Source organism: Homo sapiens, chromosome X (assembly GCF_000001405.40).
Source record: "Homo sapiens chromosome X, GRCh38.p14 Primary Assembly".
NCBI classification, from domain to species: Eukaryota; Metazoa; Chordata; class Mammalia; order Primates; family Hominidae; genus Homo; species Homo sapiens.
Genome location: NC_000023.11, coordinates 114,218,331 through 114,281,198, shown reverse-complemented (window position 1 = coordinate 114,281,198; position 62,868 = coordinate 114,218,331). Strand labels below are relative to the sequence as shown.

The window sequence follows — 62,868 nt, the reverse complement described above, 5'->3', positions numbered from 1 at the left end:
TATATTTTATATACTATATATTATATAAGATATATTTTATATACTATATATTATATAAGATATATTTTATATACTATATATTATATAAGATATATTTTATATACTATACATTATATATAATATATTTTATATACTATACATTACATATAATATACATTTTATATACTATATATTACATATAATATATATTTTATATACTATATATTATATATAATATATATGATATATAATATATATTTATATACTATATATTATATACAATATATATTTTATATGTGATATATATTTTATATATTATACATGTTTTTTATGTATTATAGATATATTTATGTATTATATATAATACATGTATTTTATGATATATTTTATATATATTATAGATGTATTTTATATATGATATATTTTGTATATATTATAGATGCATTTTATTTATAAGATATATTTTATATATATTATAGATGAATTTTAAATATAAGATACATTTTATGTATAGTAAAGATGTGTTTTATATATAAGATATATTTTATATGTATTATAGGTATATTTTATATATAATAGATATATTTTGTATATATTATAGATATATTTTATATATATAAAAATCAGTATCTGAAAGAGAAGTTTGCACTACCATGTTTATTATGGCATTATTCACAGTAGGCAGTATATGGAATCAATCGACAGATGCATGAATAAGGAAAATATGGCGTGAGTCATACACACACACACACACACACACACACAGTGGAATATTATTCAGCCTTAAAAATTAAATCTTGCAATTTGCGACAATATGGATGAACCTGGAAGATATGCCAAGTGAAGTAAGCCAGGCACAGAAAGACACATACTCTATGATCTGAGTTATAGGATGAATCTAAAAAAGTTGAGCTTAGAAAAGCAGACAGTAGCATGGTGGCTTTTAGGGACTGCATGGTGGGGGAAAGGTGGAAATGTTGATCAAAGAGAACAAAGTCACAGTTAGGCAGGATGAATAAATTCTGGAGAGCTAATGTACAGAATGCTGACCATAGCTAATAATACTGTATTGTATACTTGAAGTTTACTAAGAAGGTAGATCTTAAATGTTCTTACCACAGAAAATGGTAAATATTTGGCTTGATGATATGTCAATTTGATTGACTTTGATAATCATTTCACAATGTATACATATATCAAAACATCTCATTGTATACTATAAATAGATACAATTTTTATCTATCAGTTTTATCTCAATAGAGGTGAGAAAAATAGACAACTTTAGTGGTGAAATTTTTTCCCTAGTATATGTTAGTTCTCTTGGCTCTTCTCTCAGAATACTTCGTGGAATGAATGGAGATGATTGGCTGTGGCATGACTCCATTCTATCTCAAGTATGCTTCACTTGCTTGACAGTAGTGGCAAGCAAATGGTAATTCTCATTACCCAGTATTTGGACACTTTTCAGTCAAGCTGATCTACTTGACAATACTTCTAATATTCATTTAATTTTTCAACCAGTGTTCCTTGACTGTCTTCTATGAGCAAGACGGAATTGAGGTTATAAATCATGGTTGAGTCTGAAACACATGGGTTTTAGAATAAGAGAGATCTATGTTAAATTACCAGTTCATCTACTTACTTGCTGTTTTTCTTGAGCAATTTGCCTAAATTATTTGACTCTGTTTTCTCATTTATAAAACTAGAGATTAAAAATAACGACCTCACTGGATTTCTGAAAATATTTATACAGAAAATGTATAAGATAGCACATAGCAGAGTTTCTTTTTTTAATTTTAATTTATTTATTTTATTTCTTTTATTATACTTTTAGGGTACGTGTGCACAACATGCAGGTTAGTTACATATGTATACATGCGCCATGTTGGTGTGCTGCCCCCATTAACTCGTCATTTAACATTAGGTGTATCTCCTAATGATATCCCTCCCCCCTCCCCCCACCCCACAACAGCACATAGCAGAGTTTCTAACACAAAACAGACATTCAAAGAATATATAGTTCATTTCCTTCTTATGAAATTATCCACAATTTCATGCTAGACAAATTTTATTTAACAATTCTGATAAATTTGTTTAAACAAAATTATTTAAACGAATTTTTAAAAGTTTTAAATAGCATTATCTATTTACCAGTAATTGTGTAAAATATTATGCCCCATTCTAAAAAGAACATAAAAGAACTATATCTAACATTACACAGAACTCCTTAAAAATCAATGAGAAAAAGAAAACACACTAGACCAAAAAAGCCAATGGACATGAACAGTCAATTGAAATGAAAAAATCAAATAGGTTTCATAAACATATAAAGATTACTCAGCCGGCCAGCCGGGGTGGGTGGATCAGTTGAGGCCAGGAGTTCGAGACCAGCCTGGCCAACCCTGTCTCTACTAAAAATTAAAAAACTAGCCAGGCATTGTAACATGCACCTGTAATCTCAGCCATTTGGGAGTCTGAGGTATGAGAATTTCTTGAACCCGGGAAGCAGAGGTTGCAGTGAGCTGAGATTGTGCCTCTGCCCTCCAGCCTGGACAACAGAGTGAGGCTCTGTCTCAAAAAAAAAAAAAAAATTATCCAGCCCATCAAAGAATTAAAGAAAGATAAATGATTAATACAATAAGAGTAAGATATTATATTTTGCCTATAGAGTAGGCAAAGTCTGGTAGAACTTATTGTTGGTAAATATGTCAGGGAAAATGATCCTTATACATTTTGGGCAGGAGTATGAACTAGTATAGCTTCTTTGGAGCACAACTGGACAAAATCTATCTCATTGTAAAACATGTACACCTCTTTACTCAGATAATTTATTTCTGCAAGAGCAAACATTAGAGGCAATTACATGTCTAGCAAAAGAGGATTAATTAGATAAGATAAAAAGACACATAAAAGCTAGAGATAAATCGAAATCATGTTCTATTAATTTTTTAAATGATTATTAAACTTGTCTCTTTGGAATATAAATTCTGGTTAAGAGGTAACATTTTAAATGATCATATATTTCTATAAGAATTAATAAAAAATTGAAACCTACATAAATAAATTAGGAGTAAGCTTAAGAAAATATTTTTTTCTAGTATGGAAAAAAATTGTATTTTATGAAATATCCTCTGCCATGATTTTAATACTCTAATTTCCTTGCAACCTAATAACACAATGTAGCATCTGTAATTCTTACAGAGTGCCATCTCTGTTTCTGAAATTTAGAGGCACCTTCACCAAAATGCTTATATTCTTATAATCTACATTATTTATTCGAGCCAAGTTATGTCACCAAAATTAAATGAAACAAGATTACACTGGGGACATTAGAACACTGAAATTTCAGTCCATCCGAAATCAAAGAGTTGAAAAGATTACAAATCCAGTACAATTAAATACTTAGTTTCTTGTGATTCATTTCACAGTATGTGTTCATCTCTGTCAAATTTAGGTAGTAGGGTAACATACTTTCATCTTCTAAAACATAATACTGACTTAAAAGCAATTATATAAATGTCAAAAGATAAAAATGTGATTATACAAAATTAATTGCTTCTCATGGACACAGTTCTAAAAAGAAAATAGTTGTAGGATAGCTTTCAATTTTGTTTCCTGTAAGTATTTTTCCAGTTTACCTGATATTTGAAAAAATTCAGGTGATATGGTAAAAATTAAACGATAAACAAGCCTAGCTTTTAGCCCAACTCTGTTCTGAATAGTGCTGATGAGTGGGATTCTAGGAAGAGTAATATCTGAAAAAGCATTCTTAGGAAGTTTTACTGTTTTTGGTCAAAATATCCCATCCCCTGATATGAGGGATTAGACTTTAATAAAATTTTAGAGTAGGCAATATTTATTTTAAATGCTTTTGATAGTGTTCTTATGCCTTTCTATACATCTCTATCTCACATTCAGTGTTTTGAGTCCTCTGCTGTAATGTTCAATCAATCATTCTTTCCTACCTTATGTGTCATTGAGAAGAAATATTAAAAATAAATAAATATCCTTCATAATAACTAAGGTGCTGAGAACCTGATGTAGTCTGCTTCCCAAGATAAAAGGGAGATACAAAAGAGAAGGCAAAGTGTAACTAAAAAGCTATAATTACTTATAAATTATCATTATAATTGTGTATATTGTGCAAATTTAATTACCTCTGTAGTTGATTTGGTGAGGGCAGAAAATTCTTGTAAACTAGAACTTGTGTTGTGGTATTTGATTTCTTCAAATGATTTTTCTTAATCCATTGAAATTATCATGTTTTTTCACCCTTAAACCTGTAATATGGTGATTTGCATTGATTGATTTTCAAATAGTTAATCAATGTTGGATTCTTTAATAAAACATACACAGCCACAAATTCTGCACCCACCAAATTAACCACTGAGGTATTTAAAGGCCTTTATACATAAAGATGGTCCTTGTGTGTAAATAACAAGTAGAGTTGTATTTTCTTTTTCAAAATTTGTTTTTATGTTCTTGGTTCTTTGAATTTCTATGTAGAATTCAGAATAAGCTAATCAATTTTTATAAAAATTTATTCTAGAATTAGGGTTTAGAACTGTTTAGAATCTATAGATGATAGGGGAAGAATTGTCTTACCAATATTGAGACTTTTGATCCATGAACAAGATGAACAAGGTATACAGTCACATTTATTAATATCTGTAGTTTCTGTTATTCAATATTTTATCACTTTCAGCATAAAGGACTTGCATATAATTTTTTCAGTTGATTCTCAGGTGTCCTTTGTCAATGTGATTTTTGAATGGCATAACTTTTCATATTTAATTTTACATTTGTTTATTGACCTTGTATTCTTCTACTTGGCTAAATTCATTTATTAGTTCTTGTCATGGAGGTAGATTTGTTAGGATTATCTAATATAAAGAATCATGTAATATGTCTTTAGAGACAGTTTTACTTTCTCCTTTCTAGTGATTTTTAAATTTATTTCTTTTAGTTGCCAAAGGCCTTGTGAATGGCCGAGATCTCCAGGATGATGCTGGGTAGAGCATTCTTGCCTTGTTCTCCATCTTCAAGGGAAAATATGCACAATGTCATCATTAAGTATGATACCAGGTTTTCTGCATATGTTCTTTATCAAATTAAGGGTAATTTTCTGAAATGTTTTATTTCTTTTAGGAGTGGATATTGGAATTTTTCAAATGCTTTTTAAAAATTATTTGTATAGATTTATAGGGTACAAGTGCAGTTTTGTTACATGGATGTATTATTGCATAGTGGTGAAGTCTGGGCTTTTAGTGTAACCATCACCTGAATAGTGTACATTGTACCCAATAGGCAATTTGTCACCCTCACCCCCTTCCACCCTCTCATTTTCCGAGTCTCCAATGTCTATTATTCTGCTCTCTGTGTCTATGTGTACACACTATTTAGCTCCCACTTATAAGTAAGAACTTGTGGTATTTGACTTTCTTCAAATAACTTCTTCTTAGTCCATTGAAATTATCATTCTTTTCACCTTTAAAGCTATAATATGGTGATTTGCATTGATTGATTTTCAAGTATTTAGCCAACCTTGGATAAAATATACTCAGCCACAATGTGTTGTTCTTTTTATATATTGCTAGATTAAATTTGCTAATATTTTGTTAAAGCTCTTTGCATAAAAATTTAGGAGGAATATTCACCCGTAGTTTTATTCTGGTAATGCCTTTGATGAGTTTTGATGTTATGGTGGGCTCTTAAAAATGAATTAAGGAATTTCCTTACCTATATTTTTTAAAAGTATTTGTATAAGATTAATGTTACTTCTTCTTTTAAAGATTGATAAAATAAACCAGTTAAATTGTCTAGACCTGGAGTTTGGGGGTGGGGGGAGTTCAGTTTCTTTGATAGAAAAATGCTATTCAGGGCCAGGCGCAGTGGCTCACGCCTGTAATCCCAGCACTTTGGGAGGCCGAGGCGGGCAGATCACGAGGACAGGAGATCGAGACCATCGTGGCTAACATGGTGAAACCCCGTCTCTACTAAAAATATAAAAAATTAGCCGGGCGTAGTGGCGGGCACCTGTAGTCCCAGCTACTCGGGAGGCTGAGGCAGGAGAATGGCGTGAACCCGGGAGGTGGAGCTTGCAGTGAGCGGAGATCACACCACTGCACTCCAGCCTGGGCTACAGAGGGAGACTCCGTCTCAAAAAACAAAACAAAACAAAACAAAACAAATGCTATTCAGATTTTCTGTATCTTCTTGTGTCAGTTTAAGGAAATTGTAAGATCTGTATCCATAACTTCTCTTTCATTATGCTATTTTTTCCCTTTATCAGTCTAGTGAGAGAAATATATGCAGCTTGTTGGATAGTTTGTAGGACCTGTTATTGGTAAAGACCTCACTCAAAAATGGCTTCAAGTTATCTTCCATAGTGAATTAATGAGGATCCCCATGAGATGCATGAAGTCTCTAGGATACCTGAACAAAGCTACCAGATGTTGTGCCCCCTTTTTGTTTGCTGGAGTTTTTAAGGACAACAGTTTCTCTGTAAGAGACTCAGTGATTGTTCTCTGGGTATCAACTCACATGATTTCCAAGAAGTTTACTTGAGTAGCAGACCCCTGTGTCTTGTCAACATTACTCTTCCAGACCTGATTACTCAGATATTAAATCACTCTTCAGCTTAGGTATTGTCTCTTTTCCTTCTCTGATTTCTATTTTGTTGTGACATGCTCTTATTTTTAATTCCTTCCTTCTACTTACTTTGGATATATTTTGGTCTTCTTTATCTACTTATTAAGGTAGAACTTTAGGTTAAGGATCAATAAACTTTTCCTTTAAAGGTATATATATTAAATATTTCATGCTTTGAAGGCCATATGGCCTGTGTTGCAAATCTTCAACTCTGCCAATGTAGCACAAAAGTAGCCATAGACCATATATGTCCCAATTAAACTTCTTCTTTTTTTTTTTTTTACAACATAAGTGACAAGCCTGAATAAGCATGCAGGCCGTAATTTGCTAATCCCTGATTTAAGTTATTGCTTTGAGACCAGTCTTCTTTTCTAATATAAGTATTGAAATGTACATATTCCTCTGTAAACACTGCTTTAGTTACATTCCACAACTTTCAGTATTTGATATTTTAACAACCATTCATACAAAATATATTTTTTCTGTTTTCTCTTGTGATTTTTTTCTGTTTTCTCTTGTGATTTTTTATTTATGTGTCTCTTAGAAGAATATTGTCTAATTTCCAAATGTGCAATGTTTTCCTAGATATCTTATTGTTAGTGAGGTCTAATTTAGTTTCCTCGTGGTCAAAGAATGTACACAGGTGGCTTCAATCCTTTTAAATGTATTGAAACTTAATTTATGGCCCAGAATGTGTTCTATCTTGTTGAATGTAATATCTGCCCTTGAAAATAATGTACATTCTACATTCATGTTTTGTGGGGGAGAAAAACAGGAAAATAAGGTGCGTTCTACAATTGTTGGCTGTAGTGATCTATAAATATCAGTGAAGTCAAGGTGGTAGATAATATGATTCATATCATCTATGCCTTTACTGAGTTTTTGACTAGTTATTCTACCTATTTCTGAGCGAGGGTGTTAATATCTACAAATAATAACAACAACAATAATAAACCCCTCTAGCATTCTAAGAAGAGCTTTTCTTATAAAACAGTCTCAATATGCTTGCAAAGAAAGAAACCAAGATGGAAACAAAGGCCATTAAATCTAAGGTTGTGGGTTGACTGAAGGGTGAACAGAGCCCAGAGACAGAAGTAAATCTCAGATTTAACAGTCTAGATAATCTTTGACTCTGATTACCAACCTATTAATCCCTGAGGAAACCTCTATTTCCCCATTCCTCAAATATAGACTATTAAGGCAACAGGATGTACTTTACAGTCTGCCTTCCCCCGCTTCCCCCTATCCTGTATTCAAATGTGAATTATTCCCTAAGAGCATTGCAGACATTCCTACGAAGGGCAATGGACAAAGGAGATTTTCCCACAGAGTGAAAACAGGGAACATGAAGGACAATAGACAAATGGAAAGCCTCCTAAGTTACAAGTCCAATACTGTCTGATAAATTGATTCATTTCATTTGTCAGATATTGAGCCCTCAATATTCCTGTCCAAGGGAATGTGATATATGCCACAAATCAATGTGTTGTTTACCATTCTCTTTTCTGAATGGGAATTTTTATTCGTTATTCCAATCTTTTCCCACCATTGTACACTGTATGCACTGGGAGTGGATAAATTGTCATTTTTAGGATACGTCACTACACTCTGAGGTAGCTACCTCTGGACTTGATAATAAGAATAGTACATAATCCAGAGATCCTGGACTTGGTTCTGGTTTCAGTAACTGTATGAGATATTGGGATAGTTTCCCTTGGAGGGTGATGTGAGTTTGATTCATGCACATTTTAATTCATGCACATGTAATCTTATTAAGGCAATGTGAAGCAGGTTTATCCACAGAGAAGATAGTCTCTGATGGAAAGAGAGTTGGCTAGAATCTTAAGTCTCACAGTGACCATAGACATCATACCATACTGCCTTGGGGCATATGCAGCAGAATGTGGCTAATTCAGACAAATATACTTTATTTCTACCCATGGCTTTATCCACAAAGCTCTATCAGGTATAATCCTGGTGAACTGGCCTGGACAACATGTGAGTTCAAAAGTTTCCTTTGGCCTTCCAGATAAGGGCCTGGATGAGAGGCAGCCTAAAACCAGCCACTTGGTCATTTTCCCCACAGTCATTTCCTTTGCCTTGATACAGAGTGTCAGAAAATTGACAGCAAGAGGATGCACAGGAAAGGGAGTGCACAGAACATGAGCTCATTTTCCTAAACACTAGAGTTTACTCATATCTGTTCTTTTCTCTGGATCCAACATCCTGTTCCACCAGGTAAAGATGAGTAAAGTGCTTCTAAAACAGGAGGCAGATGGGTCTATCTTACGCCATCAGATATAAGAACAACCAGACCTTATGGGGAAACAGCATTAAGAATTTCGTAACAGTCAAAAAAACAGGACAGCTTCTTTCACATTCCCTCTCTTGCTGAAACCACAGTATCTTTTGGCACTTCTTTCAGCCTGTCTCTCTCTTTCTCTGTCTCTCCTTACCAATCATGCTTTCTGTATTCTACTTAAACACTGTCATTGTCATTTCATCCCCAACTTTACATACATTACAAATTAAATGCCTGATGCTCACTGATCTACTCTCTCCAGATACAAATTCCAAATTCCAAAACAGAGGATCTAATTGGGATAGATAAGACTTGGGATAGCTCCTCCTGGGTGAAAGGTCAGTGCATGTCTGAACATGTTTCTCTATAAAGACCACTCTTTGTAAGCACAAAAAGTTACCCAAAAAGAGACTCTTAAAGATTACTACTGTGTAACTCTGATCATCATCAATTATCAGAGTGGCTTCTTCTTGCAAATCAAATGAAGATCGTGAGCGGAATGAGGCTTTGCAGATATTAGAGTATTCCGCTAAAACATGGATCACATTTAAGTCATTAGCAGTCTTCATTTCAATTTGCTTATCAAATTAGCCCTAAAAGAAAATGAGTCTGTTAAGAATGAAATGTAGTTCCAGATAGTTTTGATACAAAACAAAGGAAAAGTAAGTTTCCAAATCATGTGTTACTGCCAAGAAAGGTTTTGGTCAGATGGGTTCTTATCTCATCTACACGCATGCCTTCACATCACTAGCACACTTACTTCTAAAGCTGTATTTCTAAAAAAGTTCTCTCGCCGGGCACGGTGGCTCACGCCTGTAATCCCAGCACTTTGGGAGGCCGAGACGGGAGGATCACGAGGTCAGAAGATCGAGACCATCCTGACTAACAGGGTGAAACCCCGTCTCTACTAAAAATACAAAAAATTAGCAGGGTGTGGTAGTGGGTGCCTGTAGTCCCAGCTACTCCAGAGGCTGAGGCAGGAGAATGGCGTGAACCCGGGAGGTGGAGCTTGCAGTCAGCCAAGATCGTGCCACTGCATTCCAGCCTGGGCGACAGAGCGAGACTCCGTCTCAAAAAAAAGAAAAGTTCTCTCATGAGATGATTTTCTTGTGTATCTATAACCCCCAAGAGGCCAGCCACGGGGAGAGGTGACAGCGTGCTGGCAGTCCTCACAGCCCTCGCTCGCTCTAGGCGCCTCCTCTGCCTGGGCTCCCACTTTGGCGGCACTTGAGGAGCCCTTCAGCCCACCGCTGCACTGTGGAAGCCCCTTTCTGGGCTGGCCAAGGCCGGAGCCGGCTCCCTCAGCTTGCGGGGAGGTGTGGAGGGAGAGGCACGAGCGGGAACCGGGGCTGCGCGCGGCGCTTGCGGGCCAGCTGGAGTTCCGGGTGGGCGTGGGCTTGGCGGGCCCCGCACTGGGAGCAGCCGGCCGGCCCTGCCGCCCTGGTCAATGAGGGGCTTAGCACCCGGGCCAGCGGCTGCGGAGAGTGTACTGGGTCCCCCAGCAGTGCCAGCCCACCGGCGCTGCGCTCGATTTCTCGCCGGGCCTTAGCTGCCTTCCCGCAGGGCAGGGCTCGGGACCTGCAGCCCGCCATGCCTGAGCCTCCCACACCCTCCGTGGGCTCCTGTGCCACCCAAGCCTCCCCGATGAGCGCCGCTTCCTGCTCCACGGTGCCCAGTCCCATCGACCACCCAAAGGCTGAGGAGTGCGGGCGCACGGTGCGGGACTGGCAGGAAGCTCCACCTGCAGCCCCGGTGCCGGATCCACTGGGTGAAGCCAGCTGGGCTCCTGGGTCTGGTGGGGACTTGGAGAACCTTTATGTCTAGCTAAGGGATTGTAAATACACCAATCAGCACTCTGTATCTAGCTCAAGATTTGTAAACACACCAATAAGCACCCTGTATCTAGCTCAAGGTTTGTAAACACACCAATCAGCACCCTGTATCTAGCTCAAGGTTTGTAAACACACCAATCAGCACCCTGTATCTAGCTCAGGGTTTGTGAATGCACCAATAGACACTCTGTATCTAGCTAATCTGGTGGGGACCTGGAGAACCTTTGTGTCTAGCTCAGGGATTGTAAATGCACCAACCAGTGCCCTGTCTAAACAGACCACTGGGCTCTACCAATCAGCAGGATGTGGGTGGGGCCAGATAAGAGAATAAAAGCAGGCTGCCGGAGCCAGCAGTGGCAACGCTCCGGTCCCCTTCCATGCTGTGAAGGGTTTGTTCTTTTGCTCTTTGCAATAAATCTTGCTACTGCTCACTCTTTGGGTCCACACTGCTTTTATGAGCTGTAACACTCACCACGAAGGTCTGCAGCTTCACTCCGGAAGCCAGCGAGCCCACGAGCCCACAGGGAGGAACAAACAACTCCAGACGCGCCGCCTTAAGAGCTGTAACACTCACCGGGAAGGTCTGCAGCTTCACTCCCGAAGCCAGCGAGCCCACGAGCCCACAGGGAGGAACGAACAACTCCAGACGCGCAGCCTTAAGAACTGTAACACTCACCGCGAAGGTCTGCAGCTTCACTCCTGAAGCCAGCGAGCCCATGAGCCCACCAGAAGGAAGAAACTCCAGACACATCCGAACATCAGAAGGAACAAACTCCGGACACGCCGCCTTTAAGAACTGTAACACTCACCGCAAGGGTCCGCGGCTTCATTCTTGAAGTCAGTTAGACCAAGAACCCACCAATTCTGGACACAACGGTGGCCCATAACTGTAATCCCAGGACTTTGGGAGGCTGAGGTGGGAAGATTACTTGAGCCCAGGAGTTTAAGACCAGCCTAGGCAACACAGTGGATCCCCAACTCTACAAAAACTTAAAAAGTTAGCTGAGCGTGGTGGTCCATGCCTGTGGTCCCAGCTACTCAGGAGGCTGAGGTGGAAGGATCACTTGAACCCAGGAGGTCAAGGCTGCAGCGAGTCATATTCATGCCACTGTTCTCTAGCCTGGGTGACAGAGTGAGACCTGGTCTCAAAAATAAATAAATAAGTAAATAATAAGTAAATAAAACATACCCCACCCCAGCCCGCCGAATAGACTACAACTATTTGACAGAAGAGGATAGGAATTATTTACTTGCCTATTGTAAGCGTCTTCCTGGATTATAGTAGATAAGCCATTTTACTACATGAATGAATTAATTGAAAGCTTAGACGGCTTGAGGACGATGGGAGAAGAAGAAACCAGGAAAAAGGCAAGAATGGAGGTAAGGTTTGAAGTGATGCAAAAATATTGATATAGTTTAGCTGTGTGTCCCCACCCAAATCTCATGTTGAATCCCCAGTGTTGGTGGAGAGGCGTGGTGGGAGGTGACTGAATCATGGAGGTGGGTATTCCCCTTGCTGTTCTCATGATAGTGAATGAGTTCTCCCAAGATCTGGTTGTTCGAAAATGTATATCACTTCCCCTTTTGCTCTCTCTCTCTCCTACCCTGCCTTGGTAAGACATGCCTGCTTCCCCTTCACCTTCTGCCATGATTTTAAGTTTCTCGAGGCCTCTCCAGCCATGCTTCCTGTACAGCCTGCAGAACTGTGAGTCAATTAAACTTTTTTTTTTTTTTGAGATGGAGTCTATCTTTGTCACCAGGCTGGAGTGCAGGGGCATGACCTTGGCTCACTGAAACCTTCGCCTCCCAGGTTCTATCAGTTCTCCTGCCTCAGCCTAGCTGGGCTTACAGGCACACACCACCACACCCAGCTAATTTTTGTATTTTTAGTAGAGACGGGGTTTCACCATGTTGGCCAGGATGGTCTCGATCTCCTGACCTCGTGATCCACCCACCTCGGCCTCCCAAAGTGCTGGGATCACAGGCGTGAGCCACCACTCCCGGCTAAACTTCTTTTCTTCATAAATTACCCATTCTTAGGTATGTCTTTGTAGCAAAGTGAGAATGGAATAATACAACCATCAATTTTGCTTACTTGATATTTGGCCAAAGATTGACTTTGGGAGTGAGAAGAAGAAAACTAGCTTGAAAAGGTGTGTAGTTTTTGCTCAATGGAGCCAACAACCATGGCTCTGATCCTATGTCATTCTGGCATCTACCATCCCTTTAGGTTTTTGAAGTTATCTTTTAGTATCTGATAATTTCCATTTAAATATTTTGCCTTCATCTTAGTTGTCTGTCTTCCAACAAAAGTTGGAGTTGTGAGTTTAGCTGCATATATATGCTCAAATGTTAGTCTATTCCCTGAGAAAACAAATAAAATACTTAGAAATATAGTTCATATTTAGTCAGTTGCCTTACTTTTTAAAAAATATTCTTTTTTTTTTTTTTTTGACAGAGTCTCACTCTGTCACCCAGGCTGGAGTGCAGTGGCACAATCTCGGCTCACCACAACCTCTGCCTCCCGAGTTCAAACAATTCTCCTGCCTCAGCCTCCCGAGTAGCTGGGATTACAGGTACGTGCCACTGTGCCAGGCTAATTTTTGTATTTTTAGTAGAGACGGGGTTTCACCTTGCTGGCAAGGCTGGTCTTGAACTCCTGACCTGAGGTGATCCGCCCACCTTGGCCTCCCAAAGTTCTGGGATTACAGGCGTGAGCCACCGTGCCTGGCCTAAAAAATATTCTTTTAAAAGAAGCAGCATAGTTTAACAACTCATTACATGAAAGTGATATTTATGGTAAAATAAGATTTACATGAAGCCTATTTACAGTCACTGCTTAAACAAATCTCAGCTTTCCTTTCCCCTTTTAAATTTGTATTCACTCTTACATACATATATAATCCTTTAAATCGTTTGAGGATAAACACTCAAACATTACACATAAGGCTGAAGTCCTCTCTGACGACTTGGATTTCGTTTCTATTGTAAGGATAACCAGTTTCTATTACTTAGGCTGTGACTTGTTACTATGGCTCCACTGCTTATTTTGCTTCCTCTGAGTGAAGGTCCCTGACAACCAGGCCCCTCTCTCGATAATCCCACAACTTCCTCTCCCTGCAGTCTGCCTTTGGCAACTTGTGTGAAACAGACTTGTGTGGCTCAAACTAGCCTGATCCTGCATGTACTATTCCCTTTGCGAGTCATTCTTTTCCTCCTCTTCACTACCTGGTGTACTCCAGTTCTTCTTTCCCTGCTGTGACCAAATGTCACATCAGATCTAAATTCTTCCCTGTGCCTGAAAACTGTTTTGTGTAATAAAGAGCCCTGGAGAAATTAAGCCCATGAGATCTGGAGCTACATTTCTTGGTTAGGATTCTGGATTTTGTCTCTTACTAGCTACCTTAGACCAGTTACTTAATCTCGTTGAGTCTCAGTTCCCTTGTTTGTGAAATGAGTATATAAGCAGGTATTAATACCTACTTCAAAATGCTGTTAGTGGGATTAAATGAGTTAACAGATGGGAAAAACTGAGATCATGCTGCCTAGAAGATAGTGAGGGTTTGGTAACTGTTGTGATTATGGATATTTTAGCATCTGTAATTAGAATACTCTTCATATTTTATGATAACCTTTTCCTGTCTGCCTATCTTCTCCAATCCTCAAGGGCTGCACCATGTCATCATTTACTTTGTTTCATCCCCACTTCACCTTGCATCTGCCCCAAACTCCAAAGTCTACACAGTAAGTACAATGCCAGCCACTTAGCAGGTGCTCCATCTAGAAGAAAGTATGGCATAGTGTCAAGCACCTTAGTAACAGAAAGCTTCAATCTGGAATATTACACAGAGTACTTTTAGGGGACTCTCCATTGTAGCTCTCAGCCTCCAGGCTATCTTGCTTTCTCTTTCCCTTGGAACCAAATTTAAAAAGAGACTTTGACTTTCTATCTGGCCTCCTGATGCAGCAAGTGGTGTTGAGTCTACAGCATACCTCAGGAGGAGGTTTCTTTGCCCCCTACCACTCCGCTTCTCTTCATTCCTTGCATCTCACTCTCTCATTCCCTACAATTCCACCTTATTGATCACTTTTTACCATAGAAAGGCTTCCTATAGAAGCAGCCTTCTAAGCAATGTCGACAAAGTGCCTCAGACCTCTGGCCCCAATTGATTCTGGTTTAAAGGTCTATGCTTTCATTCTTTCTTTCCCTCACTAAAATTTTGAAAACAATTGAGAAAAAAAAAACAGCTTTTCTGACAGTTTCTAACAGTTTGCAGCATGCTTGCCTCACAGCCTTGTATCGAGCCTTGTAGCTTTTAAGCCAAAGGAATGACATTTTAAAAGTTTCTCTTATTGGTGTATTCCAATCAAGTTAATTGTGTTCTATAAGAATTTTAAAAAGTAAAAATGTACCTGCAAGAGTCACAATTAAGGTAAAGAGATGTATTTCATTAAATGCTACTATTAAATGATATCAGTGAACATCCATATCGTACATTACTTTGTCACTCCTTATCAACATGAATACATCTTCCTGGCTTTGGGTGAAACCACTGGAAAAGTTCTTCTGGCAGTGTACAGGGATATTTATGAGAAATGTTCAGAAAAATGAACCTAGTTAATATTTAATGAAGTACATGTTACTGTAATGTTACCATAAAATTAGCTTAGCTTACAAGAAAATGTTATAAAATGAATCTTCTTTTATGCTGGCCAATAATTTAAATAATATACTTTATTAAAAGAGCCAAGCAATGTTTTTAACTATATTATATACCAACTCCCAATCCAGAAAACTGCTATTGCTCTTTTATTTTCTGCTTTAGTATTTCCATTCACTGTAAAATATTTTTTGAAAAGAATTTTGGAAGAGTTAATAAAGCACTTAGCAGAATAAGAAGCAGAAGGATTATTTAGTTTCAGAGCAAACCCCTGGCAGTTTTGAGTGTTAATAGTGGTTCTCATTTAAGCTTTTACAGGAACATACATTTTGACCTTTTTCAACTCTCCTGACTTCTAGAAGAATGAAGTGTTTATCTCAGAAACTATTGAGACTATTTTAGGATCTCAGTCGTTCAGGAAACTAGCTGTGCAAACTTTTTAACAGATAAAAACAAAAGAGCACCGCATTGGGCTGGAAGTAGGATCTGAATTTTATCTGCTAAATAATGGGGGTCATGTCACTTAATCTCACCAAAAATGAGGATAACAAAGCATTATATTGTTCACACAGGATTGTTGTCTCAAATGAAGAAAAACAGATGTATAAATATTGTGAAAAAGAAAGTAGTTTAAGAAATATTACTTTTATTATTTATATTATTTCAAATCACACCATTATTACTGCTTTTTATTTTTTATTTTTTATTTTTTTAAGACAGAATCTCGCTCTGTCGCCCAGGCTGGAGTGCAGTGGCACAATCTTGGCTCACTGCAACCTCTGCACTACAACCTCTGCCTCCTGGGCTCAAGCAATTCTCCTGCCTCAGCATCCTGAGTAACTGGTATTACAGGCATGCACCACCAAGTCCGGCTAATTTTTGTACTTTTAGCAGAGACGGGGTTTCACCATGTTGGCCAGGCTGGTCTCGAACTCCTGATCTCAAGTGATCCGCTCACCTTGGCATCCCAAAGTGCTGGGATTACAGGTGTGAGCCACCACGCCAGGCCTATTACTGGTTTTTAAAGATGACAGGGTTGGCATGTGTCCAATTCTATGAATAAGTTCCTTCAAAAAAATTTTTTTTTTTTTGAGACGGAGTCTTCCTCTGTCGCCCAGGCTGGAGTGCAGTGGCGAGATCTCGGCTCACTGCAAGCTCCACCTCCCGAGTTCACACCATTCTCCTGCCTCAGCCTCCCAAGTAGCTGGGACTACAGGCGCCTGCCACCACGCCGGGCTAATTTCTTGTATTTTTAGTAGAGACGGGGTTTCACCGTGTTAGCCAGGATGGTCTTGATCTTCTGACCTCGTGATCCGCCCACCTCGGCCTCCCAAAGTGCTGGGATTAGAGGCTTGAGCCACCTCGCCCAGCCGAAAAATTTTTATAAGCAGAAATTTATTTTAAGAGTTGATGCGTACTGATATAAGACAATGTTGGCATTCCTCAAATGAAAGATTGTTTTTGCAAATATTGGTAGTGTCCTGTAGTTACAGGCGAGTTGGGGTTTTATATCCCCTCCCCTACAAATCTGTCAGGAGTGCTCCTCTCCATCCTAGGCCTTTCAGCTGGTACCTTATGTGAAAGAGTCACTGAAAGGCAGACACAATGGTGTTCTGACGCAGGATTAGAAAACAATGGGGCTGCAGACCTTGAGCACTGCACAAATGGTCCAACAGTGCCTTGTTAGATTCTAATACCTTGTTCACGCAAGGACAATGGGACTTGTACAAATTTGCATAATCAGTTACCTATTTTGAACATGGTGCATTTTACCAGTGGAAAAATATTTCCAGTATCTCTTATGCTTAATTAATAAATTCTTTTATGTAGATTTCAATGATGATATTTGAGGTGCCAAGTAATCACTTCTCAGTGTTGTCTCCTAATTAGAGTACCTCTAAGATACAGAGTTTTTGCATATTCTCATATTACATGATTTATATTAATATTCTTAATGTAAATTCCAATACAAACTGTACAGCAAGATTGTCATTTGTCATTATATGAAAATGTACAATACTCTAAGTACTATTATCAAGGTCTCATATGTGTTTTTATTTTTTAAAAAAGTTCTTTAAAGAATACTTAGGACAATTTAAGACACAAACATCATTCATTTTAATAAACATTTCTTGAGCACTTACTATGTACCAAGCACTATGCTAGGTCCTGGGGTGTTAAAAACTAGGCATGATTTAAGTTCTCACAGCCTGTAAGGAAACAGATATTAAACAAATAAATACCAAAAGTACTTTTCACCATAGAAAGTGTAGTTGGTTCCATACCTTGGCTATTGTGACTAATGCTATAATAAACAGGAGTGCAGGTATCTTTTTGGTATACTGATTCCATTTCCTTTGGATATATGCCCAGTAGTGGGATTGCTGGATTGCATGGTAGTTTTATTTTTAATTCTTTGAGGAACCTCCATATTGTTTTTCATAATGGCTGTATTAATTTACAGTCCCACCAACAGTGTGTAAGGATTACTTTTTCTCCACATCTCGTGAATACTTGTTATTTTTTTCATTTTTTGATAGTAACCATTCTGATAATGAGGTTATATCTGATTATAATTTTGATTTGTATTTCCTTGATCATTAGGAATGTTGAGCATTTTTCACATATCTGTTGTCCATTTGTATGTCTTCTTCTGAGAAATGTTTATTCAGATCTTTTGTTCATTTTTAATCAGTTTTTTAAAAAAATATTGAGTTATTTTTGTTCCTTATATATTTTGGTTATTAACCCCGTATCAGGTATATAGTTTGCAAATATATTCTCCCATTCTGTGGGTTGTCTTTTTAAGCTCTGTTGATTGTTTTCTTAGTTGTGCAGAAGCTGTTTAACCTGATGTGATCCTATTTGTCCATTTTTGCTTTGATTACCTTTGCTTTTGAGGTTTTATCTAAAAAATCTTTGTCTAGACCACTGTCATGAAGCTTTTCCCCTATATTTTCTTCTAGTAGTTTCGGGTGTTACATTTTAAGTCTTTAATCTGTTTTGAGATAATATTTGCTTATGGTGAGAGAGAAAGCTCTAATATCATTCTTTCTCATGTGGATATCCAGTTTTCTCAGCATTGTTATTGAAGAGGCTGTCCTTTCCTTAATGTGTGTTCTTGGCACCTTGTCAAAAATCGGTTAGCTATAGATGTGTGAATTTATTTCTTGGCTCTCTATTCTATTTCATTGGTCTATGTGTCTATTTTTATGCCAGTCCAATGCTGTTTTGCTTACTCTAGGTTTGTAGTATGTTTTGAACTCAAGTAGCGTGATGCCACCAGCTTTATTCTTTTTGCTCAAGTTTGCTTTGGCTATCCAGGGTCTTCTGTGGTTTCGTACAAATTTTAGGATTGCATTTTGTCTTCCTGTAAATAATGTCATTGGTATTTTGATAAGGATTGCACTGAATCTGTATCTCACTTTAGATGCCCTGATCATTTTAACGATATTAGTTATTTCAATTCCTGAACATGTGATATCTTTCTATTTTCTGTGTGTGTTTTCCTCAGTTTCTTTCATCAATGTTTTATAACTTTCATTGTTAAGTGTATTCCTAGGTATTTTAATTGTTTTCATATTTTTGTAAATGGGATTACTTTCTTGATTTTTTTTCCAGATAATTTGCTAGTGGTATATAGAAGTGCTACTTATTTTTGTGTATTGATTTTGTATCCTGCAACCTTACTTTTATTCTAATGTTTTTTGGGAGAATCTTTGGGTTTTATATATATATGTATATTATAAGCACATATACATATATTTATATTATAAGCACATATATGTATATTTGTTTATAGATATATATTCTAAATAATGTCATGATATTACAGATGTGTGTATATGTGTGTCTGTAATATATAATATGTATATCTATATACATACATATACACACATATATGCGTAATATTGTAAGACACTAGAAAAAGCCTATGGGAGGAGTTATAAATAATTCATCTTATAAATTAGAATTGCAAGTACTGTATTATACTAGTTAATTTCTTTCCCTTTTGTATGTGTATATATATGTTTATATGTACACGTACGTGTACACATATGTTTATATGTACACGTACGTGTACACATATGTTTATATGTACACGTACGTGTGTACACATGTTTATATGTACACGTACGTGTGTACACATGTTTATATGTACACGTACGTGTGTACACATGTTTATATGTACACGTACGTGTGTGCGTATAGGTTTATATGTACACGTACGTGTGTGCGTATAGGTTTATGTGTACACGTACGTGTGTGCGTATAGGTTTATGTGTACACGTACGTGTGTGCGTATAGGTTTATGTGTACACGTACGTGTGTGCGTATAGGTTTATGTGTACACGTACGTGTGTGCGTATAGGTTTATGTGTACACGTACGTGTGTGCGTATAGGTTTATGTGTACACGTACGTGTGTGCGTATAGGTTTATGTGTACACGTACGTGTGTGCGTATAGGTTTATGTGTACACGTACGTGTGTATATATGTATATATATGATGTCATTAACAAACAGGGACGATTTGACTTTATTTTTTCCAGTTTGGATGCCCTTTATTTCTCTCTCTTGCCTGATTACTCTGGCTAGGACTTCCAGTACTATATTCAATAAAAACGGTGAAAGAAGACATTCTTGTCTGGTTTCAGATTTTAAAAGAAAGCTTTCAGCTTTTCCCAGTTCATTGTGATGTTAGCTGTGGGTTTGTAATTCATGGCCTTTATTATGTTGAAGTACAGTCCTTCTATACCTAATTTCTTAGGAGCTTTTATCGTGAAGAAATGTTGAATTTTATCAAATATTTTTCTGCCAAATATCCATCAATGGATTAAGACATTAACAAGAATGAAATACTGTCATTTGTGGCAATATGGATGGACCTGGAAGACCTTAGGTTAAGGGAAATAAGCTAGACACAAAAAAGGTAAATACTGCATGAACTCACTCATATGTGGGTATAAAAAGTCATTCTCATGAAAGTAGAAAGTAGAATAGTGGTACCAGAAGATGGAGAGAGTGGATGGGCTGAGGGATTGAAAGACATCGATCAATAAGTATAAAGCTACAATTAGATAAGAGGAGTAAGTTCTGATGTTCTATTGCATGGTAGAAGGCTGGAGTTAATATATATTTCAAAATAGGTAGAAGAGAGGTTTCCAAATGTTCTCATTAAAAGTAAATAATAAATGTTTAAAGTGATGAATATGCCAATTACCCTGATTTGATCATTACACAATGTATACATGTACAGATTGAGTATCCCTTATCTAAAATGCTTAGGACCAGAAGTATTTCAGATTTCAGAGTTTTTCAGATTTTGGGAATATTTGCATTGTACTGGTTGAGCATTCCAAATCCCCAAATCCAAAATCTGAAATGTTCCAATGAGCATTTCCTTTGAGCATCATACTGGTGCTCAAAAAGATTCAGATTTTGGAACATTTTGAATTTCTGATTTTTAGATTTAGTATCCTCAACCTATATCAAAACATAACATTGTAGCCTATAAATATGTACAATTATTATGTGTCAATCATAAATTTTTTAAAATACAATGTGAGTTTGCTACAAAAAATAAAATAGAATGTTATGAGAACCTTTAAAATATCATAAGACATCATTTAGCAAAAGCCTGTGGGAGGAGATGGAAATTATTTGTCTTATGAACTAGAATTGCAAATATTGAATTATAGTAGTTAATTTCTTTCCCTTTTAATGTTTTTACATTACAAGATGAAGATAAAGAGCAGAAACACTTTTAACTGGGAAAATAACTTTTTATGCCATTGAATAGTTTGGCTGACTGAAACTATAAAGTGGTTTAAGAACTGAGTGTCACAGAAATTAAAGGCACCTCTGTTGAGTCAATAAGTCAATACATTACTTCTGTTCCCTTGAGGAAACTAACTTGCTACACGCACAATTCAAGATGCAATAACATTTTTCAGCAGCTAGTAAGGAAAATAACCCTGGCAAAAATAAAAGTTTAGGGTTTTAAATTATTTTTTTCCTGATTTTTTTTCAGTATAGTCTATTATAAATTTAAGCAGAAAACATCAATAGACTTCAATTATACTACGAAGAATAATCTTAAAGGCTAGATGGAGTAAATTCTGGTTTTGCTGACACTGATTCCTTCACCCATTTAATGGTTTTTATTAATTGATTTGAATTTCCTATTGCCATTACTGAGTACATTTTAAGTTTGATGCTTCATTGCAGTCTTAGAGTTCTGTTAATTTTTATATGCATTTTATTGAGATTATATATTACATACTCTTAATTATAAATATTTTGAGTGCTTTTTTTACATTTAGTTGTTGAAATACAATATAAGAAATATGAAGTTTACCAATTAACAGAAAGATGTTACATAGTATCTATTCATTTTACTTTTCCATAAGATGCTGAATAAGTAAATAATGCAATTCTCAAGAAAGAAGCGATATTCAAGTTATTCTTAAGGTCTTCAATTTAAGTACTAAAATGTCTTTTCATACACTTAATATTTAACCTTCCAAGATTCTAGCAAACAATATTAAAATCAGCAAAATGCATAGAAAGAAAAAACTAGCAATTATATTGTGATTAATTTTGAACCTCTTTTTATCATTTTTCTATCAACTAACATTGTAAACTCTCATCGTAACAAAAATACATTGAAAATTATGATGGAAATGAAAATATTTAAGATATCAGTCCAGACATCCAGACATAGATGGATACAGATACATAAACAGGACACATACACACACACACACACACACACACACACACACACACACATTCAAGGACATCATTGTTTGGTATCTTTCCTTAATATCTAAGATGACACCACTGCAGTATAGACATCAAAATTCTCATTGTCACTATGTTTTGACAGATACGATCATTCAGCAAACTTGGTAGCTCAAAGAACCTGCACAAGCCCTTTGTCTTTCTGATTCCTTGATTTATTTAACAACATTTCTTGAGTGCTAACCAGGTCCCAGGCACTGTTGCAGGTGTTGGGGCTAGAACAGCTTCTTCTTTCATGGTGTTTATATTCTAGTGGAATTTTTGGTCTCACAGACACACACACACACACACACACACACACACAGGATAGATACATAGATAAATTATGTATACATAGTTTATTTTCAGCAGTTTGACAATGATGTGGTAGATAGATGATAGATAGATAGATAGAGGTTCACACACACACACACACACACACACACACACACACACACAGATGTTGATTGTTCTATTGCCTGATTTTTTTTCCCCTGTAGCCACCAGAATTGTTGATAAAATTATTGAGCTGGAAACGAAAGCTGCTAACTACTCTCATATTCTAAAGAAAATCATCTTTCTGGCCTCAAATTTGGGACCAGACTCCTTCTTGTAGGATTTTCTAAGAAGGTATTAAACCATCTCTATCCCTGTCCTCAATCTACATGAGAGGATTAGACACAGGAAAAATTTGAGGCATTGGTTGTGCAGAATTTAAGCAAGAGAATGGTCTTTTCTAGTCCTTGATCTTTTCTCTCTGTGCCAAGGAAAAGAAGAATTCCAAAAAGATCAGTTGAAGACTGGATATGGCTTTCAAGAAGGAAACACTAGCATCACTCTCCTCAGCTTAAGTGCCTGCTGAGATGAGAGCAGCAGGCCTATCTGATGTTCTCGTGAGAAAGAAGCAAGAAGGCAGATTTCTTGACATTGCTTTGTAGTTGTTTCTCGAAGTTTCGGAGCCTACAGGAACATAAAGATGGTGTCTGTTTCCGGTCCAGAGATTTCTGAAGGCAAGAGATCTGCTAAGGTAGCCCATGCGAGCAGTGTGTACAGAGATAATGTAATGAGCTGGGGGCAGAAGAGAGAGTGGCGTCCTATATTCCACTTTGCTCTGGCTTTTTGGACGAGGCAAGGAAGTTAGGATCTCAGTAGCTTCTCATAAAAGCATGTGGAAATTAGAGGTGATTCAGGTCACTTCCAGGGCAAAACAACTCAAGGTCCAATTTTAATAAGGAGTCAGGGGATTAATGATAAGACTGAAGTGAGAGTTGGCTGCTTTTCTCTGAAGCTGGTTTTCAGATACAGAGGATACAAGATGAAGTGGAAAAACTGCTTACATTATATGCTTGCAGGTACACTTAAAGGAATCACTCATCTCTTAAAAAAATTCTATTCTACTCAAGCATTATTTTCCAGATTTAAGATCCCCTTTACATTCTTTCAACAGATACTTATTGAATACTGACAATGTTCCAGGTCCTATTCTTGGTGCTGGGGATGTAACAATGAACGTAGACACATATATAGAGAGAGGAAGACTATAAACCGAGTCCTCTATCAGTGTCAAAGCTGCCAGCACAAAGATTGTGAGTTGTACTGATGGCAGTGTCAAGCACAAAGCAGGAGCCCTGATATACATTATACTGAATGAATAAATTAGGTTAAATTAGATGACTTCTAGGATCATTTCCAGTTTTGGTAATTTGTGTTTTCCTTATTGTCTCCAACTCTGTTAGTTATGCATATCTTATTTGGACATAATTTTAATATTAATCAAGTACAAATTATATTCTGGATAATGCTAAAGTGTATCATATATTTGTGTGTTCTCATTTAATTTTCATAGCAGCACCATGAGGTAGATTTGATTATCCCATTTTACAGATGAATGTACTAAGGCTCATGAGGTTAAATGTTTTACCCAATTGGCACAGCTGGAATTTGAAAGCTATGGGTTTTTTGTTTGGTTGGTTGGTTGTTTTTTTTCTTTTGCTCCAAATCCTGTACTTTTTCTGTTAGATCACACTGTCTCCCTAATATTATGGTACCGTATACTACAAAGTGCTAGAACATCATATAATTAGCATTCATAGTGAAGACTAGTTTTCAAACTGTCTTTACATTGTATATGTATATATATTATATATATGCATTTATATCACTTTTTTGCATAGAAATACACACACATACACATATATATTCTTAGTTATACTCTGTGCAGAAAGAGAAGATACTCTTCATTGTTTTATGGATCAAAAAACTGTTATTTATAAAAGTTACATTATATAACTAAGCAGAGTTATTACTGAGATTGGAGCTCATGTCTTCCAATGCCAATTACTATATTTTCAACATAAAACAATGTCTCAGTGACCCTCAGAAGATGCTCTTTTCTTCCAAAGCTCCTTAAAACTCTAGTTTAAAACATAACTGCTCTAGGAAGTATCTCCTGGTAATACCATTTGACCTCAAATCATGTGTGTTCTTCATTTATCTTCTGTACTTCCAAGTTTCATGTGATAATAATAGCTAATATTTGTTGAGTCTTCTATGCACCAGATCTTGTTCTAGGCACTATGCATGTAGTGATTCACTTAGAGCTCATAGCATCCTCTTGAGGTAGATTCCATTGCAATTCCCATTTTATAGATGAGGATACTAGGACATAAATTGGTTATGTGACTTGTCCAGTCTTAGAGAAGTGGTAAGAAGCTGAATTAGCTACTTGGGAGGCTAAGGTTGGAGGAATGTTCCAGTGTTTGAGTTCAGGGCAGCAGTGAGCTGTGATTGCACTACTGCACTCCAGGCTAAGCGATAGAGCAAGACGCTGTGGAAACAGAGAAAGAAAGAAAAAGAAAGAAAGAGAGAGAGAGGGAGGGAGGGAAGGAAGGAAGGAAAGAAGGAAGGAAGGAAGGAAGGAAGGAAGGAAGGAGCTGGATTATTAATGTATGAATGCCGACAATCTGGCTCCAGAGGACTTGCATTTCTATCCATTTCATTCTATACTCAATGTGAATTATTTTACTTTGCTTTTAATTAAATATTGTTTTATAAGTGTTGTTCAATCTTTTTTTCATGTCTCACTCAATAGACAGGCTGTAACTCAAGTTCTTCTGTACTACAAATAGGGTTTAGAACAGCATTCTACATAAGAGAGGGAGTCAAGCAAATAATTTGAAAGAGAATGATAGCTCCTTGAGCACACAGGCAACAATTTAGCAATTTTTTCCAGAACAGGAAAAAGGTCTAAAGAAGTTTCCTTATTCTTTTTTTCTTTGAACCCCTTATGGCAGTGAATATTTGACATTAATGTGAAAAATATCATTCTTTCTTATATATTGAATTGTTTTTTTTCCAACCCATGTTGAAATTGTTTTCCAGGAATGGAAATGATTTTGAGCTGATGAGCCATAACCATCCATTGCCCGTGGTCATCAAAAACACTGATTAGCAATTTAGTTCCAGAGGTGAGGGTGACATTCTGTGACTACAGACTAGAAGAAAACAAATGAGTTCACAGAAGAGTTAAGCCAAATAGTCTTTCCTCTTCCAGTCACTCCCCATGTTACACATACATATTCCTCCACTATATTAGTCCATTTTCACACTGCTATAAGAACTACACAAGACTGGGCAATTTATAAAGAAATGGGATTTAATTTAATCACAGTTCCACATGGCTTGGAGGCCTCAGGAAACTTGCAATCATGGCAGAAGGTAAAGGGAAGCAAGGCACGTCTTCACAAGGTGACAGGAGAGAGAGCACATGGGAAACTGCCACTTATAAAACCATCAGATCTTGTGAGAACTTCCTCACTATGATGAGAACAGCATGGGGGAAACTGTCCCCATGATCCAATCACCTCCCACCAGATCCCTCCTTTGACATGTGGAGATTACAATTCGAGATGAGATTTGGGTGGGGACACAGAGCCAAACCATATCACCCATGTTACACATTCATGCTTGTTGGAGCTATGTCTCATAAGCAAATAGCTGATGCCATTTGCCTGCTTTTAAACATTCAATGTCTCCCCTGTGCCTCTGACAACGTTTTCAAATGTGGCATAAATCAAAATAATCCAGGAAACTTGAAGAAAATGTAATTTTCAAATCTAGGTAACTTGTTTATTTAACAAGCTCCCTGAGGGATGTTGATACCCATTTAAAGTTGAAAAACATCGGCCTTTGGGGGTTAAATACAGACTCTTCAGCTTGGCATTCAAGGCCCACCTTTCATTGTCCTGTTCTGGCATTTCCAGCCTTATCTTCTGGTAAGTCTACATTTCAATCACATTCCCAAACCCCCTAGTACTGGCCCTGCACACAACAGGCATTCAGTATGGTTTATAAATTGACCTTGCTATTTCAGTGTTCTAGTCCACTAAGCTAAGTAGCCGCCAAGGTGTTGTAGGAAATTATATTGGTCTGTGTCCTTTGCTTACTCTACTACTTCTCCTTTCTTTTCCATCAAACTTGGTGCTGCCTGAGAATTTAATTTTTCAAAGTGACATTTAGTTCTTACTTAGCCATTGAGCTTCAAAGTATGGTCACAATAGAGTGGTGATGCAAAAGGCAGAAATATTTCTCACGTTGAGCATAGCAACCCCAAAAACATAATGAAAATCATATTTCAGTCACTTTCCCCATCATTCTGCATTAATGATTACAGTTTCAGGGTTCCAAATACTGATTCTCTGCTGTTTCAAGAAGCTTTCAATTTATTCACATTCCCAATTCCATCCTAGATTCAAAGAGAAAGATGTGCCAGTGTTTACTTTGTCTCTTTTCAGTCCTGAAGAATGCCAATGTTCCTAACCCACACCAAGTGTTTCCATTAGTCTTATTCATTTGTCAGTCTGTTGAGGTCTTATTGCCCCTTGCTCCCTTGAAAATAATGTCATCATCTAAAAGATCACTTCGCTGTATTTTATTCTCTGTGTGCTGTAAAAATTTACTCTGATGGAAATGGGAATTTTGCCTTATGAAAAAAATAGCCCACTATTTAATCATTTGATGGGTCAAGTTGACATTGTGAGAAGATTAATTAGCTAAACTAAACAATGTGCCTGTGTGTGTGTGTGTGTGTGTGTATTTATGTGTGTGTTTGTATATTCATTGCACATGTATGCACATGTCTGTGTATTCACTGTATCTGTGTGTGTGTTTGTGTGTGTGTGCCTATGCAGGGGGCAAAGGATGCTGAAATCTAGCCTGTCCTTGACATGTACTTTGGTGCAGTGGTGGATAATGCCAGGAGGAAGGGGGTACTTGTTTCCCTTTCTGAGAGGTTACCTTTGCCCACCAACTATGTGCCTGAGGGACCACCTTTTATTTTGATTCAACCATTCATAGAGATTGGCTTTTTTCTAATTTTCACAGAAACTCATATAGACTAGCAGTGTCTGTATGTAAGTACATGTCTGTGCATATGTTCATGTGTATGCATATTTGTGTGTGTGTGTGTGTGACAGAGAGAAACAGAGAGAGAGAAGAGGGGGATAAGAGACTGTAGACCATGCATTTGTAGACTGAGAGAGTTAGCATTTTGGATAGACAAAGCAAGCTTCTACCTATTGTGGTAGGAAAAAAAGTTAAAATTATTCTCCTGCACAGTATTAACTGTTATGCAAATATCCCTTCCATACACCAATGTCATAGAAATTTTCCCTCAAAATGGTACAATATGGATGAAGAAGCACTGAGATAAGAGTTGGGAGAATTGAGTTTTTTCCTATCCCAGTTCTAACACATAGCTGTGTGACCTTAAGTAAATTCTGTAACCTCATAATATCGATATTCTCATCTATACACACGGATTCCTCAGGGCCTATTTTGCTATCCCTATAGAACTCCACGTATGTACATACATGTGTTTATTTATTTACCTTTTTTTTCTCAAAGAAGTGTAGCTGGTTGACACTTTAACACTTCTCACTTTTCTTGCTCAAGCTCCTCTAGCACTGCTCTACAAAACTTGCAACATTTTCTCTCCAGGCTGTCTTTAAAAAAAAAGGCTACATATCTTTATTTTTTAAAACAGCTCTTTATTGCTTTTCACTCCAGGGAAATGGATGTGAGATGATTAAAAATAACCAATACTGGAGAGGCTAAAAAGCTTCTGGAAGTCTCAGAAAATGTGAGTTGAGGCTTGGAAAATTCAAGGAAATTTATCTGTCTTCTTTTCTTCCTTCAGTTCAACGAATATTTATTGAAGGACTATAAGGTGGCATACCTGCCCAAAGCACCAAGACCATGGCAATAAACAAATTAGACAAAAATCATTGCCATCATGGAGCTTACATTCTATTGGGTGGAGGCAAACGAAAAATCAGTAGCTATATATGAATCAGCAGAAAAAATATGTATATATTCTATCAAATAGTGGTAAGTATTATGGAGAAAAATCAGGCAAGGAATGGTAATAGAAGGTGTGTGTGTGTGTTTAAATGGAAGAAGTTGTGGTTTTAAAAAGGGTTGTCAGGAAATGCCTTGCTGAAAAGTTAACATTTGAGATAAAACATGAAAGAAGTGAAGGAGCGAGCTATGTGAATATCTGAAGAAGAGCAATCTAGCACGATAGACCTGAGCCAGAAGCATTCCTGGCATGTTCTAGTAACAGCAACGAAGCCAGTGTTGCTGAAGCTGAGTGAGTTAGTGTAAAAATAGATGTCAGAGAGTTAAAGCAGGACTATATTGTGTGGGATCTTGCAGATTACTGCAAGGACTTTGGATTTTACTCTGAGTGAGAAGAGAAATACTGAAAGATTTTGATTACATGAGTGATATGATTACAGTTGAATTTTTATAAGATCACAATAGATGCTGTGTTGACAACAGACTGTTGGGTCAGGGTATAAATACAAAAATTATTTAGGAAACTATTGCTATAATTAGATGAGAGAATACTGACAGCTTGGATCAGGGCAATAGCAGTAGAAAGTAAGAGAAGGGATTGATTTTTATACACATATTTGAGGTACAACGTAAGGATTTGCTTATAGTATGGAAGTGAGGTATAAGAGGAAAAGTAGCATCCAGAATGACCCTAGAGTTTTAGGTTCAATAACCAAAAGTATGTAGTTTCTTTTTACTGATATGCCATACACTGAAAGACAGCAGGAGAAGTCCAGATCTTGATGGGATAACCGGTGATTCCATTTTGGACATGTTAGGCTTGAGAAGATTATTGGACATCTCAGTAAAAATGTGAAGTCAGCAGTTTGACATATGACTCTTCATTTCAGGAGAGAGATTTAGCCTGGAGATAAAAATTTAAGAATCATTAGAAAATAAGTAGTAATTAAAGACATTAAGCTAATTTGATCACTAAGGGGGTGACTGGAGGTAAAGAATAAGTCCAAGCAAGAACTGAGTCCTGAGACTGCAATTTTAACAAGTAGGAAAGAGGAATAATAAGAAAGTAAAAGTACGTGAAGTTCTGAAGGCCAGGTCAAATAAGTGCTTTACAGAGAAGAGAGCGTTCACTTGTTTCAAATGTTGCGGATAGGTAAGTAAGATGCACATGGATAAGTAGATTCAGCAATGTGGAGATACTGGCAATCTAGACAAGAGTAGTTTCAGGGCAGTGGTGAGTAGGAAAGCCTGGTTAGAATGAGTTCAAGAGAACAGGGAAAGAGGTTTCCAATGCACCTTTAGAGGAGTTTTGCTGTAAAGGCAAGGAAAAAATAAATAGTAGCTTGAGGAAGTGTGTGAGATCAAAGAAGGTTTTTTTTTTCTTTTTTAATTTGTGACATATGATACCTATGCAAAACTGTATCAAGCATGAATGTAGTTTAATAAATAATTATTCAAGGAACAGCCGAGTAACTACCACCTAAGTCAAGAAGTAGAACACTGCAGCATCCTAGAAGTCCAGCATAGGCCCTTCTTGATCAAAAACTTGTCCTTTCCCCTTAAAGCACCATCTTGACTTTCTCAATGATTCTTTTCATATCTTTATATTTTCATCATACAAATTTGTATCTCTAAGCACCAATTGTTTGGTTTAGCCAGATTTTGGCATTTGGATAAATTCAATCGCATTGTATGTATTTTTGTTTTGCTTCTTTCACTATTGTATTAGTGTGTTTTCTGTTGCTTATAACAGCATACCTGAAACTGGGTAATTTATAAATAAAAATAATTTATTTCCTCCAGTTCTGAAGGCTAAGTCCAAGGTCAAGGGACCACATCTGGTGAGGGCCTACCTGCTGATAAAGACTCTGCAGAGTCCTGAGGTGGTGCAGGGCATCACATGGTGAAGGAGCTCCGCATGCTAACATGCTAGCTCAGTCTCTCTTCCTCTTCTTATAAAGCCACCAGTTCTCCTCCCATGATAACCCATTAATCCATGAATGGATTAATGCATTCGTGAGGGCTCGTCACTCAATCACCTCTAAAAGGCTCCACCTCTCAATACTGCCACATTGATGATTAAGTTTGAACATGAGTTTTGGAGAGGACAAATATTCAATCCATAGCAATTGTTTTTCAGATTAATTCATATTGCAGTTTTTAGCTGTACTTGGTTTAATGTTACAGCTGTGTGATAGCCCGTTCTATGAATGTTTCAGAATTTATACATCCATTCTCTGCTAATACATTTGGACATTTCTGGTTTATGCCCTGCACCACCTTCCCACGACCACCATCAGATTTCAGTCGCAGCAGTGGTCAGCAGTACTCCTGCATACTAGAACAGAAGCGCCCCAGCTGAATCAATGCTCACAGACATTCTGGATGTGTTTGTTTGTTTTCCTTTTTCTTTCACTTCAGGTTGTTTATTTAGGCCTCACTTGATTGATTGATTGGCTTGCTAGCAGGGCAGCCCAGAAAAGCACACAGAAGCTAATTCTTCGAGGATCAGTTCTCAACCAATGAGGGACAGCAGCCTTTTGGAGGGACAATTTTTAGCTGAATACTATGTAGTTCTTCATAACACAAATGAGCCCCAGTTGCCTTGAGTGCTATTCAGCTTAAAAATGCACACTTTATTGGTTTTCCCTCTTTCCCCATCTCATTCTTCCCACGTCCTCAATGGTACTTCCTAAGATCACCTCTCAAATGAACCACCTGAACTCAAATTCTTGTCTCAGAGTCTGCTTGAAGGGAAACCAAAACAAAGATAAGACTTTTATGAATAATGCAACAGTGAATATTCTTAAACATACCTCTTGGGATACCTATGCACAAATTGCTCTAGGGCAGGGCCCAGCAAACATTTTCTGCAGCGGGCTAGATAATAAATATTTTAGGCTTTTCTGGACACATATCGTCTCTGTCTCATGTTCTTTGTTGTATTGTTTTTATTTTCACAAGCATTTAAAATGCAAAGTATAGTTTGTCAATCACTGCACTAGAGTATATTCTTGTGAGTGAAATCACTAGATCAAAAGGCATATATAGGTTTTGCTTTCTTATATACTACCAATTTTTCTAAAGTGCTTGTTCACTCCCAGTAGCAGGGCATGAGAGATCCAGTTATTCCATAACCTTGCCCACATTTTGTATTTGACAGAATTTTTATTTTTAGCCATTCTCTTGGGAGTGTAGCAGTATTATAATGTGGCTTTATCTTGCATTTCCTTAATGACCAATCAGGTTGAGAAATTCTGCATATGTATAATGGCTAATTGGTTTTCCATATTCAGCTAGTACCTGTTTTAGTCTTTTTTCTGATTTTCTTTTGGTTTAACCTGTCGGTTTTTTTCATTGACTTGCAGAATATCTTTGTAAATTCTGGATATGAATCCTTTGTTTTATTTGACTGTGCTTCAAATATCTTCTCTCACTTGATGACTTACACTTTCACTCTATTAATTGCATGTTTCAATGAACAAAATTTCTTAATTTTATTGAGATGAGATTTATCAATCATTTCTTTCATGATTGTGAATTTTTTATTCTGTTCAAGAAAGTTTTGTCTATCTGAAGGTTATAAAGATATTTTTCTATGTTATCTTCTATAACTTTATTGTATTTTTTTCCTATCACATTTAAGTTTAACCATGCCAGGCATGGTGGCACACACCTGTAATCCCAGCACTTTGGGAAGCCAAGGCAGGAGGATCACTTGAGGCCAGAAGTTTAAGACCAGCCTGGGCAACATAGCAAGACCTCACCTCTATATATATTTTTTTAATTAGTCAGGTGTGGTGGTGTGTGCCTGTAGTCCTAGCTGCTTGGGAGGCTGAGGTGGGGGAATCGCTTGAGTCTAGGAGTTTGAGGCTGCAGTGAGCTATGATCATGCCACTGCACTCCAGCCTGAGGGACAGAGCAAAACTCTGTCTCAAAAAAAAAAAATCTAACAGGAGCTATTTTTGTGTATATTATGAGGTGGGGGTTCAATTTCATTTTATTTCCATTTAGCTATCAATTATTCCAGCAGCATTTGTTTAAAAGATTATCCTTGCTCTACTACTGTAGTTGATTTCTTATAACCTTTTTATCCATATATATTTGAGTTTTAATCTGAGCTCTATTCTGTTTCATTGGTCTGTTTGATGACCTTGCACAAATACAAACTGTGTATAGCAATTTTAAAATTAGACACTGTGGCTAGATGAGGTGGCTAATGCCTGTAATCCCAGCGCTTTAGAAGGCTGAGGCAGGTGGATTGCTTGAGCTCAGGAGTTCAAGACCAGTCTGGGCAACAAGAAGAAACCTCATCTCTACAAAAAATACAAAGATTAGCCAGGTGTGGTGACTGCTCCTGTAGTCCCAGCTGCTTGGGAGGCTGAGGTGGGAGAATGGCTTGAGTCCAGGAGGTCCAGGCTGCAGTGAGTCAAGATCGCACCAATGCATTCCAGCCTGGGTGACAGACTGAGATCCTATCTCAAAAGCAAAACAAACAGGCCGGACATGGTGTCTCATGTCTGTAATCCCAGCATTTTGGGAAACCAAGGCGGGTGGATCACCTGAGGTCAGGAGATCAAGAGCAGCCTGGCCAATATGGCGAAAACCCGTCTCTACTAAAAATACAAAAATTAGGCGGGCGTGGTGGTGGGTGCCTGGGAGGCTGAGGCAGGAGAATCGCTTGAACCCGGGAGGCAGAGGTTGCAGTGAGCCGAGATAGCGCCACTGCACTCCAGCCTGGGCAACAGAGCAAGACTCTGTCTCAAAAAAAAAAGAAATCAGACATTGTTCCCTCAAACACGAAGAAAACTAAGATTTTGATGATGATTGCATTGGATCTATGGATTAAGTTTGGAGAAATGATACCTTCATAATGTTGAACCTTCAAATATATGGATATGGTATATTTTTCTATTTATTTAGGCCTGCCCTAATGTCTTTCAATAATGTTTGCCAATTCCCATGTAGATTTACCGCTTGATTTTGAGATTGTTAATGTTATTGTAGGTTTTATCAACTTCTTTTTTGATTTGTCTATTTTTTTCTAACTTTTTTGAGATATGATTGACAAAAATTGTATATATTTATGGTGTACAACATGACATTTTGATATATGTGTTCATTGTGAAGTGACTACCACAGTCAAGCTAGCTAACATATCCATCACCTCACCTAATTACCATTCTTTTTTGTAGTGAGAACGCTTGAGATATACTCTCTAGGCAAATTTCAAAGAACATAATACATTGTTATTAACTATAGTCATCATGCTGTACATTGGGTCTTCAGAACTTATATAACTTGAAGTTTTTACCCTTTGACCAACATCTCATTTCCACCACAGCCACCAGGTCCTAGTAACCGCCATTCCATTCTCTGTTACCATCAGTTGGACTTTTTTTTTTTTTAAGATTCCACATATAAGTGAGATCATATAGTATTTGTCTTTCTATGTCTGTGTTATTTCAGTTAGTATAATCCAAGTTCATACATGTTGTCACATATGACAGGATTTTCTTCTTTTTTAGGGCAGAATAACATTTACACACACCTTTTTCTTTATCTACTCATTTGTCTACAGACACTTAGGTTGTTTCCATATTTCAGCTGTTGTAAATAGTGCTGCAATGACCAGATTTCTCTCTGAGTAGTGATTTTACCTCCTTTGGATTTATACCCAGAAGTGGAATTGCTGGATCATATGGTAGTTCATATGGTAGTTCTATTTCTTAACTTTTTGAGAAACCACACTGTTTTCTATAATGCTGTGTTTTTTACATTAATTTTTGATTCTTTTAATAATATAGAGAGATATAGAACTAAAATTGATACGCATATATTGACATTCAGTTCAGAGACTTCAGTAAATTCATGTTCTTCTGGTTATTGTGACAAAATACACGTAACAGAAAATTAGCCATTTTGGCCATATCAAAGTGTACAATTTGGTGGGTTTTTGTGTATTCATGAAGTTGTGCAACCATCAACACTAACTCCACAACATTTTTGTCACCCCAAAGGGAAGCCCTATACTTATTACACTTCCCCTTCGCTCATCCATTTCAGCTGCAAATCTGCTCTCTGTCTCAATTGATTTGCTGATTCTGAAAATTCATAAATAGAATTAGACACTTTGTCAATAATGCTGCTATGAACATTCATATACAAGTTTTTCATGGACATATGTTTTTATATTTTGTGAGTATGTACCTAAAACTGTAATTACTGGGTCATATAATAACTCTTTTAGTTTGAGGAACTAAAAACTGTTTTCTAAAGTATCTGCACCATTTCCACCAGCAATGTATGAGAGCTCCAGTTTCCCCACATCCTTGTCAGGATTAGCTACTGTTTGACTTTCTGAGTATAGCCATTCTGGTGGATGCAAAGCGGTATCTCATATGGGTTTGCTTTGCATTGTTTTAATGACAAACTTCATGTTCTCTGATGGCCATTTGCAGATTTTCTTTTAAAAATTAGCTATTCAAGTCATTTGTCCTTTATTAATTGAGTCGTTTGACTTTTTGTTGTTGAGTTGTAATAATTCTTTACATATTGTGGATACTAGACCTTTATCTTAAATATGACTGACAATTATTTTCTTCCATTCTGTGGTTTCTGTTTTTCTTGTCCTGATAATGTACTTTGAAGCACAGGGGTTTCTCATTTTGATGAAGTCTCATTTATCTATTTTTATTTTTTTTATTTATTTTTCTTATGCTTTTGGTGTCATATATAAGGAAACCATTGTGAAGTCAAAGACAGAAAGGTGTACCCCTATACTTACTTTCAAGGGTTTTATAATTTTCTTACACTTGTGTCTTTAATCTATTTTGAGTTAATTTTTCTGTATGATATGGGGAGGGGTTCACCTTTATTCATTTACATGTGTACCTCCAGTTGTCCCAGCAGTGTTTTTGAAGAAACTATTCTGTCTCCACTGAATTGCCTTAGCACTCTTGTCAAAAATCAGTTGCCATAGAGGTATGGGTTTATTTCTGGACTCTCATCTTATTCCATTGAACTGTAAGTCTATCCTTATGTCAATACTATGCAGTCTTGATTAGTGTAGCTTTGTAATAAGTTTGAAAATCAGGGAGGGTAAGTTCTCCCCTTTGTTGTTCTTTTTTAAAGATAGTTTGAGTTATTTGGAGTCCCTTGGATTTTCATATGAATTTTAAGAGCATCTCATCAGTTTCTCCAAAAATGCCATCTGGGATTTTGATAATGATTGCGTTGAATCTGCAGATTAATTTGAGGAGTAATTGCATCTTAATATTAAGTCTTCTAACCCATGCACATAAAATATCTTTCCATTTATTTAGGTCTTTTACATTTCTTTCAATGATATTTAATAGATTTCAGTATTCAATTTCGTTACTTCTTTTGTTAAATTTATTTCTAAGTATTTTATTCATTTTGATGCTATTGTAAATGTAGCTGTTTCTTAATTTTATTCTTGCATTGTACATTGCTAGTGTATAGAAATACAATTGAGTTTTATATATTGATTTCGTATCCTCTAGACTTGCTGTATTTTTATTAGCTATAGTAATTTTCTTAGGATTCTTAGAAACTTCTATATATAAATTCATGTCATCTGCACATATAATTGTACTTCTTCCCTTCTAATCTGGATGTTATAATTTAGTTTTCTTGCCTAATTGACTTTTCTAGAATCTCCAGTATAATATTGAATAGTAGAGGTGAGGGTGGACATCTTTGTCTTATATATGGTCTTCGGAAGAAAGCATTCTGTTTTTCATTGTTAAGTATGATGTTAGCCGTACATTATTCATACATGTCCTTTATTAGGTTAAGAATATTCCCATTTATCGAGTGTCTTTATCATAAAAGTGGATGTTATCAAATGCATTTTTCTGAGTCTATTGAAATAATCATGTGTATTATGATGTGCTATAGTGATTGATTTTTTTTTTAAAGGAGTTTTGCTCTTGTTGCCCAGGCTGGAGTGCAATGGCATGATCTTGGCTCACTGCAACCTTCGCCTCCCAGGTTCAAGCGATTCTCCTGCCTCAGCCTCCTAAGTAGCTGGGATTACAGGCATGTGCCACCACACCCGGCTCATTTTTTGTATTTTTAGTAGAAAAGGGGTTTCACCATGTTAGCCAGGCTGGTCTCGAACTCCTGACCTCAGGTGAACTGCCCACCTCGGCCTCCCAAAGTGCTGGGATTACAGGTGTGAGCCACTGCGCCCGGCCTAGTGATTGATTTTTTTATGTCAACGTTCTAATATCTACATTCTATGTCTACATACTGGGAATGTCTAATCCTACATTCCTGTGATAATTCCCACACGGTCCTATTGTATAATACTTTTTACATGATGCTGAATTTGACAGCATTTTGGTGAGGATTTTTGTTTCTATTTATGGTTCATATGGATCTGTAGTTTTATTTTCTTGTGATGTCTTTGTCAGGTTTTGTTATCAGGGTAATACTGGCTTCATATAATGAACTAGGAAGTATTTCATTTTTAAAAATTTTTTGGAAGAATTTCAGTATTAGAATTTGTTTAATTTCTTAATGGCTTCCTGGAGATTACAATTAGCATCCTATTTCTAACAAGCACTTTTCGATTGATTTTAAAATTTTTATCTGGTAAGTCTAATGTCTGGGTTTTCTCAAGGATGGTTTGTATTGACTGTTTTTGTTTCTGTGTATGGTCCATACTTTTCTGTTTCTTTGCATGCCTCATAATTTTTTATTGAAAACTGGATATTTTATATAATTTATTGTGGCAATACTGAAAATCAGATTTTCTGCCCTCCCCAGGGTTTGTTGTTGATGCTGGTTGTTGTAGTTTGTTGTTTAATGACTTTTCGGAACTAAGTCTGTACATTCTGTATCTTTGTCATGTGTGGACACTGAAATCTCTTTTAAATTAGTTTGGTGGTCAGCTAATAATCAGCAGAATCTTCCTTAAATGCCTAGAACCAATCAGCCTCTCAGTCTTTTCTTAGGGGTTCTGTGTTCATGTTGGGCATGCCTTCAACACTCAGCCAGGTAGTTTACAATTTTGCCTACCTTATCCTTCACTACATGCTTTTGTGGAGCCATTTACAATTGTTGTCACCCCTTCCTTTCTTTGTAACTATTATTATTTGAGGACTTGGCATGTACCTTTCACTTTGCACATATGATGTTATATTTCCCTCACAATATCTTTATAAAGTAAGTAATATTGCCCTCAGAATGATAAAGCTAAGTATTTGCTACATCTTTGAAGTGACTGAGCCAAATAATGAGCTCATAGATGACTTCAGAGTTTATACACTTAAGCCTACATTAAGTCTTCCTAAAATAAAAAATCAACTATACTATTCTTTTATTTTGAATCAGGTGAAGCATTTTAATCCCCCTCTCATAATGAGAAGCCACTCATCTAAATATTGTTTCTATGGATCCCTGTGGCGTAGTAAATTATTTTTGCAAAGTACTGAGACATTCAATTTCTCTCAAGTGCCATAGTATTTAGCCCCTTACATTTTCTTATGTTCATAATGTCTGGTAATAAGTACTCTCTCCTCAGCGGCTATAGCTCTGACTTTCTTTCGTTATATCTTGGAGCATATTTTTTTGTCCTCTCAGCTCACCAATTCCTCTCCTCTTGTGTTCTTCCTAGAGGGGGATTGGCCCCTGTGGATATGTGTGAAAATGTGCCCTACAGTCTCCCTCCTGGAGACAAATCTTATCTTAATCTTGAGTGGGTGTTCAAATAATAGCTGTGAGCCATTACCCCATTGAAGATATCTATGTAACATTCAAGATTTATATTCATTTTATGATTTAGAGGAAGCTATTTAACTTTATTGTGTTAGTTTAGTTCTTCCAAGAAGCACATATCAAGTTGCAATTAGATATGAAAGAAAATAACTGGATCCCTTGAAGGATAAATGGAGAGGAAACAGGATAGGCAGAGAGAGCCTTCCAGCTGTGACACAGTTATGACACCTATGAAAAAGAATGGAAAGGAAGAAGGGTTTGGTAGGAAAAGTTTCAGAGAACAGTGCAGTTGTAAGATGATTTTGGCCAGGCTTATGAGGAGTCCACGAGTCAAAATTTCTTATTAATGGAATCACATGTCAGATAGGAAAGGGGTTGCAATGGCACCACTGCCATGTTCAGTCATTGGCCATGAACAGTCCAGGGAAAGTATGGCCTTGGCACTAACATGATGGTGGATCCGGACAAGTCGCAGCTGGGGGTATCACTCAACTGTGCTCCACACAGAAGGATAGCTATCTGGTGCATTTTCATGGTTGCCACAATCTAGCACACCTAGAATCACATCCCACAGGGTCATTTGTTTTTGTAAAGCATTAGACCTTATTAAACAGATTAAACATAGACAAGAGCAACAAAATTTCTAGCTGTAAATATGGATTACCGAAAAAAACAAAACTGGGCCGGCAATCATTAATAGGTGAGTAGGGTTTACATAATTATAAGGAGAAGTTTAATCAAGTGAAAAAAAAAAGTCGCTTAAACCCCACCATGCATATAATAAAATAAAATTACTACTGACTCAAAAATTTATTCTTAAGTAAAAGAAAAGTTGTTCCTTAAAAAATAATGATTATAAATGTATAGATTCTACTATTTAGGGATGGGAAAAGTAAATAATAAGATTGTGTTTTTATCCACAGGGGGGAAAAAACAATTTCACTGTTTAAACACCTCTTTAAAAGACAGAAGAAATAGCAACCAAAATAAATAAATGTTATATTTTATTCAAATGTAAGAACTTTTTTTTCCTTCAAAAAATGCCATCAAAAAAGTGAAAACACATCCCACAGAATAGAAGAAAATTGTTAATCATAGATCTCATATAAGGGACTTGTACAAGAACTCTTACATCTCAATAATAAAGATACATATAACCCAATTTAAAAGTAGGCAAAGAATCTGAACAGACATTTTTCTTTTTTTAATTATTATTATACTTTAAGTTTTAGGGTACATGTGCACAACGTGCAGGTTTGTTACATATGTATACATGTGCCATGTTGGTGTGCTGCACCCATTAACTCATGAACAGACATTTTTCTAAAGGAGGTATACCTGACTAGTAAGCACATGAAAAATGCTCATTACTCATCACGGAAATGTAAATTAAAACCAAAATGAAACACTTCACATTCACTGTGATGGCTATAATCAAGAAGGTTTATAATAACAAGTATTGGTGAAAGGTGGAGTAATTGGAACTCTTACACACTGCTGGTCACTTTGGAAATTCCTCAAATGATTAAACATAGAGTTATCCTATGAAACAACCATTACACTCCTTGGTATTTACTCGAGAGAAATGAAAACATATGTTAAAAAATTGTATATGAAATAATCATAGCAGCATAGTAGCCAAAATTTGGTAAAAATAAGTCAAATTTCTATCAACTGATGAAAGGATAAATAAAATGTGGTAAAATCCATACCATGGAATATTACTCAGTCTTAACAAAAAAAATGAAGTATTGATACATGTTATACATGGCTGAACCTTTCATTATGCTAAACGAAAGAAGCCAATCACAAAAGTCCAAAAATGTCCAGAATAGGCGAATCTATAGAGATAGAAAGTAGATTTAGCTGTTGCCTAGAGATGGGGGATGTGGAAATGAGGGGTGATGGCTAAAGGGTACAGTGTTTCTTTTTTGGGGTAATGAAAATATTCTAAAATTGATTGTGGTGATAATTGCACAGGTCTGTGAATATAGTAAAAAATATTGAATTGTACATGTTAAATGGGTAAATTTCATGCATGAGTTATATCTCAACAAAGCTTTTATAAAAAAGATAGTGGCAACAGCAAATTGGTTTGCAATTACAGAGAATCCTAAGTATAACCCATTACAAATACGATACCGAGATGTTGGTAACACACTTATTAATTCTGCTTAATAGGATATGTTTTATTTAGCTGCTGTGAGGTGAGTTCAAATGATTACTGAGTGTAATGTGTTCATATGGACATTCCACCTCAGAAATGCAATTACGTTTAGAAAAGCCATTAGCAATATTAAACAAGTTTCAATGAGCACAATGTTCAGTAATTAAGCTAGAAAAGCAACACGTTATCAAAGCAAAAAGAATCCTTGGTTCTGCGCAAAAAGTAGAAATCTTTCCATAAAATGAGACATAAAAAAGGCATAACAGTAATTAAAGCCTCTACACTCAGGGCACCTAAAAGTACAACAATGTTTAAGTGAGCCTGATACACTTTATTGTTGTGCTATGATAGATATACACCGTTCAGAGTGTATAAAGATATATAAACAAAACCCTTTAAATGAAAAATTGTTTAGGAAATATTGTATTAAATTAACACATAGATATGTTAGCTCTTCTTAATTTTAAAAGGTTAATTTGGTTAATTTTTAAAGGTTATATTTTTGTCAAAATAAAAATGTTTTCACTGTAAAATCTGTTCTCTACTTATATTTTTTGTTTGGGGTATATCATTGGCTAGTTATAGAAAACAAAATTTCAACCACTATTGTATTGCATATCTCTAACATCATTGATATAGAATCACAAAATGAAATTGTCAGTGATTAACACATTTATAAAATTATATGTGATACAAGTTAATTTTAACTCATATTCAAATATTAGTTGCAGGTGAAAACTAAAGTATCCAGGTCCCAAGTTACAACATTATATGAGAAACTGAATCAGCTGAGACAAAACCATATAGTAGCAACATTGGAATAGGATTCAGGAGATTGTTACTAGTTCAAGATCTAATGTGTATAATTTCCATGAAAAAGCAATGCCTCTTCTCTTGCTTTCTCATGTTTTATGTGTCAAATGACAAAATTTTTCTAGAAGATTTCAAAAGACCTTTCGGTGACAGATACTAACAATGCTCACTAATATGTCTGCTTTTTTTGCCCTTCAGGACCCACAAAGCTAGGTGTGTGTTTGCTTTGGCCAATGAAATGTGTGTAGAAGTGATATGTGCCACTTCTGGAGAGATGCATTTAAAAGCTTGTGGCCAATATTCTGTGCTCTCCCTTTTCCTGGTGCAGCTACCAGCAATGTTACAGATGGTAAAGTCTCCATTACCCTAGACCCCTGAGTGAAAATGATGTGGAGCGGAGACCCCTGTGAACGCATAATTGGCATGTAGTAAAAGCAGGAAGCATGTACCTTGTTCTTTGTAAGCCACAGAGAGCTGGAGTTTGTTTGCCCCTTATAGCATGACCTAGCCTTTCTTGACTTATATAAATGTTAGTTCCAGAAGTAGCGTGCTGCCATAACAACAACAACAACAACAACAAATCCCTAAGATAAACAGCATTAGCTTTAAAGCCCATAATATTTGGCAGAGAAAACTGCTATCTGAGGCTGGAAAGATGGGGATGCCTTGACAAAACATTTGTCAAATTGGTCTCCTGTTATAGATTCAAAGGCAGTTCATGTACCTAGTGAACTTGCAGCTTCACAAGCAAGAGATTGGAAAGAAGAATATTAGTAGCAGTAGTTATCTGCTTTAGGCAGTATTTGACAAGAAAAAAAAGAGCCTAGAAAAAGAAAAAATAAGAAAATAAGAGAACTAGAAATTGGAGGTATTACAAAGCTGGCAAAAGTAACTACTTCTTGGAAGAGAAACAATAGGAGTTGAAATTAAGAGAGGCTTTAAAATATTAAGTCCAAGTAAAACTGATCCTTGAGGCAAATATCAAAGTAAAGATAAACCTCCACACTTATAGTTAAATTCTGCAGATGGATTTAGGTGCCTCAAAACAAAGGTCAAATTAAGAGTGTTGTGACCAATAAAACTTTTTCATTGAATAAAATCGTTCAAGGAAAAAAATTTAAGAGAATGTGTCTCATGCTGAAACCCTACAGGTTTAAGAAACTGGTCATTGATTCAATAGATACAAATAGAAGTTTCAAAGCCAATAAATATAGTATTTCTAGAAATTATGTTTTGAACAGAACTGTTGTTAAGTATTTGGCAAGTGAAACTGACTAAACTAAAGTAGATAGGAAGCCTACTGAGTTTTAGAGAGTTATATTGCCAATTGAAGCATGCCACTATGACTATTAAGATTTAAAAGGAAACTTGGGTCCCCAACTATGTATACAGATTAAATTGGTTAAGAAATCTGTTCAAGACACTTCTCAAGACATTTATGCAGCCAACAGACACAAGAAAAAATGCTCATCATCACTGGTCACCAGAGAAATGCAAATCAAAACCACAATGAGATACCATCTCACACCGGTTAGAATGGCCATCATTAAAAAGTCAGGAAACAACAGATGCTGGAGAGAATGTGGAGAAATAGGAAGGCTTTTACACTGTTGATGGGAGTGTAAACTAGTTCAACCATTGTGGAAGTCAGTGTGGCGATTTCTCAAGGATCTAGAACTAGAAATACCATTTGACCCAGTGATCCCATTACTGGGTATATACCCAAAGGATTATAAATCATGCTACTATAAAGACACATGCACATGTATGTTTATTGCCGCACTATTCACAATAGCAAAGACTTGGAACCAACCCAAATGTCCATCAATGATAGACTGGATTAAGAAAATGTGGCACATATACACCATGGAACACTATGCAGCTATAAAAAAGGATGAGTTCATGTCCTTTGCAGGGACATGGATGAAGCTGGAAGCCATCATTCTCAGCAAACTATCACAAAGACAGAAAACCAAACACCGCATTTTCTCACTCATAGGTGGGAATTGAACAATAAGAACATTTGGACACAGGGCAGGGAACATCACACATGGGGGCCTGCTGTGGGGTAAGGGGCAGGGGGAGGGATAGCATTAGGAGAAATGCCTAATGTAAATGATGAGTTAATGGGTGCAGCACACCAACATAGCACATGTATACCTATGTAACAAACCTGTACGTTGTGCACATGTACCCTAGAACTTAAAGTATAATAATAAAACTAAAAATTAAAAAAGGAAATCTATTCATCTCTTTAATAGTACATAAACATGTCATCCAATTCATATATGGCAAATTCTATAGAGTATAACCACTGACAACAGAGAAGAATGGACTGAGAGGCCTTTCCTAGAGAGCAGGATTATCCCTGTTCAAGTCTTGCTTTGGAGTATGAAGTGTGAATAATCCAAGTTTGTAGGTTTTTGGATAATCAAGTGGAAAACACATAAGAGCGCTCAATAAATATTTAAGATTTCATGAACATGGACATAGGAGACAATTTCCAGGCTTTTGATGATTACCCTGAGGCGACAAATATATCCTTAGAGATTTTAATTAAAATATGCTTCTTCTGACAATGTACAAATAGTTAATTCAATTCTAACCAGTAGAAATTCTAAGTTTTATTCCAATTAATGGCTTTTCCTTGCATGGAGTTTTTTGACCCCAATTCTAAAAAAGGTTGCTTGAATTTGAGGTAATGGTGAGCTAGGTAATTTGGATTAATATTTCCACTGAAGACAACCAAAGAATAGCTGATTAAAACATAGAAATCATCTGCTTGGAAGCACTTACAAACTACCGAAATAGAAGAGAATTATTAGCTTTGGGATTTGAGATAATATGGAAGATTTGAAGGTGGGTGGACATATAGAGCCATTTTTTTCCTATAGCAGAATTGACAAACTATGAGGTGCATGTCTTATCCATCTCGCCTCGTTTCCTTCAATAATGTTTTACTGTAACTTAGCCACATTCATTTGTTTATGTATTGTCTATGGCTGCTATCATGCTTCAACAGCAGAGGTAAGTAGGTATGGCAAAGACCTTACGGCCTGCAAAGCTTAAAATATTTACTCATTGACTATCAGAGTATTGGAGGATTCCAGAAGAGGCTGTCTGAGATACCAGGCAGCACTTTTGAATGATTTTCAGGTTTCACAAGATAAGGTTTAGAGTCCAGCACCCACCAATGTGGAGACAGGCCATCTCATTTCCTAAAATTAGATTGAGATGATCTCAAATTGCAAGTGCTGACCAGCATTCAGCAGAAGCAAATATATATCCTTTTTGGTGAGAGATTATTTCTGCAAAAAATTGTGTGAATACAATGCCTAGAAAAAGTTAAAAATATCACAGGCAAAAACAAAGTTATATGAATAAAAATTAGCAGAAACAACAAACAATAGATACAGACCAAAATGGGCTCCAGAGACATACCTAAAAATCCATCCAAGGGACTTGATATTAGTGTACATTTTTCATATCATTAGTTCATCAAATTTCTTAAAAAGACTTTTAAATCAACTAGTGGGATGATTGGCTAGTAAGAGAAAATTGTGCTTTCTTCATAGTATTTTAATATATCGAATCATTGTCTATGTCATACCTATTCATCTCTTTCCTATTTCTATATTTTTATAGTCATACAATGTATGTACTTCCCCAAATTAATGTAAACCAGGGATGCTGTTCCCTCTAATTCACTCACTGAAGAACCATCAAGAATACTGTTTCTAAAAGTGAATGACTGAAGCTTCCAGTGCCTGACCTAATAGCTGAAGTTTCAGATGGGCCAAAAAGATCAATCATTGTCTTTAAGTAGGCAATCAGAAACAAATTTTTATTCACATAAAATAAGTGTAGCTAAGTAAAGATACCTAATGGAAGCATGAGCATAAAGAAAATTGCCTAAAGGAAACACCGTATCTGCTTGACAAGAGAGAAATGGGATTATCTAAAATCACACAGTGTAAAAACTCAGTTGTTTTAAAGTGTTCCAAACTACCTGTAAATTTATCAGAGGGAAGTGAGGAGAGCCAAAAATAGCTCTGAAAATATGCTGATAGTGGGAACTTGCCATAGAGAGGTGTGAGGCAAGTGTCAGCCCAAGCCCTGAGTACTCATCAGGGTGAGTCCAAGTTCCGGGGCATCAGCCTTAAGTTCAGGAAATGCTGACCCAGACTAAGGGAGACATTCTGCAAGCATGAGACATTTCATCATAATTTTTCTGCATTTTATGTGCTCTGTCTCTCAGTTGGCACATCAATAGCTCTGACCTTTTAAAGTCATCCTTTATTGAGCCACAGAAACGAAAGGCCAGTGAAATCTTTGAGGAGTAATGGAGAAGAAAGCAAATGCTTTGCAGATGTAGTCCCCTTCCTTCTCTAACAACAGGCATTCTCTTTTAGCCCTGGCAAACAACTTAGGCAAATTTTTAAATCCATGAAAATAGTCAATTGCCATCTACTGTCTCTCTTTCTCTGATTGCTTTCTTGATCTCTCCAATATTCTTTATAAGTTGAAGACTTTAGCTACTTAAGAAGAATAAGTAATATAAAAATTGAATTAATTGTTATACTCTCAATTACTTAAATCATCTTAAATAAACACTTGAAGGTCTTGATAATTTGGTCCTGAGCTACACGTTTAAATATACCCTGCACTGTTTTTGCATCTTTTTCTCAAAATCCATGTTGTCTTACTATCTCCCTGAGGAGAGATCTAAGTTCTCCTCATTATTGACCTCAATGGTCATCTCAGGTTTTAACTGATCCTTTTGCTTCATACTTGGAATAGTAAGTAGCATTATCATTCTGGTATTGCCTTGCTGATCATATCATTTCAATGTGCTTTGATCTTTGGGTTTCAGTGTATCTTCTGGTAAACATTTAGCCTTGCACCTGTCCCTCTACCTTATAAGGGAGAGAATATTTTACCCTTAATACAGATATTACTATAAGATATGAAAGACAGTTGAGGGTAGTATTTAAGTGTCTGGATTCTAGAAAGAGACTTCTGGGGTTTAAATCCTACTACCAATATTTATTAGCTGTGTGACATCAGGCAATTTATTTTAGTCAGTTGCTGAGCAGTTGGATTATTTTCAGTTTTTGGCTATCATGAAAATATATTTTAAACAGTTGCATAAAATCTTGGTTTTCATTTATATTTGTAACAGAAAAGTAAAAACTGCATATATTTATAGTATAAAATATGATGTTTTAATGTATATATAAATTGTGGAATGGCTAAATTTAGCTATTTACCACATGATTATGTCATGCCATTTTTGTGGTGAGAACATTTAAAATCTACTCTCTCAGCAATTTTCAGATATACAATATATTGTTATTAACTATAGTCATCATGTTTTACAATAGATCTCTTGAAATTACTCCTTCATTCTAGCTGAAATTTTGTGTCTTTTGACCAATATCTCCCCAATCCAACCAATCTGGTAACCAACATTTTACTCTCTGTTTCTATTCATCTTTTTTTTTTTTAGATTCCATATATAAGTAAGATCATGTGGTATTTGTCTTTGCCTGACTGGCTTATTTGAATTAACCTAAAGTCCTCCTGGTTCATTCATGTTGTTGCAAATGATAGGATTTTCTTCTTTTTAAAGGCTGAATAGTATTCCATCAAGTGTACGTACCATATTTTCATTAAGTGAAATAAGCTAGGCATGGAAAGACAAATACTGGATGATTTCACTTATATGTTCAATCTAAAAGAGTTGACCTCATAGAAATTGAGAGTAAAATGGTGATTACCAGGGCTGGGGTAAGGGAGGGGAGAGATATTGGTCAAAGAATATAAGATTTCAGTTATATAGGAGGAATAAGTCTAAGAGATCTATTGTATAACAACATAGTGACTATAGTTAATAATAATGTACTATATTCTTGAAAACTGCTAAGAGAGTAGACTTTAAGTGTTCTCACCACAAAAAATAAGTATGCGAAGCAATGCATATGTTAACTAGCTCAATTTAGCCATTCTACAATGTACCCTTGATCCTTGAATAACATGAGTTTGAACTGTGAAGGTCCACTTACATCTGACTTTTTTTCAACAAAATGCAGATCGAAAATACATTATTTGTGGGATGGCAAACCCACATATATGGAGGGGCTGACTTTACCTGTACACAGGTTCTGAAGGGCTGATTATAGGACATGAGTTGTGCAGATTTTGGTATGGGGCGGGTGATGTTTCTGGAACCAATTCCCTGAAGAAACTTAGGACTGTACACATATTTCAAAACAACATATTGTATATGATAAATATATACCATTTTTATTTGACAATTAAAACATTTTTAAAGTTAAAAAAAGGCATTATTTGAAAAATTCACACCTAACATCATACTCAGTGGTGAAAGACTGAAATTTTTTCCCCTAAGATTAGGAACAAGACAAAGATGCTCATTTTTACTGCTTCTATTCATTGTACTGGAAGTTCTCACCAGCACCATTAGGCAAGAAAATAATTTAAATTCAAATTGAAAAAGAAGAAGTGAAATTACCTCTGTTCATAGATGACATGATCTTATATATAGAAAATTCTAAAGAATCCACAAAAAACTGTTAGTGCTAATAAATGAATACAGCAAAATTGAAGGTACAAGATAAACATGCAAAAACTCTTGTGTTTTCATACATCAACAATGCATAATTTGAAAGAAAATTAAGAAAATTCCATTTATAATAGCATCCAAAAGATTAAAATACTCAAAAATAAATTTAATCAAGGAGGTGAAAGATATAGACACTGAAAACCACACAACACTGCTGAAATTAATTAAAGACCTACATAAATGGGAAGATATTCTAGGTTAATGGGTTGGAAAACTAAATGTTGCTATGATGGAAATACTTTTTAAAGTGACCTACAGATTCAATGTAATTAATCTCTATGAAAAAGCAAACGATCTCTTTGGAGAAATGAATAATTTGATTCTAAAATATATACAGTACCCTGAGCAGCCAAATTAATCTTGAAAAAGAGCAAAGTTGGAGAACTCACACTTTCCGATTTCAAAATATAGTACTAAGGTATGGTAATTAAGCCAGTCAGTATTGAGATAAAGATAGATCTATAGAAAAATGGAATAGGATTGAGAGCCCATAAATCCGTAAATAAACCCATACATGAATGAGCAATTGATTTTTTGACGTGAGTGCCAAGACCATGAGTGCCAAGACCATTTGATAGGGAAAGAATAGTTTCTTTGACAAATAGTGATGAGACAACTAGATAGCCACATGCAAAATAATGAATTTTAACCCCTATCCCATACCATGTCCAAAAATTAACTCGAAATGGATCAGCCACCTAAATTTAAGAGTTAAAACTATATAATTCTTGGAAGAATACATAGGGATAAATCTTGACCTTAGATTTGGCAGTGGTTTCTTAGATATGAAACTAAACTCACAAGCAATGAAAGAAAAAAAATGGATCCATTGAACTTCTTCAAAATTGAACCTTTTGTGCATCAAATGACACTATCAAGAAAATGTAAAGACAACCCACAGAATGGGAAAAATACTCACAAATTACATATCTCATCAAAGTCTTATCCCATGATATATATTCCAGAGAAGATATACAAATGTCTACCAAGCATCTGAAAGAATACTCAGTGTTATTAGTCATTAGGGAATTGCAAGTTTGTATCAAAACATCATATGTATCCCATAAATATATAAAACTACTATATATCCGTAATAATTAGAAAATACAAAGAGAAAACACAAAAAAAAATGTTGGTGAGGATCTAGAGAAATTTACACTCTCATACATGACTGGTGGGGATGTAAAATCATGTACCTGCTGTGAGAAACAGCTTGGTGGTTCCTTAAAAAGTTGTACAAAATTATCATATGACCTAGCAATTTTACTCCTAGGCATATACCCAAAAGAATTGAAAGAAGATGTTCAAACTAATATTTGTAAATGTTATATACCTGCACTATTCATAATAGCCAAAAGGTGGAAACAACCCAAATGTGAAACAATTGATGAATGGATAACAGTATGTGACATATTCATGTAATGGTATATCATTCAGCCGTAAAAAGAAATGAAGTACTGATACATGTTACAACAAGGAAGTACCGTGAAAACAACGTGCTGAGTAAAAGTAGCTAGATAAAAAAGGCCACGTATAGTATGAATCCACTTATGTGAAATATCCAGCAGACTAGTAGTACCCAGGAGCTGGAGAAGGGAAAAAATAGAGAATAACTATTTAATAGATATGAGATTTTCTTTTTGGGTAGTGGAAATGCTCCTGAACTACGTAGTGGTGATGGTTAAACAACATTATGAGTTTACTAAATACCACTGAATTGTACACTTTAAAATGGTTTAAATGGCAAATTTTATGTTATGTGTATTTTGCCACAATCATAAAACAAAGCCAAGAAAATCAGCTGTCATCTGACATGCTCATATTCTTCAAATATTCATATTCCAGAGCTTATATTTGTTACTGGTAGTAAGGTTGGTCTTATACAAGGTAACACTGCCATTACTGGGAACAGAACATGATCTGTGACTTTGTAATCTTCGTCTAGTACTTTTAATCTGTGTCTGTTACTGTGACTCCCTGTACCTAGATTTCAAGAGCTAATTCTTTCTCTTGTTGGAACACGTTTGTTTGTTCGTGGAAGATTCCACCACTGAGAAGCTCTTATGACAGTTCTGAGTTGTGGGCAATACTTTTCCTCCCTGACTCTTTATGACTACTTTTAATTCAATCCCTAGATTCTGGCTCAGTATTTATTGTTTGGGGTCACCGACAGTGCTGTCAATGTTCTTGAGCAGAGTCAGTTTCAAGACAATTCAGTTGTATTTGCTTCCAGATGATACATATCTGTTCTATGGTACTTATTTACTTTTGCCCTTATTTATTTAAGTGAAGCTCACTCTGAACACTTTCCCCTTGTCTCCCTCTACTCTTTAACCATAGGCTTATCAGGCCAAACTTTCATTCCTTTAGTCTTTTTTCAAAACTGAATTTCTTTTTGGCAATGGGTGCTTTCTATTGGCTGATCCACATAAGAAATATCTTATGACCATTTTACAATATCTTAGTATTGTTTGATGTACCATCTTACTTTAGCATATTAGGCTACTTGACCTTTATTTTGTTGTTCTTTTAACTTTTAAGTCTTTGCTGAACCTCTGAACCCATAGAAAAAGTCATATTTAACAGCCTGCTTTGTTAATAAAAATCTTCCCTTGTTATTTCTTTTATCCCCAAATTTTGTTTTCTTTTTGTTATGAGTATTGTTTAACTGTTGCTCTGCTTCTCTTATCTTGAATTTTTACAATCACCACTCTGTATATCAAACTAAGAAACTTCCTTCAAATTCACCCTTCTCAACAGATTACAAAGTATTGTAAATAACAATTTCCCCTTGTATAAATAATTTCTCTCTAACAATTCTATCTCTATGGTTTTTTAAATTAGAAAATGATAGCATCTGGGCAAAGTATCCCAAAGAAGGCTGTTCCTTTAGAAATAATATGTCCTATTTTCTCTGCCTGTTTTCAGTTTATAAATACCTTATCTGACAAATAAAAACCTGACAAATTTATCATGCGTACTATAAAATACCTGTGGCCTTTTTATAAACCGTTGCCATTCCAGGAACAAAGTTAACTTTCGTTATTCTAATGTCTTTATCGGTCTCTGTGCTAATATCCCCTTATGCCAAATCAATGTAAAAAGCTCGTTACACACTGCTGTTAGCATTTTGCTTTGGAGAAAGAATCAGGATAAGAAGTGACAATGTGATTTACTTCATGCTGCATAGAAAACTCCCTAATGGAGCCAACATGGAGTGCTCTGTTATTCCCAGTAAATACCACCATCCAAGCTAAATTATGTTACCTGTGAAACTTGAATAAAAGCCAAACACTGTCTGATAATTCTTTGGAACTATTTTCTAACTATAAAAAAGAACAGCATTTCTTTACTTCCACTTTTCTTATTTCTTTTGCACTGAGTTATCACAGTCAATCTTACGATCTACTTTGCCCTTCAGAAATGTGATTTCTATATTTCTTTTTGCCTCCTGAAGAAACTACTTAATGTGGCTCAAAAAAAAATGTGTAAAATGATTAAGGCAATATTCTGTAATTATGTACATCATTACAGTTCATTTAATGAAAGAAATACACAAAGCTATAACATTAGATATCCTATACAACACATTCTCACATTTAATGGAAATGGTAAAATTTATGAAGGCTGACAGCAAATCTGTCTTCCACCATACACACACTCAGGCCAAGTAAAAAAAAGGGGGAAAAGTAGCAGCAATTTCAGTTTCAAGTGACTGAGAGTGCCTTAGGCATTTTGCTGATCTTTAAGTATACTGTCGGTCAAATAAATCTCTAAGCAGCATTACTAGACTGTACAATAAGCTTTATTCGAAGATTTTCCCAGATTTATCCCATCATCCATGAATGGCTGTATAACACATCTACAACATGAAAGACAGAACAACATATTTCAGAGCATCATGATGAATTCAATGTTATTTAACCGGAGGGTTTCAGATAATCTTATCTAATGGTTTCTGTGCTCCACTGCACATCAATATTAGCTGAGGGATCTTTTAAAAATCTAGATGCCTATGCCCATTCCTGGTGATTTTAACTCATTCTGGCCAAGGAGGAGGGAGGAGGTTAGGTTAGGACACCACTGCTTTAGTATGAACTCTGTTTTAGATTGTGATGAAACGGACCTAGAAAGGGGATTCTACATACCAAAGGTCACAGTAGCAATGCTAACACTCCTAACTATGATCATGGGCCTGTGTGTCTCAATCTTTTTGGTACCACGTCTTTTTCTGAAAATTATTAGGAAGTAAAGCTATAATCAATGATAACTAACATTTCAAAGTAAATTAAATACCATGAAGACAAATTAATCCATGTGAGTATAATTTTAGAGGAAACATTGTTTTTATATTAAAAAATATTTTTCCTTTGAAAATATAATGTGAATTGGTCTATATAGGCTTTCTTACCACAAGTGCTCCTATAATAGATATTGGGGAAGATTACTTTCAAGATAAAGCCTGCTGCTGTACATTTCTTTCTCTTTCTCCTAACAAAAATAGAGTAGGTGAATTAATTCTACTTCTCAGTTTATTGTACATATTTATCATTGGTTGATTGCAATGCTTTATAATGTTATTTGTTTGTTTATTCTCTTTTATATTCACCCCAAATTCCCATTATCCCCATAGGCAGCCACTGGTTAAATTATATCTTTTATGAGAATGTTCTCAACAGTCTTTTAACTTTGTATATAGTGTCCAGAAATCATTAATTTTGAATTGACTTTATATCAATTTGCTGCCTGATAGTTTATGATTTTGAGATTGTATTTCAGACAACCTTCCCTGCTCCTAGGTAACAAGGAGGTTTTAAAAGATATTTTTATGGTAAATACATAGTTAACTTTGATATTATAATCCTCTATAGGTACAACTTTATATCAAGTGTTAAGCAGAGATCTAATTTCATTTATTTCAATTTGGGGAGCCAGTTTCCCCAATATCATGTGTTAAAAAAAAATCATCCTTTCTTCATTGGTTTATAGTGTTCCCATTATCTTATAAGTTTATACACACACATATCACATCACATCATATCACACCAGTCTGCCTCTGAGTGCTCAACTCTTCTCCATTGGTAGTTTTTCCCCTTTGGTGGATACCAAAGAACTTTTTTTTAATTACTAAGGTTTTAAAATATGTATTCATATCAAGTATGGCACATCTTCCTTCATTAATTTTTAAAATTCAGATAAAGGTCTTTATTCCTCCATATAAATTTTGTCTTAAGTTTATCATGTTGCTCAAAAAAATCCAACTAAAAATTTAGAGTGGATTTCTTTAAATTTATAGATCAATGTATAGACATTATGGTTATTATACTATCAAATCATCCCATTGAAGAACATGGGATACCTCTTTTATTTTTTAATTTAATTTATTTTTAACTTTTATTAAGTTCAGGGGCACAGGTGCAGGTTTGTTACATAGGTAAACTTGTGTCACGGAGGTTTGTTGTCTGGATTATTTTATTACCCAGGTATTAAGCCTAGTAGCCATTAGTTGTTTTTCCTGATCCTTTTCCTCCTCCCACCCTCCACCATCCAAAAGACCCCAGTGTGTGTCATTCCCCTCTATGTGTCTATGTTTTCTCATCATTTAGCTTCTCACTTATAAGTGGGAGCTAATGTGGCTCTTTTATTCATTTAAATTAATAAACATGTGGCTCTTTTATTAATTTAAATCGTTTGCTATGTCCTTTATTATTGTTCTGAAGTTTTCATCAGAGAGGTCTTTTATATTCTTTTTTATTTCCTAGATACTTAACTATTTTTGTTGCTATTGCAAATTCATTTTACTTTAGTTATATATTCTAGTTGCTTATTTCTATTATAAAAATACTATTGCTTTTGTAGGTTGCTCTTAAAATTGGCAACCCTTTTTTCCATACTCTTATTAGTTCTAACAGTACTTTATTAATTCTGTATTCTTTCCCTATTTATTTCTACAATACACAAACATTCCTTTTCTTAAAGAAAATAGTATGCTCATCAGACATCGATATTTCTCCTTCCTAGGGCAAAATATTAGATTTGTAGAGATTTTATTCATTAATTCTTCAGATACATTTGTTGAGCAGTTATACTCCAGAAACTATGAAGAGAATACAATGGTGAGCATGACCAACATTGTTGCTCTCCTAATAGAGCATACAACTCAGTGGGGAAAATAATCAGGTAAGCAATTACAATAAATTAGGTTTTACTAACATAAAGGAAGTAAAGGTTCTATAATGGCATATCACAAGGACAAGTAACTTAGCTTAAGAAATCTGGGAAGGATACTTGAAGGAAGTGTTTCAGTTAATATATGATGGTTGAATAATGATTATCTAGCCAAAGATGAAGGAAAAGAGCATTATATGCAATATAAATTTCCAGGAGATCATGGAATTTATAGCAACTGAGTGAATTTTCTTATGACAGCAGTGCAGGCTGTGAAAGGATGTTTGCACAGGATAAAACTGTTGAGCACATGTACCCTAGAACTTAAAGTATAATAATAAAAAAAAGAAGGGGCCAGATCATTGCCTAGACAGTGTCTAGTAAGGATTTTTGTCTTGAGGACAATGGAGAGCTGTTGAAATACTTTTGGCAAAGAATTGACATGATTACATTTATAATTTGATATTTGAATTATTCTCATTTAGAGGTAAAGTACATAATGTGACCTGTAGCAACTCTCCTTTCTGCAACAATTTCTCAATTAAGAATATAAAGATTATGGTGTTTGCCTAAGCTTATATAACAGAATGATTAAACAAAAAAGAAATGTTATTACATCATAAAACAAGATGAACGGATACAGAATGTCTTCAGGGTTAGTAAATTCAGTAGCTAAAGAACTTCAAGGTCTATGTTAGCTTCTTTGCAAATTTTTTTTAATTTTTAGTTTTTGTGGGTACATAGTAGGTATATATATTTATGGGGCACATGAGATATTTTGATACAGGCATGCAATGCATAATAATCACATCAAGGTAAATGGGGTATTTGACATCTTAAGCATTTATCCTTTATGTTACAAACAATCCGATTATATTCTCTTAGTTATTTTTAAATGTCCAATTAATTTATTGACTATAGTCACCTTGTTGTGCTATCAAATACTAGGTATTATTCATTCTTTCCATCTACTTTTTTTCAACCCATCAATCATCCCCACCTCCTTCCCCCACCTGCTCACTACCTTTCCCAACCTCTGGTAACCATCCTTCTACTCTCTATCTCCATGAGTCCAATTGTTTTGGTTTTTAGATCCCACAAGTAAATGACAACATACAGTGTTTTTCTTTCTATTCTTGGCTTATTTTACTTAACATAATGACATCCAGTTTCATCCATGTTATTGTAAATGACAGGATCTCATTTTTTTTATGTCTGAATAGTACACCATTGTGTATAAGTACCACATTTTCTTTATGCATTCATCTGTTGATGGACACAGGTTGCTTCCAAATCTTGGCTATTGTAAACAGTGCTGCAACAAACATGGGGGTGCAGATCTCTCTTAAATATGTTGATTTCCTTTCTTTTGAGTATAAACCTAGCAATGGGATCGCTGGATCATACAGTAGCTGTATTTTTAGTTTTTTTGAGGAACCTCCAAACTGTTCTTCATAGTGATTGTATGAATTTACATTCTCAGTAACAGTGTATGAGCATTCCCTTTTCCCCACATTCTACCACCATTTGTTATTGCTTATCTTTTATATAAAAGCTATTTTAACTGGAGCTAGATAATATCTCATTATAGTTTTGATTTGCATTTCTCTGATGACCAGTGATTTTGATAACCTTTTCATATGGCTGTTTGCCATTTGTATGTCTTCTTTTGAGAAATGTCAAGTCAAATCTTTTGCCCATTTTTTAACCGAATTAGTAGATTCTTTTCTACAGAGTTGTTTGAGCTCCTTATATATTCTGATTATTAATCTCTTGTCAGATAGATAGTATGCAAATATTTTCTCCCATTCCGTGGGTTGTCTCCTCACTTTGTTGATTGTTTACTTTGCTGTACAGATGCTTTTTAACTTGATGGTATTCCATTTGTCCATTTTTGCTTTGGTTGCCTGTGCTTGTGGGTTATTACTCAAGAATTTTTTGCCCAGACCAATGTCCTGGAGAGTTTCCCCAGTGTTTTCTTATAGTGGTTTCACAGTTTAGGTCTTAGATTTAAGACTTTAATCCATGTTGATTTATTTTTGTATAGGGTGAGAGATAAGGGTCTAGTTTCACTCATCTATATAAGGCCATGCAGTTTTCCCAGCACCATCTATTGAAGAGACTGTCTTTTCCTCAGTGTATGTTCTTGGCACCTTCATCAAAAATGAGTTCACTCTAGATGTATGGATTTCTCTCTGCGTTCTCTATTTTGTTGCAGTGATCCATGTGTCTGTTTTTATGCCAGCACCATGCTGTTTTGGTTACCATAGCTCTGTAGCATAAAATGAAGTCAGGTAATGTGATTCTCCTCAGTTTCGTTCTTTTTGCTCAGGATACCTTTGGCTACTATGAGTTTTTTGTGGTTCCATGCAAATGTTTGGATTGTTTTTTCCTATTTTTATGAAGAATGTCATTGTGGTTTTGATAGGGATTGCATTGAATCTGCAGATAGCTTTGGGTAGTATAAACATTTTAACAATATTTTTTCTTCTAATTCATGGACATGGAATATCTTTCTATTTTTGATGTTCTCTTTAATTTCTTTCATCAGTTTTTTGTAGTTTTCTTTATAGAGATATTTTACTATGTTGGTTAAGTTAATTCTTTGGTATTTAATTTTATGTGTGGCTATTGTAAATGGGATTAATTTTAAATTTCTTTTTCATATTGCCCACTGTTGGCATATAGAAATGTACTGAATTTTTATGATGATTTTGTATCCTGCAACTTTACTATATTTGTTTATAGGCGCTGATAGTTTTTTGGTGGAGTCTTTATGACTTTCCAAATATAAGATCATATCATCTGCAAACAAGGTGATTTGACTTCTTCCTTTCCGATTTGAATGCCTTTGATATTTTTCTCTTGTCTGATTGCTCTAGCATGGACTTCCAGTACTATGTTGAATAACAGTGGTGAAAGTGGGCATCCTTGTTGTTTTTCAGATCTTAGAGGAAAGGCTTTCAGTTTTTCCCCATTCAATATGATACTTGCTATGGGTCTGTTGTATATGTCTTTTATACAACATATTGAGGTATGTTCCTTCTACATCCAGTTTTTTTAGGGTTTTTATCATGAGTGGATGTTGAATTTAATCAAAGGCTTCTTCAGCACCAATTTAAATGATCATATGGTTTTTGTCCTCCATTCTGTTGATATGATGTATCACATTGATTGATTTGCACGTGTTGAATTATCATTGCATCCCTGGGATAAATCTCATTTGGTCATGATGGATGATCTTTTTAAAGTATTGCTGAATCCAGTTTGCTAGTATTTTGTCGAGGATTTTTGCAACAATATTCATCAGAGACATTGGCCTGTAGTTTTGTTGTTGTTTTTCATGTGTCTTTGTCTGGTTTTCCTATCAGTGTAATAGTGGCCTTGTAGAATGAGTTTGAAGGTATTCCCTTCTCCTCTAGTTTTCGGAATAGTCTGAAATTTTGTTGTTTCTAAATTTACAGGATCGGTGAAGCTCACACAATATTGTTCAAAGGCAGAGTTTCTCCTCATGGGTGTATTTTTTATCAGGGAAGAAAATCATTTGAGACACTCCTTTAGAGACATCACCTAGTGACATCATCTCATTGCCTAGTACTGGATCACGTACCCATTCAGCGAATGACCAACCACAGAATGACCATCATCTTCTTAGATCAATCAAACTTCAACCTCTGGGATCATAGAGGGAGACATGTAGGCCATCTTATATGAGCACAAAAACCAGAACTCTCTCGGCAATAAAGAAAGGAAGTAGGGGTGTAGGCAAACAATAGTGTCTGCTGTACTGTAGAGTGGCCAGAAAGACTTTATGTAGTCTAGTCCATGCTATTCTTCTGTCCTCATATTCTGCCCTTACTCATTGTAGCAAGTACGTTATCATCCAAACAAATTGCCTTTTGTTTGGTAATTACCTTTTGAGTCAGAAATGGGAAACTCAAGGCGGGGGCTGTTTTCTCACGCCCTTTCTAAAACTCCTCGCTGTATTAATCTCATTCACATTCTCTTTCAATCTAACTTAATATCTTATATTGGTAGAGTGTGTTGTGTATTTCAGTGCCTTCTCATATCGTACCTCATCTGATTCTTCACAAGCGCTATAAAGTTGGCGGAGGAGCCCAGAGTGGTCATCTTTATTCAGAATTATCCAAATGCCTTCTGGATCAAAAATTACTTCACACAACTGTGAGTCCTCAGATACTGGTTTATGAATTCAAGTTATCATCTACTATTAACTGTGATCATACTCTCATTTCTTTTGTTTGAGAAACACTGTACAAAGTAATAACAGGGTATGATTTGGACAAAAGAGCTAAAGGAAACTGTTGAAAAAGAATAAATTAAGTTGGGAGGGAAATATAAGCCAAATCATGCCTGAATCTCAGTGCTCTGGCTGTAGGAAATCTGAGCCCACAGTCCAGTTAAGCCAGCTATTTGCATAAACCTCAGCAGGAAACTCCAGAATGGCTTTGCACCTGCTCCAAAATATTGACAAATGGAATTCTTTTGAAACAGACAAACCAGGGTGCATTGGAATTAGGCTTCAGAGGATCACTCGTGCCTAGCTAGTTTGCAGGATAATGACAATAAGCCCAGATGGTCTGCATACTGTGTTGTCTATATTGTACTGGATGGCTGTGGACACTGATATTAAAATATCCATTGTAACGTCAATTTTCATTAAGTAATTCCTCCACTAAAAAACAAAAACAGAAACCCCAAAATCCCCCTCCTAACTAAAAGCTAAATAAAATGAGATATTAAAATTACTATTATCTTTTATCATGAGTTATATATTTTTTGTTTACCTCTTACTACTTGAGGCATCACAATATGCTTACAGGATCAGACCTGAAAAGACATTTTAATTCAAACATACCATCTGAAAGAAAATAATTTTCTTTATTTAAATGTCTGTGCTTAAATGTTTATGTCTAAACGTTTGTGCAGGAGTTTTGTGTTTTAATCTTTGCATAGAGGAAATTATTTTTGCTGTTTTATTATTTTTCTGGATGACAGCATGGCTAATAGGGCATTCATATGGCTATAATTGACCTCAATCAGAAAGATGCAGTTAATAGATAATACAGTGATTCTTATGTCCTGCTTCTTACCAGAGGCTGCTCTGTGCCTCCCTTGAGCCTCACCTGCAAATCCCACTTCCATCTCTACACATACTGTCTACATTATATTTGAGTAAAAAGCTAACATACATTTTCCCTTTACCACTGGAGCAAATGTTTTGAATTCTTTGTTTGATTTCAGAAAATTCATTTTTTTCCTAAAATTCAGTTATTTGAAGACCTATATTTTAAGGAGTGGAGTATATAAAAGGAAAATATTCAATGGAACAGAATACTCTTTATAGACTGGGCCCGTGGTTGGGTTCTACTACTTACTATGTGTTTGATCTTGGGCGAGCTACTAACTTGACCTACATTTTAGCTCACTCAGCAGTAAAATGAAGATATGCATATTTCTCTAAAAGGTTCAGTAATTGCATACTTATGAAGCATGTATCATGGTGCTGGACACATAGTGAATCAGAATCATTGTATACCCAGCTTATTATAAAAAGAAAACAAAACACTCAAAAGCCATAAAAGGTAAAAATTATGCATATGCTGGGGAAAGGCTCACACCAAATCAAAAAGAGGTTCAAAATAATTTGTACAACATGATTCCATTTATTGTTAACTAAAATAAACTCTGAAATAAACAATAGAAAGGTAAGTATACTTGAACTCATAATCATGAAAATCTCCCATGGCAAAGAGCCCCAGCCCACTCACCTACCCCCAAGAGATGCATTATAGATTGGTAGAAACATTTTTAAACATATTTTCCAAATATTACAATGCATAAACATTTTATAAAACTTAGTAATAATTTTAAAAACAGACTAACATCTCAGGAGAATGAAAGGCAGAAGCCATGAAGAGGTAATTTGTATAAAAGGAAGTAGAAATGCAGACATACAACAAGTTACCCAAACTTCGTTAGCAATTAGGGGATCTGTTGAATCCTGAATTCTCCCTCCACCACTGCCTTTCATGTGATGTCCACAGGGGAGGAAGTGTGATATCCATGTCCTAATCCCCAGAACCTGTGATTATGACACTATATGGCCGAAGAATTACCTTATATGGCAAAATATGTGATTAAGTTAAGGATCTTGAGAAGAGTGTATCCTGGTGGGCCCTAAATGCCATCACATGTATTTTTATGAGAGAGGCAGAGGGAACTGTGACACACAGAGGAAAAGGCAATGTGAACAAGGAACCAGAGATTGGAATGATGCAGCCACAAGTACCAAAATACCAAGGAATGCTGACAGTCACCAGATGCTAGAGGAGGCATGGAAATTGTTCTTTCCTAGAGCCAGATGTAATAAGGCCCTGCCAACATCATGGTTTCAGAGTTCAGGCATCTAGAACTGTGAGAAAATAAATTTCTGTTACTTTGAGCCACTAAGTTTGTAGAAATTTGTTATGGCATCCCAGGAAACTAATACACTAATATTTGGTTTTTCTAATCTGGTCAAGGCAATAGAAAGGACCAGCAGTTGCTATCATGTTCCTTAAATGCAACAAAATTGCTTTCTCTTTTCCTCAGTACTATCCATATAAAAGCAATCATTTTCCCTCTTACTTGAAAAAAAATAAAGATGGATAATATTTTGTGTCAGTAAAATGTGAAGCAAGGATACATCTCATACACTCCTGATGGTGTCTAAGTTAATACACTCTTTTAAGAGAATAGCTGTCAATGCCTATTAAATTTTAAAGTATGCACAGCAACTCCATTGGTATATATTCACAATTAGGCACTTATAAGAATATTCATTGTAGCATTATTCAACAAAGGGGAGATAAAACTTATTTACCTAAATGTCCAGCAATAGGAAAATAGATAAATTAAATATGGCTTGGAAGACTATGTGCCTATTAAAAAAGAAAGCAATAGATCTATAAAACTGACATGCAAGAGTCTCTAAAGTATATACATTGTATATTTTAAAAAGGAAGTCAGAGAATAATATGTATAATTTACTAAATATATTTGTGAAAGGAAAGACCATGAGTCTATCTGCAGGACACTGTTTCCACCCTAGTCCGACATATCATCTTCTCTCCCCTGTACTACTGCATAGCCACCTAACTCTTCTATTTGTCTTCTCTCTTGCCCGTTCAATACATTGTGTGCACAGGAGCTTAAGAAATGCTTGCCCAATGTAGGTTACATCAGTCACCTCTGCTTAAAACCTTTCTATAGGTTATCTCTCCTCTTCATGAAAAAAAAGAAGAAAAAATGAATCCTCTTTATCATGGCCTTAAAAACCTTACATGATCTGGTTCTTGCCTCTCGCTGAAACTTCTTCTCACACTGTGATTTCTTGCAGTCTAGGAGCTCCCATTCTAATCCTGGGTCAAATCATGTGTTTCCTAACTCAAGTCCTTTGTACTTGCTTGTCACTTTGACTAAGATACACTTCCACTAATGCTTAAAACCACTGGCTCATTCTCATCATTAAAGTTTCAACTCAAGTTTCACCTCTTCAGAGAGTCTCTTTTGGGCACCATATGAAGCAGTGATGAATTTGTTCCTTGCAGATTCACAACTGCAGAGTATAGAATTGACCAGGTAGACTACCACTCTGAAATCATCACTGCTTTGAAACCAAGGCCTCACTTCACATGGGCTGCTCCCAGCCAACGTCTAGGTCTAACAGGGATGCTAAGTCAAGTTATTTCCTGGGTGATACAGAACTCCTTTGATAAGGAACTTTAGCTTGGTGATTCCCCATTAACTGAAAAGTCTATAGAACGTTTATAGAATTTTAGTTCTATAATTTTATTTCCTTCCTTCTCTTCTTCACAGAAGTTACAACATCATCATCAAGGGTCTCTCAGCTTCCTCTGGCCCCCTCTGTGTTTTCTCTCACAGGCATTTTCCCCAGTAAACCTCTTGCATTTTTAATCCTATCTTGGTGGCTGTTTCTCAGAGGCATCCGACTAACACACCATATCTAAAGGGGCCTCCACCTACCAGTAGCTCATTCTCTTGTTTATTTTCTTCAGACTATTACTCCATCCAGAAGTTATTGACTGCTTGTATACTCATTCATTGTTTGTCTTTTTTACTCCACTGTCAACTCCATGAAGATCATATTGTTTTTATTTATCCTTGTATCCCAACATACTATGTGGCACTAATTACATATTCAATAGATAACTACTGAAACAATGTATTCATGAATTACCAAGTGAACAAAGAAGAGGACATAGACTAAGGCTTCAATAGTATAGTATAATTACCTATAGTGAGGGAAATAAGGAACAGTATTGAAAGAAGACTTTCAAATCTTACCCTATACCCTCTAAATTTTAACAAATATACACTCATTACTTAATTTGTAATTTTCAAGAAATTAAAATATATACAAATGAAAATATTAATAACTTATATCAATGTAAGAAAAAGCATTTCAACCTGAAATCCAAGTTATAAGTCAAAATGATTCACTTTTTTCATTCAACTCTCAGATAGCTAATCCTGGTTTAATGAGATTTTAAAACCTATTATAAACACCTGTACAATCCTTTTATTTCATGCATATAAAATAATCTGCATATTTGCTTTATAAGCCTATGATCTAAAAAGAGAATGGGTAATGAATAGAATATGTGAGAAGAAAACAAGAAATATTTGCAGGTCACTGTGTAATAAGACACAAAACAGTGACTTACCTTCTCTAAT

At 35.8% G+C, this 62,868-nt stretch overlaps 3 annotated features.

The window, feature by feature from the left end:
• Positions 8,718-9,917: an enhancer, noted in NCBI's record as "BRD4-independent group 4 enhancer chrX:113514507-113515706 (GRCh37/hg19 assembly coordinates)". NCBI's record gives its function as "activates an origin of replication core promoter dependent on BRD2, P300/CBP, MED14 and CDK7 cofactors, and independent of BRD4, by STARR-seq in HCT116 cells {active_cell/tissue: HCT116}" and the evidence as "EXISTENCE:reporter gene assay evidence [ECO:0000049][PMID:35650434]".
• Positions 10,540-11,041: an enhancer, noted in NCBI's record as "H3K4me1 hESC enhancer chrX:113513383-113513884 (GRCh37/hg19 assembly coordinates)". NCBI's record gives its function as "activates a minimal SCP1, AML or CMV promoter by ChIP-STARR-seq in primed H9 embryonic stem cells {active_cell/tissue: H9 hESC(primed)}" and the evidence as "EXISTENCE:reporter gene assay evidence [ECO:0000049][PMID:30033119]".
• Positions 11,922-13,121: an enhancer, noted in NCBI's record as "BRD4-independent group 4 enhancer chrX:113511303-113512502 (GRCh37/hg19 assembly coordinates)". NCBI's record gives its function as "activates an origin of replication core promoter dependent on BRD2, P300/CBP, MED14 and CDK7 cofactors, and independent of BRD4, by STARR-seq in HCT116 cells {active_cell/tissue: HCT116}" and the evidence as "EXISTENCE:reporter gene assay evidence [ECO:0000049][PMID:35650434]".